Genomic DNA, 72,089 nt, shown 5'->3' with positions numbered 1-72,089 from the left:
CTGATTCAGGAAAGGCAGCTCAGCTTATGTTCAGTTCATTCCTCTTCAAGAAAGCACGTAAGCATGTTCTTAACTTTAAGCACACGAGGGATAGACTCAAGAATGTGCTTAGGTGTGTAGCCTGATCAATTATTATAATTACAGAATTATTTATTGGAGTGCAGCATGCACTTGTCGCAGATGACAGGTTCCTTTTCAGGTGGCTACTTAGAGTTAATTGAGAACATAAAATTTGGTGAAGCACACACACAAACTTTATGGTCTTATAGTTAATTCAGACAAATATAATTGAAATCATAAAAAAAAATCAATATGCCTAAGAGTGAGATGAGTGCAGTTAAAGTGGTTTTCTGCATTGTTCAGACTTACAATCTTATTTTGTACACATTTAGAGTCTTGCATTGTGGAGGCTATTGGAAACAAAGGTGGAAGTAAAAGTAAGTGGAGTCCATCAGTAAGGAAATCCTGATTCAGTTTACACCATCTGGGGGACCTGATGAATCAGCAAAATTAGGAAACAAGACTGGGTCTTTTTTACCCCTTTTTATGTAACTTATTGGCAGATCTATTTCAGTAACCACAACAAGATTAATATCTGCCTATTGTTCATATGCGGCATTCTGGGTGTTTATAATCATCCCCTAATCATTAATATTAATAACTTGCATTAATCATTTCTTAATCATTCCTGTGCATCACTGTGGTCTAACTGTCTCATTGCTGTCCAGTTACCATATTACAAAAGTCCCCCAAGTCCCCTCCAGCTTGGGTAACTTGCCGTGTACTGGACATTTTGTGGTTACTTGTTTGTCCTTCCAAATGTGAGTGCAGAATTTGTGACCTGGGATTATTTTCTTGGGCCTGCAAACTTTTTAGCTAAAATTCAGCCTTTAGCCTGACTACTCTTGCAAGGCCTCACTCCAATAAAATAAGACTTTAACCATTGCAAAGGCTAATAACCCAGTTATGTGTGCTCTCCTATTTTCTACAGCTTTCAAAACTTCCATTATTATTCCTATCCTATGTGAAGCAAATCAATTATGTTTAACCCCAAACTATAAACCTTCCAAGATCAGGTCGGGGGCAATGGATGCTTTCTTAAATCAGGGCCTTTATCTCTCTGTGCCTCCATTTTACACCTGTACTATGGGAATAATATTTCCTTTTCTCTGGTCTTTGTCTGTTTAGATTGGAAGCTCCTTGAGACAAGGACTGTCTCCTAGTATATGAAGCATATAGCATCACTTGGCCCTGATCTCATTTGGAGGCTCGTTGGAAAGCTGTAATACACATCATCATAATTTTTTTTCATGTCACGTCATCAGCCAGGGAGTAAAAATCCATGCTCATTGATGGCAGCAATCTTACCTGTGGGTTACTAATTTATCTGGTTACTGCCTTGTGGTGCTGGAAATATTATAGGTGCTTGTAGGATTTATCCCTTCTAATCCCCCCTTAGCCTAATAGCCTGCTCTGTCTTTCATTGTAAACAAACAAACAAAGCCCTAGAAGCATAGTCTCAGTTTGCTGATTAGAACCATCCTGTCTGGTCTGGCCTGGAATCTTGGCCTAAATTCACTCTGCCATCCTCAGGATCCCATGGGGAACGGGTTATTTACATACCAGGAGAGGTGGCTTGAAAAGCAGTTTCATTCAGGCAGAGGAGCAGATCAGAATTACCTGAGCTCTCTACACCACCTAGCTGGGGGATGGTTGATTCCAAAGGCCTGAATGTGCACCACCGAGTTTTGAGAGGATGTAAACGAGGTTGTCAAGAATCTGTTAATGACAAGAGAACAAAGAGCCTGGATGCCAAAGTATGTTCCTGCTCTGCATCTATTAGCAGCAAAAATAGTGTTGCTTTCCCAGTGCCACCAATGTTTGCTGGCAGCAGAGAGAGTACAGAAATTGGGAACAATTGGAATGCAGGGGAAAGAAAAGGATTTTCCCTATTGCATCACTCCTGAGGGATCCAGAAAAATTAGAGAGGCAACAGACTCACTTCCTCATTTTTTTCCAGGTCGGGGGGCCAGTGTGTGTTGAAGTGGCCAGAGCAGGGGGTCAGGACTCTTGGATTCTATTCCAGTCTTTGCTACCAACTCATTGTACCTTTGCAATAAATTAAACTCTACATCCTCTTAGTTGATTTAAAGAGACCTGGCTCCCACTCCCTTTCTCTAAGCACTAGATCACCCCCAACTCCCAGAACTGGGAAGGGAACCCAGGAATCCTAGCTTGCTGACATCTACACAAACCACGCCCTTATGCCACAGATGGGAAAAGAACCCAGGCCTCCTGACTCTAACCACTAGGCCACTTCTCTCTCAGAGGTGGGAATAGATCCCAGGAGTCTTCACGCCTGTCCCTCTGCTATCAACATTATGCCACAGTCCTACAGATGACTGGAATAAAGATCTTGTAAACAAAGGGTTATTTCTTGCTTTTCCTCCCCAGCTCAGTTAATGCCCAGTGTGTGTATTGTCTCCTGGTGCCTTCTTCAGGTGGTAATTTCTCGCCCAAGCCCTCTCCATGGTGCTGAATGCAGATTCTTGGGGCTGGCTCTCGGCAGCCATTTCCCAAGTACTGCACTTTCTTTCCTTTTTCTGGTGACCAAGTGCATGGATGAAATTATCTGTTTGCATTTTGTATAGATGGGCAGACTTCTTGTTGTGTATTTCTTTCCCTGCTGCCAATCTGTCTCCAAGGAAGATAAGACCCCTAAACTGCTCTTGCACAATTTAAGAGATTAGTAAGCATTATGTCCATGCAGGACATCGAGTGTGTATCACTGTCAGGAAATTTATCTCAATGTTCAGCCTAGATTATTCTGTGCTTAATTTTACCCAATTACTCCTGCTTGTATCCTCTTGGAGCAACCGAAACATGAGCAATGTGCACCGACTTTCCTCAGTGCAGCATAATTAGCTCCTTCAAAAACTATCTCCAAAGAGCGATGCAGTCATTATGCTGGGGAGAGGAGAATTCAGCAGGGTGAGCTGGCTCCAGCAATATGATGCATTTCACTTCTGAGAAAGAACAGCAGACAGCCATTGACCACCTATGGTTAGTTTTATCACTGGTCACCCCAGGAGCTTGGAGGCATGCAGCGATGCCAAATGATTGAAGCAAACACCTTTTGGGCATCCATTTGTTTCTGGTAATTAAAATAAAGCCACACAGCTCAGATGCCATGCTCTTCCAAGGAAGCAAATGCATATGCCATGTCTTCTACGCTTGTAAAGACACGCCATCCAGAGTGCAAACTCAATGGTAATTTACATTGTACCCCAAAGGGTGGGCTACTGGGAAATAAGATTAGCTGGTTCTGTTTGTTTAATCAGAGAGGAAGGAACCAGTCAGTCTACTGATGATGGGAAATGTGGTCTTGCAATTAAAGTGCTAGGGACTCAGGAGATCTGGTTTCATTTCCCAGCACCACCAATGTATGACCTTAGGCAAGTCACTTCCGCTCTTTGCATCTCAGTTCTTCATCTGAGGATAATGATGCTTCTCTTCTCATGTCTTGGTTGTTTAAGCGTGGATCTTCAAAGGTGTCTAAGGACAGTAGGTGCCCACCTCCTATTGACTAATTCTCTTCAGTGCAGGGACTGTCACCTTCCATGGGTCTGTGCAGCTCTTGCAGTCTCTTTCTTTTATTATGATATAATGCCCATCTTCAAGGCTAAGCCAGTTTAAGACACATGCTCTTGGTCACGGCTGATGTCTGTCGGTACAACCATACTAAAAATGCACAGTCAGTCAGCCAACTGACTTTGACCGGTAAGGCTTTTGGTTTTGCTTTTAACTAGTAATACTTACTACCTGCAATATACAGGTAACAAAATAGAGAAAGACCTGAAGAGAAAACTCCGGTTCTCTGGAACCCAGATTTTGAATCCAAATCAAAACTGCACTTCTGGACTGTTTCCAAACTTTGCAGAAGTTTGGACCTGGCTGAGAACTTTCCAGCTTGCACCTGTCTCTAATAACAATCATACTGTTTGCATCTTTAGCATCATTCGTCTAGGATCTAGGAGTGCTTTGCAAACATGAAGTAATTAAGCCTGCCATCCCTTCTCCAGGGAAGGTATTCTGATACTTTTTTAACAGATGTGTAAACAGAGGCACAGACAGTGCTAGTTTTTTCATGTTCAAAGCACTTTGCAAACACTGCCCACTTAATCCTTAGACCAGCCCTGGGAGGTATTGATGAGTCCCATTCAAGGACAAAGCAAAGTCATTGGCAGAACCCGAAAAGGACCTGGAAGCCCGACCTCCTGGTCCCCTCCCCCAACTAATGGGCATGGTATTGTCAACCTCAAACTGTTCAAAAAACATGAGTCAGGCTCACCAAAAATCATGAGATTAGCTTCAAAATCATAAAATTATGTAAAAATAATAGATTTGGGGTTATTTTTAGTTGCTTCTGCTATTTGAGCCTTCAGTGCGTGCTGGGGGTCACATTTTGAGGCTTTCTCTACAGTCACGAGGGCTAAAAACTTACTTTATCTTTAAAAGCAATGGCTGAAATCATCACATCCACTTATCTCCAGGAGCTGTGGCTTAAAGTAAAACAATATTTATCATGACGCTCGTGACAAAATCATGAGAGTTGGCAATGCCAGGCACAATATTAGCTCCTCCTTTATTCTAGGTGTCTCAGAATCGGAAATGATTAGATTTAAGTTTTAAAATGTGAAATCCATAATCAAGTTAAGAATAGAGGACATTAATAAGCCTCTGGATATGGTGGTAGTTTCTTTTTCAGATATGTCACCTTGGCTTCCCCTTGTTAAATGGACTCATTGACATGCCAGATATTTAGATATTTTGCATAAGAACACGCTAAGGAGGGCATTTACAGCTCTCCGCTTTCAATCCATACAGACAGCTTACTTAAAAGGCCAATATCCTGGCACTAAGAAATGTAGCTGCCTCTGCCCATGTGTCTTAGGGCAGGTGGAAGACCTTCTCCATTATTGATTACATTGTAATCTATATTGCCACTGGACGTCAAAATGGCTTGCTGTGTTTTTGTCCCAGATGCCTTTTTCTACAACCTTTCAGAAAACAGAATATTTGTTAGGAACTGACAATATATCTGTGATCCGAGTGGTTGCTCTATTTGCATGGGCAGCCTCTAAAATAAAGAAAAGGCAAGTGGCATGGTAACCATATACACTTTAACGGTCTTTGTCCTTTTTAATCTTACTAGTAACTATTTTAACATTTTAGAATTTTAGATTTAGTGTTAAGTTTCATTATCATGCTTTTGGGGTTTTCGCACCTTGACCTAAGACTATCGTTGCTCCTCCTTCCATCATTGGTGGGGATACAGGTTTGGGATTGGAGATTCATTTGGTTTAGGTTTGCAACAGGAGTTGGAGTTGGGAGAGTTGGTTGTTCAGAATCCTGCCGGGTTTAGATAGCACGCGCTGATGGCAGATGTGTCATTCTGCTTTGAAACCCCTTTGGAGTTTTGCTTTAACAGCGCTCTATCTAATTTTCTTGTCAGAACAAAAACTTTGTTCTGACAAGCTTTGCTTTGCTAACAGCCTTCTGCGCTGCGCTGATGGTCTGAGATGGCTGGTTAGAATTGTTCGTTCAGTTGGTGAGTTTAGCTAAATTGGTGTATTTCACGTATCCATAGCACATCATCGTGGACGTTCACAGATGAGTTCTGGGTCATGGTGACCTTCGTATGGCTTTGTGTGAGTTTTGTCACATGATGCTTCCTCTTGGGTATTTAGTCGAAAACACTTTGTCCCAGTTGTTTCCTACTGCAGTGTTATGAGCTACAGGGCCAGAATCCTCAGTCAGTGAAAACTGGGACAGCTCCACTGACTTAAATGGAGATATATTGATTTACAAGTCCTTGGCATTATTATTATTATTTACTCCATCTGAGGATGTGGACCGTGGTTTCCAAATCTTCATGTACCAGTCCAGACAAAAGACCCATGACATTAAAGCTCCATGGCAGAAGTTCATGACCAAATGAGATATCACTTGGACCATCGAGGTCTCTTAGGCTGTGAAGAATGTCCCAAGGACAGGGGTGTATATTAGTCCTTTCTGTCTAATATCTGATTACTCAGCCCACCTTAGTGAATAGTTCCTTGCAGAGAAAAGTGGCACTTAGAGATGTGGAGTCCAGGACTCCCAGATTCCTGACTCTGCAAGTGTTTATTTGGCACTGTGACCCTTGGACAGGTCACTTTACCTTTCTGCACCTCCATTCACTTAGAAGTAAGCAGGGGTAATAATAATGAATGTCCTTCAAAAGTCTGTTGGGAGCCTCCCATGATATCCATAAAAGGCTTTGAGGTCTTTGGATGAAGCTGCCGACTATAAGAATAAATGCCTTTATCTATGCACACCGTACATAGGCAGGAAATGCCGTGGCCCCATTTCCTCAGCTGGGGTAAATCAGCGTGGCTCTGTCAAAGGCACTGGAGCTACGCATATTTACCCCAGCTGATGATCTGGCCCCATGTAGTTTTAAAAACCCATCTACCTCCTAAGGCGCATCGGAGCTCTTTTATTAGCCTGTAAGAAGGAAGAGTTGCATCAAGTTTGTGCAGTGCTAATTATATTTTCTGCCGAGTTCTACTTACACAGTTAATTATTAATTAATCTCGCTCTCTGTTTTTAGCAATTACCTGCCCTGAATCACCTTGCCGCTATAACTTCCTGGTGCAGTGCCAGCTCACATTGCTGAAATGCTCTGAACCAGTTTAAGATATTAATATGAATGTAATTCTACTTCTATTGCTTTCCCCAGAGCCACATGGGCCCCCCAGGGGCTGCAGAGGTGCATTGGCCCCTTCCAGGAGCAGCATGGGGCCAGGGCCACCCGAAATAAGTGCCACCCCCTTCAATGGGCAGGTTCTGAATAGCTCTTCCACCACCTAACCTGCAGCCTCCCAGAGCCAGTCCTCCATGCCCCTCCTGCACCTCAAGCCCCTGCTCCAGCCCTGAGCACCCTCCCAGAGCCAGCACCCCAAATCCCCTCCTGCACCCCAAGCAATATTACCAATAACCGTAATATTACCATCAACCAACAAAGAACTCAGAGTGTTCGCCATCTGTGTCGGGTTGATGGGACCAGGAAGGCATTCTCCTCCACAGCGTACTCAGGGTGGAGGGTTGGTTTCCTTTCTCTGAGCCATCAGAGATAGCCATGGTTGGAGACACGACATTGAGCCAGTACTCTGAAGTGGCACCGAGCATTTTCTCTCTCTCAGGGGATTGACTGGCTGGTTCTTGCTCACTTGCTCGCTGATCACTATATGTGGAGAGGGGAAGGAATGTTCCCCCAGGTCAGACTAGAAGTCATCTTGGGGTTGTTGGGTTTTTTTGCCTTCCTCTGCAGCATGGGAGTGCAGGTCACTTGCCAGTGTATATCTCACTTAATTATTTCCCTGCCAATGCAGAGGCCTCGGGAACTGGTTCACCTCAGTCCCTCCTATTCTCTGCCTGTGGCACATCATGGTCTAGTCTCCTGTGGGCTGTAAGACTTGGTCTAATTTTGGTTGCTGGGTTTAGCAAGCAGGTGCTGGGTGGTGTTAGTAGCCTGTGCTCTACAGGAGTCAGACTAGAGGATCTGGGCTCCCTTCTGGGTTTAAACTCGATGATTCTACATGCAGTGGTGAATTAAATGCATTTCTGCACAGGGTGTGCCCATTTGCACACATGGGTTTGCTAAATGGGCCTGCACTTTTGGCACCAATGGCACATCAATGATCTTTGAAGATCGCAGAAATTAGGACTGGACAGGACCTTGATAGGTCATCTAGTCCTGTCCTCTGTCGAATCCTCAGCTTAGTTCCCGTTGGTCTGCATGGAGCTCAGCCAGTTTGCTCTAGATAAAGGTCGACTTCTACATTTTAAAAAGGGTTAAGCAGCCAAAGGAATAATTTTTGCTGGGCTGGAGGCTGGGGTGATGAAGGAGATTAGAACATTTCCATGCGTTTATGAATACTCTGGTACAAGACTTGGGGTCGTGCCTGAGACCAGGAAGTGCAAGTGACTCATAGACTCATAGACTCATAGACTCATAGGTCAGAAGGGACCAATATGATCATCTAGTCTGACCTCCTGCACAAGGCAGGCCACAAAACCCTACCCATACACATTTATAACAACCCCGAACCCATGACTGAGTTATTGAAATCCTCAAAATTGAGATTTGAAGACCTCAAGCTGCAGGGAATCCACCAGCAAGCGACCCATGCCCCATGCTGCAGAGGAAGGCGAAAAACCTCCAGGGCCTCTGACAATCCGCCCTGGAGGAAAATTCCTTCCCGACCCCAAATATGGCGATCAGCTAAACCCTGAGCATGTGGGCAAGACTCACCAGCCAGCACCCAAGAAAGAATTCTCTGCAGTAACTCAGTTCCCATCCCATCCAACATCCCCTCACAGACCATTGAGCAGACTTATCTGCCGATAATCCAAAATCAATTGCCCAAATTAAACTATCCCATCATAACATCCCCTCCATATACTTATCAAGCTTAGTCTTAAAGCCAGATAAGTCTTTTGCCCCCACTACTTCCCTCGGAAGGCTGTTCCAGAACTTCACTCCCCTAATGGTTAGAAACCTTCGTCTAATTTCAAGTCTAAACTTCCTAATATCCAGTTTGTACCCATTCGTCCTTGTGCCTACATTAGTACTAAACTTAAATAATTCCTCTCCCTCCCTAACGTTAATCCCCCTGATATATTTATATAGAGCAAGCATATCCCCCCGGAGCCTTCTTTTGGCCAGGCTAAACAAGCCAAGCTCTTTGAGTCTCCTTTCATAAGGCAGATTTTCCATTCCTCGGATCATCCTAGTAGCCCGTCTCTGAACCTGTTCCAGTTTGAATTCATCCTTCTTAAACATGGGACACCAGAACTGCACACAATATTCCAGGTGGGGTCTCACCAGCGCCGTATATAACGGCACTAACACCTCCTTCTCCTTGCTGGAAATACCTCGCCTGATGCATCCTAAAACCGCATTTGCTTTTTTAACAGCCATATCACATTGGCGGCTCATAGTCATCCTGCTATCAACCAATACCCCAAGGTCCTTCTCCTCCTCCGTCGTTTCCAACTGATGCGTCCCCAACGTATATCTAAAATTCTTATTATTAATCCCTAAGTGCATGACCTTGCACTTTTCACTATTATATTTCATCCTATTACTATTACTCCAGTGTACAAGGTGGTCCAGATCTTCCTGAATAGTATCCCGGTCCTTCTCCGTGTTAGCAATACCCCCCAGCTTCGTGTCATCCGCAAACTTTATTAACACATTCCCGCTCTTTGTGCCAAGGTCAGTAATAAATAGGTTAAATAAGATCGGTCCCAAAACCGATCCTCTATGAGTCTATGGCACCGACCTGAATCCTATACTGGCCAGTTTGTCTAAATGCTCATATCTCATCCCCCAGCTATATGGGTGGCATTGCACCCGCTCGCAAGGTTGTCTGCTGGTTCCAACCTTTCCTAAGTGCCAGTCAAAGACAGGTTTATAAAGGTTTAAGTGGCAAAAGCTGGACAGGTGCTGCTCCCCTGAAGGTGGGGCATAGACCAGGTAGCCCAGTTTCATGCAGTAAATAAGCACTTCGACTTTCACAATGAGCCAAAAATCAAGCTAATCCCATTTCAAAACCAGTCAATCCCTACGAACCCCAACACTCTATGTGACTAGTTCCCCCTGGTGAGCACTCTGGGATGGTGGTGGGCCCGCTGTGCACCCCTGACTTTCTCCCCCCAACCTTGCCCCTGCTTACTGGGAGCTGATCAAAAAAAAAGAAGCAACAAACGACAAGGCAAAAACTAGCCAACAAGTAACTCACAAGCCAGTTAAGCCAAAACCAAGCCTAATTTAAATGTTTTTTTCTGCAGGTTTGGCATATCTGCCAGGGAGGGATTTGCAGAGTGAGCCTATCCTGCATTCACCCCACACCAGTGACTTTGGCAGCTCCTGTCGCATGGGGCTGCCTGGGCTCAGTTCCCTGCCCTGTCATCTGACGAAATGGGTATTCACCCACAAAAGCTTATGCTCCAAAACGTCTGTTAGTCTATAAGATGCCACAGGATTCTCTGCTGCTTTCCCTGCCCTGGGCATTGCAATCTGGCCTCTGGCCCACAGGGTCACAATGCCACTCACTCACATTCGGCCCAGCTGCACCTGAGCAAAGCTGCAATCCCGTGCACGGGGGGTCAGATCGTAATGGCCAGAGTGGCGAGCCAAGCCCAGCCAGCCCCTCAGGATGGGAAATGCTGCAGCTGGGACAGGGGGTTGTGTGGGTCTGTTGGGAGGTCTGTATACAGGAGAAGCTACATGGCTAGGAAATGCCAGAAAATCCTCCTAGCACCAAGCAACACCATATTAGGCCCTTTATGTTGCACCCCGGAGAATCGTATCTGGTATAACTTGCAGATAGTACGCCATGAAAACATGTTTTTTTCCTGGGAGGCTATTCTGAGTTGGCCTCACTGCATGGAAAAGCACTGCAGGATTGAACAGCCCTCTTGGCCCTAGAGAAAATACCTCTCCCAAGGGAGGGCTGAGACACTTAGGGCCTGATCTTCTGCCACTGAGTTTCTATAGGGGTAGGACAGAGACCATGGTGGGGAGACCGTGTGTAGGAATCTAGCATGGCTGCTGTCTGTGTGTCACCTGTTCTGTGCATGAACAGGTCTTCAGCAACCAGAGCTGTTGAGCCATCACCTTTCACCAGCGACAAATTCCCACACATGCTGGAAGGATAAGAAGACAAAATTTGAACCAGATTTGAGACTCGGAGCCAAATTTTCTGCAGGCGTAGTTTGGAGTGAGTGCAGCTGCACCAGCGTAGGCCAGTATAGAGTTTGACTGGCTGTTTCCCAGCTGAGCTGCCTAGGCATTAATCCATGTCTTGACACTGTTTGAAACGCACCATGCAAACCTGAGGCCATGAAGTCTGTAAGGAGGAATCATGTTCTCTACTGCTGAGTCAGCCCGCAGGTCAGCTGCTGCCCAAGGACATACACCCCTGACACCATGATCTCCAAAAAGGGCCCTATTTGTTTGCCAGCACTTGAGCGAGTCAGTCCATGGCTGCCTGATAGCTGATGGTCAGGAGACACGATGCCGTCTTCCTAAGCTCATTGCCTGCAAGATCCCCCTCTCGCATGGCACAATGTGTCACGTAACGAATAGGAGGAGCAGGGAGGAAAAAGCCCCCACATAGCAGCACAGCCATGCCTAATACACGCCAGGCTAGTCCACTTCCTCATTAAGTTCCTTTTGCTTCTCACATGGCAATTATTCACACCAGGAAGTTGCCCCAGAGCCATCCCTCTTAGCCGCCCAGGAAAAAAAGCATCTCATTTGTGCAGGTCAGATATTTTCAGCCAACTGTGCCGCTTGCATACGCAGCTTCATTTGTGTGCTCAGGCATGTCTGAAACGTAGGTTTCCAGGCACAAGATAAAACCCTGCCAGGCAGGCTTTTCTGCCAGGCCTTCCTTTCTTCTGCCTTCCAATGGCTGCTTCCCCACGGCTTGGCTACTTGTCAGACGGGTGGATGAACAAATGTCTACGCAGCTGGTTGCAATGAGAGACAGTTATAGAGGAGAGCAAAGCTAAGGATCCCTGCCGGCGGCAGCCGGACATAGCTGTGCATGTCAGATGTTGTGTGTGCACCAGGCCTCTATCAGCCTCATGCAGTTGGGTTAAAGGGCACACTCCTCGGCTGAAGGAAATTGGTATCGCTCCATTGAAGATCAGGGTCCAGCCCAAGATGCTGATTCCATCCTGTGTTCCCTCAGGAATAACATACAGCAGCTGAAGGGGCCCTGGCTGAAGCTGATCAGCTGCTTGCTGTTCTGTTGCAATAAGCAAGGAGGTGCTCACGGCTCCCGAGTTCCAAATCAGATGTAACGAGGAGAATGTTTTTCCAGAAGGGAGAATTCAGAAGGGCATTGTCAGGGAGCAGCTGAGGCTCTGTATCCTAGGACAGTCCTTTGGGTCTCAAAAACACACTGAGGGCTTGTGCTATCCCCAGCATCTGAACAACCTCGTGGGAAAACTGCTGTGCTTGGGCATTTATGCCGAGAAAACCATGCCTTCATTGGGAGATGTTTCTGCGAACAAAGCTTTGTTTGCAGAAGGAGACAGGGGGACAGCTACTTGTGCAGATCCACATTTTCATGCGTGCTTGTTCCTGAGGTTCTCACGTTCTTGTCTTCACAGTTGCTTGCAGGTTTGGGAATCGTCCAGTCAGAGAACTGAGTGGTTACCGTGCTCCAGATTTGTTAACAGTATTTAGGCATTGCTGTGCTCAGCATTGCAACACCTAACAGATTCAGGAGTCTGTGTCTCATTTTCAAAAGGGATTTAGGCACTTAGGAAACAAAATCCTATAGAAATCTGGGCCCATGTGCCTTAGGCAATCTGTCACACAGTGCAAAGTATGAAGAGCAAATACTTAAAGCAAGATGCATGGGAAATACTTAGAACTAAGACTATGAATTGGACTCCATGACCACCCAGAACAGGTCTTGGATCTAAGCATGTAGAAATAAGTGTCTGCTTACTGCTTCCTTACAGAGCAGGTGGGTGAGGTGGGGTCTGGCCAAGCCTTGGCTCCACCCCCAAGTACCAGACAGTTCAGTTAAGCCAGTGCAGGGACTGTTACAATTTTATCACTTGTGTAGTAAAGCAGCAAATTAGGAGCAAAGGCCTGGCAGAAGGGTGCCTCCTGGGGCTAGTCCTTGGTTAAATGACACTTACACACTTAACAGGCACAATCTAGTCCTTAGTGAGCAACCCGTAGGCTGAGGCACCTTTGTATCAACCATGTGCTGAGTATCTTTGAACAGCAAACACAGTCTTCAAAATAGAAGCCTGGTCTCAGCTCCTTTTTCCAGTAAAAAACACCAAACCAAACCCAGGCTGAAATCGCAGAATAGATTGTTCACTCAGAATCGTTCACTCAGCTTTTTCCACCCCGCATGAAAGGGAGCTAACCTGCTACTTACCCAGGCTAAGATCCTGGTCCCACTGAAGTCAATGGGAATCTCGGAATGGACTTCAGCGATGCCAGGAATTTAGCCCCGCTAGTTTATCTGGCCTGTTTGAAGGGACTGGCTTTTCTGCAGTTAATCACTGCTATTCCTGCAAGGTAAGTTGAATTTAGGGTTCCTGGCTTACAGCAACATTACTCAGGTGTACTCTCCCCTTCCCCTCCTTCCCACAGTGGGGAACACTGATACTCCAACCCCAAAACACAATCTCGCAATCATCCATCACACACCTGTAGCCTTCGAGCAATCTGCCAGCATGCCCTGTAAGCTACCAGGAGAAGTCTTTTACTGCAAAGCGGATAAAGCAGCTGCTGCCCAGCAGGCTGGGAAATAGATGCCTGGCACCATCCAATTGCTTGGCTAGGCAAAGGCTGCTCTGCGTGCTCTGTAAAAAGCCTTGCTTTTATGATGCCATTGTGGAAGGGGATGGCCGTGACTCTGGACTCTGTAATGCCTGGAATCAGCTAGCTGACTTAAATGCAATTGCATTATTGTGCCCAGTTGATGCTCCTCTCTTGTCTTTGTCACTCGAGGAACATCATCAAGTCACATGGGTCCAAGTGGTTTAGGACAGTCGCGTGGCTATTGCACCAGAAGAGGAGATCATCTCTTGAATCCGAGCACTGCAGGGGAATGCAGTGAGCATTGGAACAGAGAGGCTTGCCTGTGGCCTCGTAACAAGTGAGGGACCTCCTGGGGCATCTGTTTGAAAGCATCAGTGACACAGTTTAGCAGGCAAAGCCCTCAGAGTGTCTAATTTGGACATTTACTTTTGGTTTCATGTTGTTTCTCAACTCCCTCTTTGCCATCTCTGCAACAGGGATGAAATGGGATGAGTAGACATGGGTCAGAGCCAGAGGTGTTAGTCACCGGGGGATGGAGCCAGCTGTGAAGGGCACTTACTGTTTACGGTCTCCAGAATTCCCATCTGAGGCTGGTGACTGCTTGGCAGACTAATGTCCAAGATTTAGCCTCTGCACCTCTGACAGCTCAGCAAGAATAGCTCTCATCCAGGGGAGCTTCTGAAATTAACTCAGTACAAAGAGGAAAGCTTGGTCTTGTGGTTAAGGCACAGAACTGGGACCCAGGAGATCTGGGTCGAGTTCCCACCTCAGACACAGGCTCACTATATGACCCTGGATAAGACCCATACTCTCTCTCCATCCCAGTTTCCCACCTGTAAACCGGAGCTAACCACTCTTGTGTGACTAAATTTGTCAGCACAGGGACTGACGGTTGCTACGTGTGTGTGTATTGCATTTATCACAATGGGGCCCCAAGCTTGGTTGGAGCATCGAGGTGTCAGTGAGAACTGATAGCAGTTTTCAGGATTATGAGTTTTATTGCTCCTATGTACATGGTATGGTTAACCCCACCGCACAGACTGACCCCCCAAAGCTCTATCCCATCTAGTGCTGGGCTCAGTGCAAAACCTGGGGAGAGTTTCTAGGTGCTGCAGCTGCTTGACTGGCTCTTCCAGAGTCCTGGTGGAGAATGTGGAAGGCAAATGTCCCAAGGCACTTCTACAACTAGCAACCACCAAAGTCAGCCATTGAAACTTCAGGTGATGAAAAGTTGCTGTGACTCCAGGATTTTGTGAGATCTCTGAGGTGGCGGATCCCTGTGCATTTACCCAACTTTGCTCCAGTAAATGTCAAAGGTGTCGGTGTGAGCTGAAGAAAGGCTGAGAACAGAGACGGACACCTCTGCTTTCATTCTATCTTCTCCTCCACCTGAGCTTCACGTTGGAGAAGCATGGGCACTCCACCACCACCTGTTGTCTGTGCTCCAAAATCTAACCAGCCACATGCCCTGGTCAGCGATGTCCAGGGTGAAATGGGTTAAAGGCAGCCAGGAGAGGAGATGTTTTACCTCTGTCGAAGCACTGGCACATAGTACGGATCTGTTATTTTCCAAAGACATCCACGCAAACTGATATAATTTGAACAGATACATTCTGTGCCTGTGAGGCTCCCACTAGGCTTAACAGCTGAGTTTGATGGTAAACCAATATGACAATGCATATGTTTAAAAACTATTAAGAAGTTAGTAAAGATTTACTGCCATCCAAAAAATAAAATTCAGGAGGAAGAGGATGAAAGTGGTTGCAAAGTCTAGGCTTGTGAGGGGACTGTGGTTGGAGGAATTATCGGCATTTGTAGTTTGTCAATAAGCTGGAAAGGGGCAGATCGAGCTTTCTCGGGGGTATCTATCTGTCAGCTGAAATAGACATCAATCGTAAGCTGAGTCCCAGAAGAACTCTGTTCATGGAGCCATGAGGAGGTGAGCGAAACCCACAAGAGAAACGGAAAAATCATAATTGAGGTAGGAAGAGATAACCACCTCGACTCAGCGAAGATGATGAAAAGAAGACAACGACAGAAAAGAGGCAGAAAGAGAGAGAGATCCAGATTTTCAACCTTAGCTTTGAATGATCTTTTCTTAAGTTCAATTCACAGCTTTTGGATCTGATTCTGAGCTCATCACTGGGGTAAATCTCTGAATTCATTCCAGCAAGACAGGAGGAACGAAGTCTATAGCTTCATAGCTTTCTCTCAAGTCTAGGTGCCTAGAAGATGTTAGAATACGTGGGTGCAGAACTGGACCCTGTATTACAAGTGGAGCTGGTAGCTTTGCTTACTGTTAAAGTTGCAGACACTTCCCATTATTATAAAATCCTGTTTTCAGTTGCTTCTAAGTTTGCCAAACTTTAAACATGGAAATATTAGGATGTGATCATGTCATTAAAGACGGCCTCATAATGCATATGCCCAAGAGGGCCAAATGAAGGTTGCACAGGCAACCTTAATTCTGGCATTTCCTTAATGTTCTGTTAACGTAGTTTTCAGTGTAACTGTCACTGAAATTGACTTTTTAAATGAACTTCCTTTGTTATAGCATCCAAATATCCAGGGCTAGTTCCTTATCTGGTGTAAATCAGTAGAGCACCATTGAAATCAATGGGATAATGCGGATTTATATCTGGCCCTTTTAAGAAAACAAGAATAAATCACTACCTATAGAGTGTGTTAATGTCTTCTGAATGCTGCGCTCATCTGATCATCCATCATTGTCTTTCCCTACATGTGTGCTGTTATTGACTGGATCAAGCACTTTTGAACCTCGCCCATTGCTAATGATTACCACCGTACCCTTGGAGGGCAAAATGCTGTTCTCAGCGATGTACTGGTGCTATCACTCTCCTATTGGATTGCAACATTGTGGTTGACAGTTTTCATAGTATAGTAGCAGCTGAAGCCTCCAGCATGCTCAGTACAAACTCTTAGTAAGAGGCTGTGCCCCCTCCCTCAAAAAGAGTTCACCATTAGTTAGAGAAGGCAGACAATCGAGCATTTTTCATCTCATTTTACAATGGGGAAACTGAGGCACAGATAATACAATTTTCAAAAGCACCCAGGAGACATGGGAGCCGAAGTTCAATTTTGAAAGTGACTCAGGCACTTAGGTGCTCCTTGTCAAAGGTATTTACTTTGCCTAACTCCCACTGACACTATTGGAGTTAAGCGCCTAAATAGATTTTGAGGACCTGGGGTCTAAATCCCACTGACTTTCAGTGATTTATATTCCTAATTGCCTGCTACTTTTCAAAATGGGACTTAAGCTCCTTAGTTCCTTAGGCACTGTTGAAAATTTTACCCACACGAGATTAAGTGACTTGCCCAGTGTCTGAGAACAATCAGTTGCAGAGCCATGAAGTGACCTCAGATCTCATGGGAATCCCACTCTTGGGCCTCAGCCACAGTCTCAGTCTTCTCCTTTGGCTGGCTTTCCTCTCAAAGGATCCTGACCAGCTTTCCACATTTGCAGAAATCCCTCAGGGCATGTCTACGTTACATTGTAAACTTGGGTCTGTAGGACCCATACTTGTGGACTTGGTGTTTCGAAACTGGAGCTTGAGTGTCCACGCTGAATAGTAAACCCAGGTTTACAATTGCTGGCCCAGGTCTCACAGCCATGCTAACACCTCCCTATTGCATTACACAGATTTTCTGACGTATACTCCTGGCTGGGTTTTTAACCCCACAGCCCGGGTCTGGCAAGCTGAGTCAATTTACCTGGGTTTTGAGATTTGGCGCAATGGGTTTGTTTGGCTTTTTTTTTTTCTTGCAGTGTAGACATCGCCTTAGAGGCTCTGGTAAACTACCGGGGGTCTCCTGTCTGGGCCGATCTTGCCAACAGGAGACAAATGCAGCTTTTCAATTTTGCTTTGCTCTATCTCCTTCATGAATGCCTCCCCCCAAGGCACAGCAAAGCCTGCAGACCCCATCGCCAATAAATTCCAATTTTCCTCTTATATAACAATGTAAATGTAATGATTTCATCTCCCGCTCTGACTGTTACCCAATCGAAGTTTAGTAAAGGAATGGGCCATTAGAGAATTTGCTATGGCAGCTGCTGGCAAGGTTTAATATGAAGTTTGGTTTATTGTCAGATTACTATTAATAACATTTCTGATTAGGGACTAACTTTTCTCTGAGCTGTATAAATGTCACGGAGAGATTGTTTGGGGAAAAGGAAATGTGCTGTCTCCTCCCCAACCTCAACCTGTGTGTCACAGGCACTTCCACATGTTACAATCTTCCCATTGTTTTTCATCCTATTGTAGAAGTGCTGCAGCGGTGACTAATTCCTGCATAAATCATTGCCATGACAACACCTGTTCCATATGGCCAAGTGGAGCTGAAGCAGTGAGATTCCTTTGGCTCAGCCAAGGGGCTAGAGTGACACAGATTCAGGTTAAGTAACCGTGCTAGGCTTTTTCTTGCTATGAAAAAAGAGGTGATGAGCAACGTAATTTCATTTTTTAAAGAATCTTTCTTTCTTTCTTGAATGGCACTCGCTCACTACCTCAAGGGTAAAATAAAGGGCCAGTGCCTACATTACGAAGCTCTCTAAAGTGGAGGCTTTTGGTATCTGCATCTAAGAAGCCTCACATGTTGATTATTGTGCTCCCAGCCAATCTGGCCCTTCCTTTATAGATCCTTCCACGTGTTTGGGTTGAAAGACTCCATCTTTTTTGAGAATGGTCATGCTGTTTGCCCTGGGACACTGCTTTTCTTTTTGACGTTCTTCATTCATTCTTTAGTTGTATGATGTTTTTCCTTTTCACACCCATGAAGAGCTAACATGCTAGCTCTCAGCCGTGAAGGACTAGTGACTAGCTTTATTGGCAGCCAGGAGCCCAAGGCCCAGATCCTGCAGTTTGAGCCCATGTCTACAGCCAGTCTGCTTGGGTTATGGGCAAGGACAGCATTCTTGGTGCTGCCTGCATAGAAGACACAGTCCACATAATCCCTGGTAAATGTGTTTTCGGTGGGAAAAGCCCTGCTAGATGTTCAAATCTCACACTGAGCCTGACCGTTTTAGAGAGAAAGCTCTGCAAGGGACTTCTTAGTGTTATTCATACCGCAGTAGTGCCCAGAAGCTCCAGTCAGGGGTGGGCTCCATGTTCTGGAGGCTGTACAAAACCATAGGAAGACTGAGGCTGGAGCTTCACCTATACTGATTGACATGGTCCTCCCTAGAGCGATTCATCAGAGGAGTGGGTTTACACCAGGATTTGACACAACTGGTACAAAAATAAGTGGTCGTGACTTTCCAAATGGCTAGTGATTTCAGATGCCTTAAATGAGCTGATTTTCAGTAAGTGCTGAGCACTTGCTCTGGGAAAACCTGGCTTCTTTAAGGTGTATCAAGTTGGCCACCTACAAATTGATGCTCCCAAAAACACTGTTGCTTTTGAAAAATCTTGACCAATGGATTTTTTTGTTTCAGGGATGTTTGTTTTTTTTTCCAGGGGAGAAATTCTTATTTCAGGAAAAATGCAAGGGGCTCTGGTTTTATATTCTTCTATTTAAATCAAATTGGTAACCAGTAAATACATCCCACATGACTTTCTTTTCTTTTTCTTCTCTTTGTATTTCACCGTATGTCACTTAACTTCTCTGTGACTCCATTTCTCAGTCTGGAAAATGGGATTAAGGATACTAATCTATCCCACAGCAGGGCAGAGGCTTAATTAATTAGGGCTGATTTTTTGAAAAGCTCTCAGCTGGGCCTCAATCATTTGCGGGCGCATAATTGGAGTCCATTTTAAAAAGGAGGCCCATAATGTTTGTGTGATGAAAAGGGATCATGAGATAAAAGGTGCTAAAGAATTGTTTTACATACCAGCCTAGATCTTCAGTTGCTCTAAATAGGAGTAGCTAGCTTGGGGAGGCAATGTGATCTAGGGACACTAGATTAGGACTCAGGAGACCTGCGTTCTGTTTCTGGCTCTGCTACTGACCTGTGGTATGACTCTTGGCAAGTCACTTCACTTCTTGTCCCCCTCTGACCTTTTGTGAGTTTCTGTTGTAAGTTCATAGGGGCAGAGACTATCTAGTACCATGTGTCTGCAGAGCACCTAGTGTAAGGGGTCCCTGACCTTGGTTGGGGTCTGTATATTCGACTGTGATACACACAATAGTTAATGGAGCTAAGCTGCTTTACTGTATCTGAGGACCTGGCCCACTGTGTCTGGGGGGGCAATGGGTAAAGAGTGGGTGGAGCCATGCCCCCACTCGGGCCATGCACCGGCTGTCACAAGAGTGTTCCAGAAAAGAGAGAGATCTAGGCATACATAAATAGCTAGTTCATAGATAAGGCACCAGCAGATGGCACTCGAGAATATGAATCATTGCTCTTGGGTTTTCTAGGCCCAGTAAAACTTCTGGTTCTTGAGCACTCCAAAAGGCTTCAGCTGGATGGCTCTTTACACACAGCTCTTAACTTCAGTCATTGCAAGTGAGCCACAGTAGGATGGTGTCATAATGTGCTGATGGTGGATATCAAGGAGGAAGTAGGGGATGAATTGTGACTCTTTGGGTGATGACGCTTCCTGCGGCTATTCTTGGTGTGGTGCAACTTGTACCTCTGCAACAAAAGGCACAACTCAACCTTCAGATTCTCTGTTTCTTTCTGCCTCTTCTTCCCTTTTCTCTACCTCTCCTTCCTTCCTTGATCCTTATCTCAGTTACACCAATGCAGTATTGCTTGCTTCAAGTCCTCCAAAATCATTAATCGGATACCCCCAAAATCATGAGCTTGGCTTTCAAATATTTTTTTAAAATTTAGGGTTTGTTGTATTTGCCTTCTGGTTTTTGTGCCTCTGGGGAGGGGAATGTGTTACATTTCCTAGATTTCCTTCACATCCCCTCTGGCTAGAAAGAGAGCTTTCCTTTTTAATAAAGCAAGATTCTCATATAACCCCATGACTCTAGGAGCTGGGGTTTTAAGGAGAAAACTGTGAGATTCACAATAAAATGGTGAGAGATGGCAACACTGCCACTCCAAAGTGACTCCATTCTTTCAGAGGCATGTACTCCCAATTTATGTCAGTGGGCTGGTCTACACTACGGGATAAAATCGATTTTAGATACGCAATTTCAGCTACGTGAATAACGTAGCTGAAATCGAATATCTAAAATCGATTTACTCACCCATCTTAACCGCGCGGGATCGATGTCCGCGGCTCGCCATGTCAATTCCGGAACTCTGTTGGGGTTGGTGGAGTTCCAGAATCGATATAAGCGCGCTCAGGGATCGATATATCCCGTCTAGATTAGACGCAATATATCGATCCCAGAGCAATCGATTTTAACGTGCCGATACGGCGCGTAGTCTAGACGTACCCAGTGTGCCTGAGAGTGGAGTCTCTCTCTGTCTCCTGAGTGTCACTGCTTGTTAAAGACTGCCAGGCACCTGGTGACATTTTCACATCCTGACTTTTCATCTCTTTATGCTTTAAGAACTTGTCTCCAGACCTCCAAGTCTTTTCCCTTTGTCTCATTTCCAGCACAAAAAGGGCAGAGTAAGAACACCCCATCCATTTCCTTATAGCAAGAATAGCAGCATGAAAGAGGGAATTCCTCACCCCAGCAAAATCCACCCTAACCCCCTGCCTCAGTGGATAAAGGACTGAGAGGGCATATTGCTGCACTCGCATTTTTAGAGAGTTGCAGACAGTGGATTGAATTTTACCAGGACTGCAAATGAAGTCTTGGGTGTCAGCGGCTGATCAAGATGAAGCTTTTTCTCCCCATGCTCTCACTTTCCAGATGATCAACATTCAAATTCACCCAGGGCCTCATTTGAGAGGAGAAAAAACACCCTCCATAGATGACAGAATGCTCCAACCTGTATAATTTTATTCAGGGCTGGCAGCCTGATTTGTGAATGTCTGACCCATGGAATAAACCCCTGATTGCTGCCTAGGATTTATGGACAAAAAGTATGTGTGCGTATGTGCATGTGCTTGGATTTGAGTGTGTGTGTGTGTGCACGCTTGAATTTGAGTGTGTGTGTTTGCAGGTTTATGAGTTTTTAAGTGAGTGTGTGTATAGTGTGTGAGATGCATTTGCTCATGTGTGTGTGTTAGTGTCTCTGGATGTAAGTTAATATGACAAATCTGTGTTGCTGAGTATGCGCATTTCTAACTGAGTGTGTGTTTGCCTCTATGTGAGTGTGAATTTGTATTTGAGCGTCTTTGTGTGTCTCCTTCCATGTGTCTGATACCATACAGAATATAGACTTGAGAAAAAGAAACAATATAATCAGTTTTGATCAACTTTCAGCAGAAAAGGACAGCCGCAGAGCTCTCCAAAGCCATTTCTAATATTTTGCACTTCTAACCTCTTTCATCTAATGAGCTCAAAGCATTTTGCAAGCCGTAATGGTCCATGAGGAGGGCAATGTTTTTGCTATCTGCTGCCTCTTTTTGACTCATAGACTTGAAGGTCAGAAGGGACCATCATAGTCACCTAGAGTGATTTTTGTTCCTGTCTTTCTGAGCCGAGTGTGTTAGAATAAGGCAGATAAAACATTAAACTTGCAGAGGCTAAACTTCAGTGTATTCCCCTTTCACTATCCCTTCTTTTCCCATCACCTCTGGAAAGTCCCTCCTGAAGCAGGGAACGGGTTTGGAATCATGTTAGAATTCATCAGGTGGTTTTCACGTGGTCAGTGCCGTTAGCAAGGGACCAGAGAGGCACAGGTTTGGAAATACCTGCTAGTACCACTAACGTCCATTTCTTTAACAGAGTCCAATTTCCCACAGTGTGTTACCCATGGATGAGCTACAATAAATAACAAGTATTCTTTTTATGGCTGCAGATCGAAGACTTTGTTGCTCCTGCAGCCCAGATGTGTGCAATGAGCTTGGGTGCTTCTAGCATCCCTCCTTCTCCACCACAAGCTCCCTGGGTGCCTCTCTCCCTTCATTTTAGTTCTCCTTACAACTCCCCCACTCTATTCCAGGGGCTCTGTGTCTTCCCCATTCCCCTCTCCTCCCAAGCCATGGCTTTGGGTACAACCCCACTTGCCCCCAAACCTTCTTAGAATCATAGAATCTCAGGGTTGGAAGGGAGCTCAGGAGGTATCTAGTCCAACCCCCTGCTCAAAGCAAGACCAATCCCCAAACAGATTTTTGCCCCAAATCTCTAAATGGCCCCCTCAAGGATTGAACTCACACCCCTGGATTTAGCAGGCCAGTGCTCAAACCATTGAGCTATCCCTCTCCCCTCATGTCTCCCCATGCCAGTATCCCCTATGCTCCCCCCTGCCAAAGGTTCTGTGTAACTCCCCATTCCCCTCATGTCAGGGAGTCTGTATGCCCTCCTGCCCCACTTTTTTCCAGTTTTCACAAAAATCAGTACACTTCTGCCCAATGAGGCCTAGAACATTCTCTGGAATACTGGGATTGATCAGATGCAACATTCAAAAATTATCGCATTACAACCAGACAGAGAAATGCCAGTGAGTTGAGTGTAAGGGCCTTGCGTGCTCAGCCAAATAACTAAAGATTAAGCGCCAGTTGAGGAGCTGGCTCAAAGTTTCTTGTATTACTCATACAGCTCCTGATTCATCCCGATATTCACCACTGTAGGAGATCAGCCCATATGGTGTAATATCCAGGTTAGCAAACATGCAGTAAATGTATAGAAGGGAAAAAAACCACAGCAGGATGCACCAGTTCCTGAGCTGGTGCAAATCTGTGCAGCTCCAGTGAAATCAATTTATGCCAGTTTACACCCACTGAGGACCTGGCCCCTAATCTTGACGATTTTCAAATGGGACACAGTTGCAGTGCCACCTCCAACTTCCTCCAAGCCTTGCTTAATTGGTGAGCTGTGGGATGAGCTTTTCCATCTCTGCTGCTATATTCTGCTGCAGTGAAGGTTTCTGTCATTAGTTTTATAGGAAGCCTTCAGTGGCCTCATTTGCTATTCATATACATCTGTACGATCGGAGCCTGTTATTAATCTCTTGGTAGGTTTAAGGTTTCCCTCTTGCAGTTGCTACATGACCAATCATCAAAGAAACAACTAAATGAATGTGGATATGAAACAAATCGTAGGTGGTAAGGTTACCAGATAATTGCTTTGCTGCTAAAATATATACAATGTGTCTCTCTATCAGCTGAAGAAAAGTCTACAAGGAAGATGCAGGCAGTCCCCTCTGACCATGTTGGAATATGATGCTCTGAGACCTTAACGGGCCGACAATATTTGATTAGTAAAGCCAGGCTGATTTGTTCCCCTGTTTATAAGTACGCGCGCTCCTGCAGCCCACTGCTCTACTTCTTTGGCAATGATAATTGAGTAGCAAGTGGAGCTATAACACGGAGCTAATGAATGGTTCATTAGGAACAGCCCCCTGGAGAGGAGTTGGCTTGTACCGAGTGGACTGGCATCTGCAGTAAGCACAATGTTAATGAGCTAAGTTGCTGAAAAATGCTCGCCTGGTGGGGATTGCGGCTGGATGGGGACAGTCTTTGGTTCTTACGTTCTTTGAAGATGATATAGGCTGTTCAGAGACTGGTTGGTCCAAATTCCTTACTTCAGATTTTCACAAGTGAATCTAAGAGTAGAGTTACTGAGGTTAATAGAGTTTATAGATTTATACGCGTGTAACTGAGACCATTGTTACTCTGGATTGAGTTATTATAGATTTACACCAATGTAATGGAGAGCAGACTTGTTCTAGATTAAATGACGTTACTGTAGATCTGCTCAAAGACAGAATGGTGAATAACTGGCTATGCCGTAATAGTGCAGGAAAGGGTCTGGGAATGATAGTGGATGACACATTGAGTATGATCCAACTATGTGATGCAACTGAGAAAAAGGCTAATATCATCCTGGAGAGTATTAACAAGTGGCTCCTATATAAGACATGAGTCATTGTCCCGCTCTCTTTGGTGCTGGTGAGGCCTCAGTTGAAGTGCTGTGTCCAATTTTGGTGCCACACTTTAAGAAAGATGTTCTCAAATTGGAGAGAGTCCATAGGAGAGCAACTAAGCTGATACTAGGTTGAGAAATCCTGACCTATGAGGAAAGGTTTAAAAAATACTGGGCATCTTTAGTCTTGAGAAAAGAATATTGAAGGGGTCTCATAACCGTATTCAAATACGTTAAGGGCTATTATAAAGAGGATGGTAATCAATTGCTCTCCATGTCCACTGGAGGTAGGACTAGAAGTAATCAGCTCAATCTGCGGCAGAGGAGATTTACATTAGATATTAGGGAAAACTTTCTATCTCTAAGGCTGATTAAGTTGTGGGGCAGGTTACCACTAGAGGTTGTGGAATCCCTGTCATTGGAGGTTTTTAACAGCTTAGGCAAACACCTGTCCAGGATGGTCTGTATATACTTGGTCCTGCCTCAATATGGAATAATGGAGGAGATAACCTCTTGGGTCCATTCTAGCCCTGCATTTCTGTGATTTACCCCAGAGTAACTGAGAACAGTGTAACAAGTATACAGGTGCAAGTGACATTTTGTAACCTAAACCTATTATTTTAATGAGGTATAAAATGTCTACTAGCCCTACAAAGCATACCCTGGCCCTTTAACTGAGTGAGTGTGTGACAAGATAGGTTACTAATTACTGAATGTTGGTGAGAAGTTGGTGTCCTGAGGGCAGTGACGGATGAGGCCTCATTTGTTCCCTCACACCAAATCCCCATATATACCAGACCTCACCCTCTCCGGAATAACTTTTTAGAAGAGAAAACTCCATGCCCATGAAAAAAACGTTTGTTATGATGAGTCTTTTGCTTTCCGCTTACAAAGATTATTATTCTCTGCGGGCCCCTTATGTGTCAAAAAGGATGCAGTGGAATATACTTCTAGGAAACAGACTGGGTCAGGTTTACCCTGAGTAATCACAGCTTTTACAGTTATTTTTATGTTTTGAAATACTCTCCTCATCCTCCTGAAATGAGATGGCTATTAGCCAGGACAGTTGGAGAGCTGCAAAAGATCTGCACAGATTCCAGCAGATGGGTAGAAAGGTGCTTTTTAAGGCTTTTCCTGAACGAAGATGGAAATTAAGAAAGATATTTTTGTCACAGGGCCAGATCCTGAGCTGGTGTAATTTGGTCTGGCTCAGTGCTTAATTCATGCCAGGGATGAACCCCGGCACCTCTAGGCTTGGCAGTTCATAGCCACACCATCTCTGGGCCTCCCATGTCTGTGACAAAGGTAAAAAAATTGCTGGAGCCCCGGCACCTCTTTCATTACAAATTAAGCCCTGGTCTGGTTCCAGTGATGTCAGTGGAGCTTTGCCAATTTACACCAGCTAATGATACAGCCCATAATTGTTAAATAGTTATCATCATCATTTATTTTCTCTCCTTGTTAACATCTCAGAAGAAGCATTCCCAGCACCAAGCAGTTAAAATTTGTGAGGCAGGGTCTAAAAAATCAGTAGATCAGCTTAAATCATGGGATTTTTAAAAAACAAATATATTTGCCTTCTGCTTTTTTCAGTCATTAGGACTCATATTTCCAAGTGGTGTCTGCAACCATGAAGGCTAGAAACTTACATATTCACATGACTCCAGGAGCTGGGGCTTTCCGATAAACACAAGATACCAGGAGAGTTGCCATAAAATTGTGAAAGTTGGTGACACTGGAGAAGCTCAGATCTTTAATGTTCCCTTAACAATATCTTCTGCCACTACCACCACCCACACATGCTGCTGTGTTATTGTAATTCGGTTTATTGTTGTAGAGTTGCTCATGTTGCACTATTTAATTTTTGTAGTATTGTTCAGGAGCCTAGTGACTTAATTACTGTCATGAGCACTCCTCACTTAAGATTTGTTTTTGTTATTGTATGGTTCTTGATGGGAAAACTGGTGTGTTATTTTAGGGTGTTTAGGGACGCGCTGGATTATTATCATAGGTTGTTCAGGGGAAGGCAAGTCAAAAGTTGACTCCTCCAGCCCTTTTAAACGTCCAAGGTGTTAATTTGATTGGTAGAATTCCCTTTTCACAGGCTTTCTCTTTCTCTGTGTAGTTTATGGAGGGGATGATATGATGGGATAGTTTAATTTGGGAAATTGATCTTGGATTATCAGCAGATAAGTCTGCTCAATGATCTGTGAGGGGATATTGGATGGGATGGGATCTGAGTTACTGCAGAGAATTCTTTCCTGGGTGGTGGCTGGTGAGTCTTGCCCACATGCTCAGGGTTTAGCTGATCGCCATATTTGGGGTCGGGAGGGAATTTTCCTCCAGGGCGGATTGGCAGGGCCCTGGAGGTTTTTCGCCTTCCTCTGCAGCATGGGGCATGGGTCACTTGCTGGTGGATTCTCTGCAGCTTGAGGTCTTCAAACCACAATTTTGAGGACTTCAATAACTCGGTCATGGGTTAGAGGTTGTTATAAAAGTGGATGGGTAGGGTTCTGTGGCCTGCTTTGTGCAGGAGGTCAGACTAGATGATCATATTGGTCCCTTCTGACCTATGAGTCTATGAGTCTATGAGACCCTCCTCCTAACTGGTAGTTGTCCGTGGGTTCTGACCCTCCTCCAGTCAGTAAGATGGGTATAATAATTCTTATGTGTCTCACAGTGGGTGTTGCATCTCTAAATGAGTTTTGTTTGGCAGCTGCCTTGAAATTGCAGATGAAAAGTGTGAGAACATTCTTCCATGCTGTCTTCTCACCTGCCTTGAAACAGGGACTGGATGTGATCTGACTTCATTTCAGCTCTGTACTTGCAGCTGAGATTCTGTTTTGTATCTTGATTCTTCTTTGATACGTCAGAAGGGATGTCCTTATACCTCCTGTGGCAACAGGAGCTGCAGGAGGAGCTGTTACTCAGCTTTGGCCTTGCTTGATGGGACACTGTAGCCTTCTCGACACTCTCCCTAAACACCCAGTCTCGTACCAGTACCGGTGCTAATATGAGCTCAGCTGGGCATGTTGTATTAATGGAATTACATCCTAAAAACTGAAAACAAAAGTCCCTCTCCCACCCCCTACTTTGGTCTTGGTTACAGCACATTTACAGCTTGGTTCTAAATGGTGAATTTTAATATCATTTTCTTCAAAAGCGTTACATGTAAATCTAGTATCCCAGTATAAAAGTGTCTGCAGGCACAGAAATCATTATTGCCGGGCTGACTGTTAAAGACTGATATATTTAAAGTGAAATATATTCTCTCCAAAGTAAAAACTCAGAATGTAAATTAAATTTGTCAGTAAATATGGAAATGGTTTCTAATCCTCCTCCACTCCCCCAACCTCGCATTGCTGAGATTAGTTGTCTCGGTTCCATGTCATCGGCATTCCACTCCCTCTGTTGTTTAATGTATGCTCAGTTTCAAGAGACATCTATTATCACAGCCTCAGATCAGTGACTTAATTGTACATTCAACAGTGGTATCAACCATACGAACTCTTTAGGAACAGACTCTGGGAGGAGGTAATTGGATTTAGGGGATTCAAGAACCCCCCCCCCCCCCCCGAGCAACTTGTCTTCTTCCTGGCAATTTGTGAGTGATGGAATAACCATGATGGAATAACATACATTTTGGTCCTCTGGTTTATACAAGTATTTATATCAGAGGGGAGCCCAGTGCAAAATCCTAGAAATAGGAATCCCCAAAATTCTAGAAAGTCCAGATCCCAGCTCCATACTAAGTCTTAACACCCCAGAACTTTGGGAAAGTTTGGATCTTCTGAACGCTGCTGCTTGTATCTGTGTCTAACATCCATACAGTACAGTGCGTGGAAATATTTAGCATCATGTGTTTTTCTTACCCTGATCTGAGGCATTGCTTGGTTAGTACCATTGCAGGGAAGAAAGAAGAAAACCCCACCCATAATGCACCCGGCCATTGTGTCATGTATTTGAATGCTCCCATCTGCACTTAGGAGTTTAAATTGATTGTTTTTGTGCCAGTGGGTCAGATTCTTGGGTTGCGCAAATCAGCATAGCTGCCCTGAAGCTAGTGGAGTGATGTAAATTACACTGGCTGAGGATTTGGCGTTGAATTTTGCTCTTGGATGTAGAGTTTGGGTATCAATGTTTGCAAAGCAAGGTCTGTGGGCCTGACAGGATCTATTGTTAGTCTGAAAAGAAAAAACCTACAGGTTGGAACTTTGAGAGTCTCTGATGACATAAACTGGGTAATGAGATTTGTCTGGGACCCTCAGCTCCCACTCGAGGGACCAAACAAACTCAGAACTATCCAGAAATGTAATGAGAGCCCTGAACTCCGATAAGTGAGACCGCCGTATCAGAAAAGAAATATTATTTCATTTGATGACCTTATGGTTATTAGCATTGCGATCAAGAGGTCAGGAGGTTGCAATGTTGCCATGGCCTGCAGGAATAATGACACTCAGGTAATTTTTATGTCTCCATTTGTTAAAATATCCCTGTGTCCGCATTGCTCGATTATCCCCAAGATTAATACCCATCCATGGCTACTTTGTTGAGTGGCAGGTGAGTTTCAGATTGATTGTGTTTGCAGCAGAAGGGGTTAGTATTGTTACAATCAGGATGGATTTACCATAGCCCTGCAGACCTTGAGATGTCACCCATTTTGGGAGTCCTGGGTATCACCTTCCCATCGGAAGAGTGCTGCAGCAGACCAGGATGAGCTGTAGGCAAGGTCAGGAAGGATGATTGTGATGATGATGGGATGACATTAATACTGCATCAAAGAGACATAATGGAGAATGGGAATGAAGACTCATCTGTCACAAACTCCTCATCTGTCAGCTGGAGGTTGGCAGTTGACATGGCAACAATGACTTTCATTTGTTGTGCTGTTGCTCTGCTCAGTTTGCTGTGTTTCAGGAGGGACAGAGGAGCACGTCTGAGGAGTTGTTGTCCATAGCTGGCAACCCAGGGGACCTGAGATGCTATCTCTCCTTCCAGCCATCTGCTTTCTGAGCTCTTGCACCCCACATCTCCCCATCATCTGAGCTTTCCCAACTGCCTGAATTCTCCCCACTAGCTGTCTGAGCTTTCCCATTCCCCACTCAGTTTCTCACCTTCCCCACTGCCTGCTTCTGAATACTCCATGTCCTCAACCCACCAGCTGATGTGGGCTTTCCTTCCCTACCCACTCCCCTCCTGCGGTGCTCCCCTCATTTTTCTACCCAATCTCTTTTCTCTCTCACAGATACAAACAACCTTCACTGATCTTTTCCTGGACCAAAGGACGTTGTCTTGAAAGGTCTCAACTGAGACAAAGGAAAGACAGCCCCTGACTTCAGCAGGGTTTGGATCAGGCCCTTGGTCAACTGGATGGAAATTCACAGGTGAACGACAATGCCTCTCATGGGCAAATTCCTCCCAGTCTCTGCAGCTCATAGCATGATGAATGCTCTGAATGCCCCAAACGCCATGCAGCAGAGAGAAGGCACAATGAGAAACAATGAGCAGATCTCTTGGAAAAACTTCTTTTTATTACCTCTCTCTGCTCGGCTACTGGTACCTGCCAGAGGACTCAGTGCACAGTACTGCCTGTTGCAAGAATGGCTGGATTCTTTTTGCTTATTTTCTGTGTGTCTCGTTCTTATCTGTTGCTTTAAAACAGAATGTTAATTGTTAAGGGTGTCTGCCAAAGTCCAGGCATTGGCTGGAGAGTTAAACCCAAGTGACATAATTTTGGTTGAGTTACATAGGCTCTGCCTTTATCAGAGTAACATCGGAGTTTGCCTTGCTATGCCTGCTATCAACACTTGGCAAACCCTACAGAACCTGGTACTAAACAGTCCCCAAGTTCAAAGCCCCTTTGTCATCAAAGTGCATTAGCTTGTAACTAATTACATCCAAGCATTATCAGGACCAGTTCCTCCTTTTAAACATACTGAACTCCATCTTTGAAGGTTCTGGGCATAAAAACAACCACTTTGAATAAACTCGCCAAAGACATGCTGCAGTAGGTAAGGAATTGAACTAGACGCCTTGGGTCCCCATTGGCAAGCAGCTGCAGTGAAGGTATTGGTTACATTATCCAAATGAAGATTAAAACACCAGGGTTTTTGCATTGTACAAGTGCTGCTGGCATAGTATGCCGTCATTAAAGAGGGAGCTAGAAAGCTGGATTGTGCCATAAAATAAAGGTCTAGACCATTACACATTGAAGTCCATGGAAAGACTCCCATTAAGTTCAATGGGTGTTGAATCAGGCCCCAAATGTTCTTGGGATAGCTAGATACAAATCTGAGGAGCAGGCTGTAACTCGAGTGATGGGTTACCCACACCACCCCAGGAAGGCTTATCAGCCTGGGCTTGTAGGCGCTGAAGTGGAAGCCTGGTCACAATAGCTCCAAATATATGTATAAATGATGTCAAACATTAAGATGCACTAAGAAAATGGCTCACTGAGAATGTTACAAACACATTGTCTGTGCATTAAGGACTCTACATAGCTAATCTGATGTTTTTCTCTATATCTTTCCCTTTGTCCTTTTATTATTGAAGCTATTTGCATGGAAACAAGAGCTTTGCTTGTAAAATGCTTCTCTGTTCCTATTGCTTATTCTATACTCAAGGGAACCGTTTTCTCTCTGTGGCATCAAGAATCATTTACCCAGCATCCCATTGCGATATCCACCCTGTAATGAAAGTTTATGATTTCCACTGGGAAACATATCGTCAGTCAGACAAAGGAGAGCTTCTTTCTAGTTCTGATCACTGTGAGTGTACAGTGCCTCTCTCTTCTTCCTTGATTTAGGGAGCACATGGGGTCTAGTGGTTACAGCAAGACCGTGGGAGCCCAAACTTCCAACAGAGCTTAAAATCACTTCTTTACCGTCCCTCTTTCATCTATTGGTACAGCTAGTCACATTTTTTTTAACAACCTGCTTTTTTAGGTGAAAAATACTGATTTTGTCAAAACCAAAACTGTTCAAGAAATAAGGGTTGGTTTTGACGAAACTCCCAAACTGAAACAAAGTTTTGAAATCATCACAATGTCCTGGTTTTGATATTTTCCAAACAAAAAGCGTTCGGTCTTTTTGAGTCAAAACAACTTTTGCTTTAGATATTTGGTAAAATTTAGAATAAAAAAAAGGTTAAAGAAAAAAGGGCCAAAATGAAAAGAAAACATTTCAACATTATCAAAATTAAACGTTTTAACTGGCCTGAAATGATCCAGGAAGCATGTGAGAGTCCAGTGGTCAGAGCAGGAGATGAGGCATCTGTATTCATGGGCTCTTAAATTAGGCAACTAAATCCATATTTAAACACCTGAATAACAGTGGCCTGATTTTCAGAAATGCCGAGTATCCACAAATGTCACTAAAAATAGTTTGCACTCAGCAAACATTGAAAATCAAGTCCCTTTTTAGGTGCTTCAGTACAGTGTTTGAACCTGAGGGGGACAGATCTTCAACTGGCATAACCCAGAAATCAGTGGAATTTTGCTGATTTGCACCACATGGGGATCAGGCCCAGGTTTTTAGTTGGGCCGATGACTGATTCAGTCTTGCTCATCCCACTGATATGAGTCCTTGTCTTTCCCGAGCACTAAAATTTAACCCAAATTACAACAAAACAAAAATCAACCAGTGCCATTTGAATTTTTTCTTTTCTTTTTTAATTTCCTTTTTCACAGTGCGACTGACGTCCCTGTGCTGCCTGGGATTGATGGGAGTGTGCCAACCTCCAGCTCCAGGCTCTGTGTCTTTGTGCATTAGGGACAGAAAAATAGCCGTGTACGAGTACCTTGACAGAAAGGGAGAACAGAGGAAAAATACAGGCCTGCGGCTTCTCATCCAAAAGAAGCTGCACAAAAGAAGAAGCTAACACAGTGGAAAATGTCATGTCTGCAAAGCACCAAGGAGGAAATCAACACAACTTTAAGAGGTAGCAGATAGGGAATAGATTACAGCACTTTTAAATTAAAGGGGTTATGGGGCTCCTGGAGGGAACTGGCTGGGAGTAAGAAAGGAATTTGGTGTAGTTAGATTCACTGCACTCGTGAATCACCTACACTGTTTGGGTCCATTAAGCCTCTATCTTACAATGCCCTCAAAATGCAAACAGAATCATTCAGTATCAGTGACAGCCTGTTTATCTAATCTCAAATGACCTTTAGCAGAGGAGGCTCCACAGGCGACATGAATATTTACAATCCCAGTGTTCCTGGCCATCATCCCTTTAATTGCAATTAAAGGTGGTGTTGTGGTTCTGGTGAATGGCCTTCAGGTTGATTTACATGGTCAAACAGCAGGTGTTTTTAAGGCAGTTATTGACTGTAATATTGACAGTGAAGTTTTCTGTTCTATGAAATGAAAATGGAAGCAAAGGAAAGCTTAGTGTATATGTAAGTGGGGGAATAGTCCTGCTATTGTGGGGAACTTTCCTGGTTTATACCCTACCCCGGTGAAATGGGCTAGTGAAAGGATCTGAGTCCTTGCTCCCACTTCCTTTACCCAGAGCCCTGCTTGACCTCAAGGGCTCCCCTTCCACTCTCCCATAACCCCGACAAGTCTGGGCCCAGGATTCCTGGGGGCTCAACCCCCAACCTTGTTGTAGTCACTTAGGATAGGGGTTAGAGTGTCTCCGCTCTGGGGTGCTCTTTCTGCACAAGATGCTTCCCTGACCCACTGATCATTACATACAGTTCAGCAAATACAATTTATTAAACAGCAATCAGTTAAAAAAGAAGGGAAAATGGGAAAGATTAAAAGAAAACCTGTCACCCCACTTTGGGAGCTAGCAACCAAAAAACGCACTGAGTTTTAGCCAACAATCCCCTTACGTGTAGTATGGGGGATATGCAGAGTTCAAAAATGTCCCGGGTGCTAGGGGCCAGAATCTGTTTTTGTTTACATTGGCTTTAAATCCAGAGCAACCCCAGGATTGTTAGTCTGGATTCACATCAAATATCATGTACATTGGTGTAAAACTGGAGTAACCTTAATAGTTATTCTGGATTTACATCTAATCTTATTTATATTAGTATCAGCCCAGAATAAACTTGGTAGAATTAGTCTGGATTTATGTGTGATCTCATGTACGTTACTGTCACTCTGGAGTGACCCCAGAAGAGTTGCTCTGGATTTCCATCTGAATTCACTCAGTTAGTCTGGAATATCTCCAACAGTTACTTGGCTTCGTGTGTAATATTTGACAGTAATTTCAACTGCAATTTTTAATTGATACTGACATATAAAATAAAAAGAGTAAATTCAATGCTTGTGAAACTCACCCAGCCCTGCCAATGCATATCAGTCCTTCCCTACAGCAACCCTTGCTATTCCAGCCCTGGACCCCCACCCAGCTCTGCCAAAACACCTCAATTCCTCCCTCTAGAACTTGGAATGTTCCAATTCTGCCAATCTACCTCAGCTGGCATAATCCCTGGTCCTGAGGATACAGCTTGGCTAAAACAATTCAGAACCCCTTGCTTTTCCATTCCTGGCCTCCACGTCAGTGAACCTCCACCCTCTTTCCTTCAGTACATCCAGCTATTGCTGACCTGGTTCCCTGCTGCACAGAGACCTTCTGCCATTCTACATTGTTGGATGGTCTTTTAATATGCATTCGTGGGGGTTGGGGTGAATTGAAAAAAACCATCAAACTCTTTTTCGGTTGTGAGGGATCAGAACTGGTATTAAAATCTCCAGAGGTGAGATTTGATGCATTCATAGAATCATAGAATATCAGGGTTGGAAGGGACCTCTGGAGGTATCTAGTCCAACCTGCTGCTGAAAGCAGGACCAATTCCCAACTAAATCATCCCAGCCAGGGCTTTGTCAAGCCTGACCTTAAAAACCTCTAAGGAAGGAGATTCCACCACCTCCCTAAGTAACCCATTCCAGTGCTTCACCACCCTCCTAGTGAAAAAGTTTTTCCTAATATCCAACCTAAATCTCCCCCACTGCAACCGTTACTATTTATTCTGTCACCTGCTACCACTGAAAACAATCTAGATTTGTCCTCTTTGGAACCCCCTTTCAGGTAGTTGAAAGCAGCTATCAAATCCCCGCCGCCCCCATTCTTCTCTTCTGGAGACTAAACAATCCCAGTTCCCTCAACCTCTCCCCATAGGTCATGTGCTCCAGCCCCCTAATCATTTTTTGTTGCCCTCTGCTGGACTCTTTCCAATTTTTCCACATCCTTCTTGTAGTGTGGGGGCTCGAAACGGGATGCAATACTCCAGATGAGGCCTCACTAATGTAGAATAGAGGGGAATGAGCACGTTCCTTGATCTGCTGGCAATATCCCTACTTATACAGCCCAAAATGCTGTTAGCCTTCTTGGCAACAAGGGCACACTGTTGACTCATATCTAGCTTCTCATCCACTGTAACCCCTAGGTCCTTTTCTGCAGAACTGCTGTTTAGCCATTCGGTCCCTAGTCTGTAGCAGTGAATGGGATTCTTCTGTCCAAAGTGCAGGACTCTGCGCTTGTCCTTGTTGAACCTCATTAGCTTTCTTTTGGCCCAATCCTCTTATTTGTCTAGGTCCATCTGTATTCTAGCCCTACCCTCCACCGTATCTACCACTCCTCCCTGTTTAGTGTCATCTGCAAACTTGCTGAGGGTGCAGTCCACGCCATCCTCCAGATTATTAATGAAGATATTGAACAAAACCGGTCCCAGTACTGACCCTTGTGGCACTCCTCTTGATACTGGCTGCCAACTAGACATGGAGCCATTGATCACTACCTGTTGAGTAGTAGTTTTGCATCCTGCTTCTCTCTAATTCTTAATTAATGATGTTCAGCTGAAGTTTGTAGCTAAATACAGAAGAGAACATGACTTCTTTATTTTCCCTTTGCCTTAAGATTTTGCTTTTGGTAGCTCTGAGGAGATATTTGGCATGTCTTGGAACTGACATGGAGACGTGCCTGCTTTTAGTCCATAAGCTTTATTTCATATACCTTCCCGTATAGAAAAGCCTTATAAATTATGCCCTTCCTATAGATTGTTTTGGACCATCCTATATACTTAGATTGTGTGCGTGTGTGTGTGTGTACGCGCACATGCAGTACCTAGCACATCAGGACCCCAGTCACAGAGTGAGGCCCCAGATGCTACTTTAATATTGATGATAATAATAATAATAATAATAATAATATAATATAATTAATGACCTAATAGGGGCCTAAATGCTTATGGCAAAAACAAACAGACTGATTCTCGATTGATGTAAACTGGCCTATTTTCACTCAAGCCACCTCCCCCGGTTTACATCAGCTGAGAATTGAGACTATTGTGTCTCATAAAGTTTAAGCAGCCTGATTACTGAGGTAGAATAGAAAGATTTTTTTAAAAAACTCTGCTGTGTAGCTCTCCTTTCATCTGCCAATCTGTCAGTCTAACACTTGTCATGAACCATAAAAAAGGGAATATTTCATATAACATTTTCAAAAAAAAATTCATGGGTTTGGGTCTTTGTGGTCAAAATTTCAATTTTTTTTAAAAGATTGTTATTCCTAGTGCTGGTTGAAAAACAGGAAAAATGTTTAAAAAATTATTTTTTCCCATCAGGTGTGCTGATTTCATACCAGGGCAATGTCATTCACTAAAGCTTATGCCCAAATAAATCTGTTAGCCTTTAAGGTGCCACTGGACTCCTTGTTATTCACTACACTAGTTAGTCCTGATTTGCACCAGTGTAACTAAAAGCAGAATCAGGCCACTTGCAACCTGTTACATTTGAAGCTCATTCATGCAGCTGTAAAGAATTCCCTGCTGGCTCACTCTGATTCAGCCTTTTCAGGTGGCATTTTGAAATCTACCAGGGGCATCCTTAAATAAATGCAGGTATCTCTGAAATCCCCCAGCTCGTGATTTTGTAAATTCACCTCTAGATTATACCCCAATTCTGCTCAATTAACTCTGCAGTCTTACTACTGAACAATAGCGCCAAACTTCATTTTAACAGCAGATATGCTATTCCCTTCGCAATGGCCTCATGCCTCGCTGAGTTGCCGTCTATGTCACCGGCATACAACAGGCCAGTAAAATGTGTCAATTTCCTTCTTTAAATTTATCAGAGTGATGAGTTACACAGTTTGCAACGTGCCACCCCAGGAAAAAAAAAAAAGATAGTTCTGTCAACACTGACATCTGGTCTCTTATTCAGCTATAATAGAATACAATTAATTATTTCAGCCTGCTGTCTATCTGCCAGTGCATCATAAAGAATATTTTTGGTCTGCATTGTCTGTCTGTTTTTTAATATATAGCTGCTTTTGTTTGTTTTATAATGGGGTTTATATTTTGTCCTACTTTTTCCTTGTCTATTCCCCCCCTTTTAAAACATTCAATTCCTGAAGTCTACAACCCTCCATCTTTCACTGCTGCTGGTCAGTTATCCACAAAAGATTACATTATTACAAGTATAAGTGAGTTGCAGGTGCCATCATAGGTGTCATGTGGCTTTGTAGCTAGTGGTTAGAGCAGGGAACTGGGAATCAGGTGTATATTCCCTGCTGTCAAAGGGAGAGTATAGTCAGACTATACCAGGGATCGGCAACCTTTGGAAAATCCACTGACAGGTTGGGACGGCTTGTTTACCTGCAGCATCTGCAGGTTCAGCCAATCTCAGCTCCCACTGGCCAGAGTTCGCCGTTCCTGGCCAATGAGCTCTGCTGGAAGCGGCACGGGCCAAGGGATGTGCTGGCCACCACTTCCCACAGCCCCCATTGGCCTGGAATGGCAAACCACGGCCAGTGGAAGCTGCGATTGGCCGAACCTGCGGACGCTGCAGGTAAACAAACTGTCCTGGCCTGCCAGCGACTTTCCCTGATGGGCTGTGAGCCAAAGGTTGCCGATCCTTGGACTATACTACACTAATAATTTAATAGACCACTTCATGCCTAGAAGTGTCGGCCAAGATCAGGGCTCAATAGTGCAAGGTGCCATACAAATATACTAGAGCAGACAGCCCCTGCCCCAAAGAACTTACAGTATAGACCAGGCAGACGGAGGGAGGGAGGGGATACAGAGGGACAGAGAGGTGGAGTAGTGTGCTGAAGGTAACAAAGCACTTCAATTGCCACACAAGGGACAGAATCCAGGTCTCCTGGTTTCTGGTGTGCTACCCACTAGAGCACACTGCCTCTGCTCTGGTATCAGAGGACGAGAACCAGGACTCCTAGTTTCTGTTCCATGGTCTGGGAGGCAAATGTTGCCTAGTGGTTACAGCAATTGGCCTGGGAATCAAGACTTTTTGGTTCTGTTCCCAGATCACCCATGTGCTTTCCAGGAGACCACTTAGCATCTTCCTGCCATGGTATCCCTAGCTGTAAAATGGACATAATAACTTACAGGGTGTACTGTGGCTAATTCAATATTTGCAAAGCACTTTACCATTCCTTAGGGCAGAAATGCAGCATTTCCTTGTTGTTGCTATTAGATGTGCTGTCATTTCCAAAGACTCTAGTAGCAGTCAGGTCAGAGCAGCCTTTTCTCCGGCTGTATATGCCAGGTGGCAGCTGCTATAAAGGAACCAGATGTTTTGTTGCAATATTAGTGGAACTTTAATAGTTTTGTGAGATGTTGGGGAACAGAGGGCTAAGGTCAGCAACAAACTGCAATCTCCCAGAGCTGCAGGAGTGATTTTAACATGAGAAAAATGACAGTTTATTAGCACTGGGTAGAGCTGGGGAAAATATTGCACAAGAAAAAAAGGATGTGTGACCATTTGTTTGATATAAAACCCCCAAACTGACTTAGCTGGTGTTTGCAAATCTCCTTTATCAGCCCTCCATGAACCATGGGCTAGCAAAGATTTGTCTGTAGGAATGTTCACAGAAAAACAGGTGATGCAAAGATGTATGCAAACATGAGTATGTGCATCAGAGGAGAGCGTTGTTAATTTCCCTTGGTGCATATAGTGGTATGGCAACATGCCAGCTGTGATGCCAATACTAGCAGGTGGGAAGCAGCACAGGGGATCTATGCAAGGATTGAAATCCTGGCCCCATTAGAGTCAGTTTCCCCATTGCCTTCAAAGGGGCCCAAGATTTCACACTGGGTTTTTAGCTACACCAGTGCAAACCTTTGGTGTGGATGCGATTTACACTGGTGCAGCATGATTTGTAACAGTACCACTTGCTCCACAGTACCAGCGTAGATTGTTTCTAAGTAAGAGAGTTACAGTCATGCATCCCCACCCATGGCTAAAATCCCCATGGAAACGAGGCTCAAGAATAATTTTCTGGAGGTCCTGAAACTAGTGGGGTTTGAATTGTTTGGGCTTGTGGTTCGGATTCTGCTGACCCCTTGAACACAGCATCCCATCCCACCCCATCCCAGTGTCTCATGGTGGGTTTGATTTCACTATTGCTAAACCATCCCTGAGAGAGGAACAATGAACCTCTCCCAGAAACATCTCCGGCAATGAATGATTGCACATCCTCCTTTGCCAGCTCCTTCAATTGCCTCTTTGTTCTTAAAATTACAAAGTATCCCCTTACATCTGCCCTTCTGCAGCTTGAGACGGTGACTGCACAATTTCTTTTCTCCTTGTGGACTGGTGAGACTCAATCTCTGTCCCCTTATCAAAGGAATTCTCACACTGGATCAGACCAGGGATCCATCTAGCCCTACATACTATTACCAGTAGTGGCCAATACTTTCTGCCTCCCCTCTTTTCTCTAGTCCTAGATGTGTCTGGATCTCTTAACCTTGCCCCTTATGTCTTAATTTCAAAACCATTTCAGAACCAAACCAGTCAGGTTGACTAATGGAATTGCTCCCTTTAACTGAACACACTTGGCTGTTCTCTGCTCAGAATCTGTATCCTGTTCCACTGCTCGCTCCTCTTGGTGCATATTTGTGCATTGCTGCATGGGAACAGGGCGTGCTAGTCATCATCACAATAACGTCTGCTTGCGTGTTCCCTTTCACACGAGGATCCCACTGTGCTTTGAAAATGTGAGTTAGTGAATTCTCTCAATGCGTCGGTGAGATACGTGTAGGAGTGATACATTGTGCAGAACAGGAGGGTAAAATGGAAGGGCAGAAGCTAGTAAGAATCCACAAAGCAAATCAATTTCACAGCAGATAATAGAACTCCAGAGCTCCTAGTCCTCTGCTGAAATCACTAGGCAGTGTTGCCTCCCTTGGTTAATTTGATCAATATGTTGTCTGCTAGCTGGGGATGTTGTGGATTCATAGGTTTTAGGGTTAGAACGGACAGTTATGACCATTTAGTCTGACCTTCTGCATGACACAGACCATACATTTCACTCTGTTTTCGCTGCATGAAACCTGACAACTTATCGTTGATCTGGAGAATAAATTTTAGAAGGACCTCCAGTCTTCTTTGCTATCGACCTTACCACCAAGGGACCAGATGGCTCTGGAGCATAGAATGGCTGGTAATAAGGTCTTTATAACAGTTCTCTTTGCCACTCTGTGCTTTGCTTTACTAGTGAGATCTGATTGGATGGCAGCACAAAATAAGATGCGGGGTCCGGTGCATCGGTAGGTTTGCAGTTAGTGAAATATTAATAAAGAATGGAACCCCTGACTTTGTAATTTAGGACAGCGATAGACACCTTTGCCCTCTTTCCATTTATATAAAATCCACCTCCTTCCTCCTGCAACTTGTTCAGTTTTCCACTCACCACGAACAAAAAACCACCAAACCTATCTGCCTTTGGGTCTGTATGAATCAGGGCTGGACCATCAGTCACATGCGAAGCTCTGCTACTGCTGTAAAGCTAAGCCCTTAAAATAATAACAAAAAAACCCCGAAAGTCTGTAGGATGATTCTTACTTCTAGGACAATAACATCACTTTTTGGAAGTTTAGCTCCTCGTTTGCATGCAGATTTCTCTGAGAGCAGCTCTCTCTCTTTCTCTCTCTTTTTAACTTTTTCTTTCCATTCTGTGGTTCTCAACAAAGCCAGGTTTTTTTCAGGGTTTTTTTTTAAACCAGCAGCAGTGAAGGCTTCCTCAGTCAAGCCAAGACTCACAGCCCTGCTCAGCTTAACAGCAGATTGGAATGGCACAGGCTGGGGGTGGGCAAGGTCAGGGTGAAAAGTCATTTCACCCCGTTACAAATCCCAACGACTTCATATATTGAACTTTCTTATACTGACTCAGCTGCCCCATTTACAAAGCCCCGAAGGAGGGTGGTTCTTTAGTAAACCACAAAAAGGCCTGCTCTGGTATAAACAGCCCAGGAAGGATCTGGGCTAAAACTGCCAAGGAGATAAATCTCTCTCCACTTTTCCTCCCCTCTCTCAGACAGCACATGCTGGAAGAGCATATGGTGTAAGAAAACCCTAGAGGACAAATTTCTACCCTGCTCTGAAGCATGAGTGTTTATCTTCCTTCCACTCAGTTATTGCCTACAATTGCTCAGCTGTATGTGGGGGTTGCTGCTTTGAAATGGACCCCGTGAGTCGTCTAGTCTGATAAGCCATGTGGCTCCTTCAGGACAAAAGGAAATCCCTTGCACCATGCACCTAAATATACAATACTATGCCCAGAAGGAGAAATTCCCTCCTAAGCTTGGATGGTGATCAGCTTGTGCCTGGAAGTATGAGGACTGAGACCCTTTTAGAATTTCATTCTAGCCAGGGTAGCAACCCTTGAACCTCATCACTCAGATTTGTTGATGTATTACCCCACAGAGCAGGGGAGTCAGGACTTAATTGAAGGGGTGGGGAATGCTTTGAAGTTTGGCTCCACCCTCCTACTCTCTGACCAATGCAGGGAGTGGTTTGCACAGGCCAGCAGGCGCATTCCCAGGCCAAGGAAGAAACAGGGAGGGACTAATTACTTGGAGGGTATCTCCCTGTCTGTAGTGGCTTCCGGGCTGGTGCAGTTGGCACCTGACCCTTTGCTCGGGATACTGAGCACAATCCAGCAGCCTGAATGTCTAAGGGGCCAATGCAGCAGAGCGTGAAGTGGGCTTTTTGCAGAGCAGTAGCCACCATTTCCAATGGCAGTCACAGCCAGGGTGATCTTTAAGATAAATGCTATTTAAATTGCTGTATCTCAGCTGCTGTGGGAGCTGAGCACCTCATCTTAGCATGCTAAATATATCTTATTAATTGCCTTGCTCTTTACATACACCAGAGGCTGGAGCATCGTTAAATACACTAGGAACATTTATTCCTTGCAGTTTTGTCCCTTATTAAGCTGTTCTTTTGTATATTGGCTTCTCTGTATGGGATAGGGCTGGATTTGGAGCGCTGCTCTGTGGCTCTCTTCTCCTCTGTCCGCCAAGGCAAACTATTATTAATTAATATTCCTTGCTGTATCTTTGTTGTTTGCAGCTGCTTCAAAGGGAAACAGCATCACAGCCGTGAATGGCTTTCCTTTTAAGAGCATTTGTTTCTAGGCTGTTGTTTGTATTACAGTAGAACCTAGTGGCCCCGGCCCGGATGCTAGGCACTGTCCAAATCGAGAGACAGGCCCTGTCCAAAGTGTTACAATCCAAATACGCAAAGCAGGTCCTATATGGTTCTCCTCTGACAAAGGGGAGACTAGGCTCACCTCAGCAGTGACGATCCAGTGTGCAAGTCACTGATTGTAAATGCATTGGAAGAGCTTGGATTTGAGAGGCAGGGAGGCCTGCTAGATAGAACACTGGGTTGGCACTCTGGGGGCCTGAGTTCTTTCCCAGCGCTGCTACTGGCCTTCTAGGTCACTTTGGGCAAGTCACTGCTGCTCTGTGCCTCAGTTTCCCCATGTATAGGATGGCGATAAAGATACCAACCTCCTTTGTGAAGCACTTTGAGATCTATGGATTATGCAAGAGCTGGGTGTTCTTCTGCTTCTCTTATTTGTACTGGTGCCAATCAGGAGTGACATTACTGAAAGTCAGACCAGTGTTAGAAGTTGGAAGGAGGACTGGGCCCCTTGAGTTTGAAATGAGCTATCAGCCACTATACCAACCCACCCTCTTCTCTGTGCTGAAATGGAAAGTGTCCTCGGAGACTTTAGCCCTTTTCATTGGGCCTGTATACGCTCCTAGCCTGGAGTTGGCTAGGAGTGTCAAAGGGGAGTTAAGCACCCAAACACATCCAATGTGCTCCTTTGAAAATCCCACTCTGCATCCTTGTTGCTGCAGAGAAGAAAACCTGAAATAGCATTCTTCTGGCTGTAGCAAATGTTTTCTGGATGGCAGCCTGACTGTACTCCACTCTACCAGCCAGATACGGGGGGTGGGCTTAAGAGTAAAGAAACCTTCTGAGTTCCAGCTAGCGTATTTTTTATGATGGCCTTTCCCGTTTTACAGCCCTATTTGTCCTTGCAATAAAGATAGTGAAGCACCCTGCAGAGCAGTATTCGGTCCATACATCTGCAACAGTCAAGCCTTTCCAATCTCTCCCATAGCCACAATGAAGCAGCTGTGAACGGGGAAAATGTGAGTTGGTGCTTGCAGTGCAAATGAGCGTGTTTGGAGGGACCCAAGGCTGCGGGGTGGAGCCAATGGCCACTAAGGTCATCTTGCAAGGAGCATTCTCTGTTCTGACAGAATCAAACACAGAGCATCCTGTTTTGTTTCCAGAATGAAAGCTCCTTGGTTCTCTTTCTTAAACAACTGAGCCCCTAAGGGGAGGTTTTCTAGTCTGCTTCCCTCCCTGAATGCATTTGTCAAAGGAAAAAATACAACAGCAATCATCAGCAACAAACTGTTGCATTATAAATATCCCGCAGTTGGAAATAAACCCTGTAAAATTCATCACAGCCTCCGCACCATGGTACCTCATGGGATTTCAGCTTCTCTGGCTTTAATGGGGTATAATGGCCCCCATGTTGCACAGAGGTCTCTTTCTGTTCATGTGTCAAGTTCCTGTGGTTCCTGGGGTGTATTGTTAGATGTAACAGCATTTAATGTGCCTGATGTTTGTCATGCACCGTTAACATGCGATGAGCTGCTGGGCAAGAGGGACTCATGAACACTCAGTAAATAAATGCAAAGGAGATCTTCCCTCCAGTATTAATCATGTAATATGCTTTTAATATAACAAGCTGTTTGGACAAAATGTACCCTGCTGCAGTATGCTATGAAGTAGCATCTCAGAGTGGGACCTTTTAAATTTGTCGTAGCTAATAGTGTACTCTGGACTTGTTTGGAAATGAGCATGTCCTATAGCTATACTGGAAGCTAGATTTTCCAAAGAACTTGTGTCTGCATTTATCCAGCAGCGTGGTCTCCTGGCTAAGACACTGGGAGATTTGAGTTCTGATCCTGGTTCTGCCACTGACCAGCTGTTTGACCTGGGGCAAGTCACTTCACACCTCTCTGTCTCTATTTTGCCTCCAGTAGATCTTGACTATTGAGATCGTAAGCACCCTAGGGCAGGGATATTCCCTAAGTATGTATTTTATTAAGTGCCTAGCATGAGACAGTCCTGATCTCAGAAAGCCTTGAGACACGACTGGAATGCTATTATAAATAGGTTATTTGCACCTGGTCTCATTTTAGCATGAAAATATTGCAAAAATAGGACTGATCTTGAATTCTCAGTGAGCATTTCAAAGTTGTGTGTGCTACTTCACTTCTCTAAATGTCTGGTCCTGCGACATGGAAGGTTTCTATCTGTCCAAAGTACTTATATCATATGCTTGCCCCCACCATAACATACTATCATTATCTACCCACATAACACACCCTTTCAGGGTAGCGCAGTGCTATTATCCCCATTCTACAGATGGGAAAATGAAGTACAGACAGGCTAAATGGTTTACCCAAGGTCATACACAGAGTATGTGGCAGAGCAAGGAATTAAGTGCTGGTCTCCAGAGTACCACCCTTGGCATTCTAACCACTGAGCCATCCTTCCTCTAATTACATAAAAAGTAGCAATGGTAAAGCTTTGAGCTTGCAATTGGATCTTCATGGTCAGCCCTTCCAGCTGGGCACACTTCTGATTGGAACGGAGTTCTGAGTAGATGCAGAAATCAGTCCGAGGGGATCAGACTGCAGGATCAGGATCTGCCTTTTACTCTCTGATGGCAGACAGTTGTATTGCTGCCGTGCTCAGAAGATTCAGAAGATGACCTTGTAACCATTAGCTGGGTACCGTATAGTGATATTGTCTTTATAGCACAGTTAACCTGTCAAAGAGTGAACGCTGCTTCACAGCTTCCATAAATTCCGGCATTGAGTAAGGGACTGACAGAGCTTGGCTAGTTCAGTCTTATTAACCTCTGTTGCAATGTGTACTGGGCTCTGTGCTAACATACAATCTCGCCCAGATTTAAATTGATTATGCAGTGAATTCCAGCATAATTAAAAAGTGCTGGTTTGGGACTTTGATAGAAAATGGCTTTTTCTGTTTTCAGCACAAAAATATTGACTTAACGAGGATAATAGGATTTCCGCCACGCACACTCCTTCACTCTTTCTCCATATGTGCATGTGCTTTAATTAAAGTTACACAGTATTCCACAGTTTGGTAAGACTGAGCTGCTGGCTTTATGATACACGCGCACATAAACACACATCTACACACTCACGTCAGTGCAACTGCCTGGAAAAATTAAATAGACCTGAATCAACTTGCTGGAGGCTTTTGAAATCAAACATTTCACAGTTAATCCCCTATGGACACCTCTGTTCAGCCTGATGCAGGATAAATAGTACTGTAAGCTGGTAAACATGGGATCATGTTAAAACGTTGTGTTTAGGTTTGGTTGTCATAAATGTAATTGTTTACCAACTAATAGTTTGGAACCCAAATGCAGTTTGATTCATTACTTAACTATATTATTAATGAAAACAAATCTAAACGCGACTCTGGTCGTTTGAATTTTTTGCTTTGAATACGTCACCAATTAAAACTGTAACCAAGTTGTGCAGCCTTTTGAGTGGATCTAAAGTTGCTGCAAATGTAAGATGTTTGTAAAAATGTGTCCCCTGGAACATTTTTGGAAGTCAGTAGAAGACTCTATTGCAGATGGCCTTGTTGCTTATGATTCCTCTGAATGTATATGCAGTTAGACTTCGACAGATTCTTCTTGTTAGCTTCGATGTAGTTCTTTTTAGAAGCTGAGCATGTCACAAGCAAAGTCAGTCTCTTGCCTGACTTAGTCTCTTTCTGAGTGAGCAAAATCATTTTTGGGTGCAGAGCGGTCGCCTACAGTATACACCCGCACAAACAAACAAACAATGTTGCATGGTGCCAAAACATAACATCCTGCAGAAGCAAATGAATTAAAGGGACACTGGTGAAAATTGGCTACAAACTCCGGTTTTCTTTTCTAGAATCAAAAGAAAGATTTCAAAATTTAAAAGGGGAAAGTTATATTTGTAAGATGAACATTTTTATTATTTACGGTAGCGCTTTGGAACCCTAGTCATGGACTAGGTGTTGTATAAATACAGAACCAAGAGACAGTCCCTGCCCCGAACAGCTTACAACTGAAGCATAAGACAGAAGACTGCCACATGTGTCAACACCCCAAAGCTAGCTTTGATCTGGCTAGCCTGAATACCAATAGCAGCGAAGCTGAGCAGCACTGGCTAGCTGGTTGTACGTCACCACGTATGCTGCTGCGGCTTCACTGCTACTGCCATTGGAGCTAGCTAGATGAAACCTAGCTCAGGTGTGTCTACGCAAGCTGTAGTCACACCTCTGACTGCTGCAATGGAGACATACCCTCCACTGCCCTAAATCCACAACTGTAGATCTGTGGAGTTCAACGGAACTCTGCTGATTTGCACCAGCTGAGAATCTGGACCAAACCCTCAGCAATAGCGACAGGCTTTCTGTTGAATTTCTTCAGGAACAAATAAGAAAAAAAAATCTTCCATGTGCCTGTTAAACCCTCTTCTGGAAGGGTGTTTATTCCATGCACAACTATGCAGTGAACTGAATATTTCATTCGGAGCCAAACTACCTATTCTGGTGTTAATCACGCCAGTGCCTCCAAGAATTCTCTCATCCTCCCTGCCTCATGCTAGCAGTGAATCAATCAAGACTTACAAGCATTATGGAACTCAAAATAAGCCCATTGTGCGACCTGACCTCAGCAGCATCCATTCGATAATTTACTCTACATCTTGGGCTCTCATAAGCTAATCATACGGATTTGGGGAAGGCGGCGACGAATTTGTCTCTTTTTGCCCCAGCCACAGGTGATATTTAAGTGAAGAAAGACGAATTAATCCCATTTTCTGATCTTGTCTTACAAAGGATATGCAAATGGAAGCAGCAGCAGATCAAAATGCTGATGGTTACCAGATTGCTAAGAGAGTATACTAAAACAGTCCCCATGGAAAGCAGTGTTGTTCTGGCTCCTGAGCAACACTCATGCAGAAGTGTTATCCAAGTGGATCAGGGAACCAGGGGCTCGCCTGCAGAGACATGCTGAACATCCGGGCCTTCATTTAGGTCAAATGTGGAGATTGGGTGGTCAAGTACTGGTGCATGTTTGTCTGTACCAGGAGAGCATGGCACTACTGAGGCAAGAACAGCAAGTGTGACAAATCAAGACAGGCGGTGGCGGGTAATAGGAGCCCATATTAAAAAAAAAAAAGCCCCAAATATTGGGACTGTCGCTATAAAATCGGGACATCTGGTCACCCTAGACAAGAACCAGGCCTGGAAGAGATTTGAAGGCCAGAAGGCATCCTTATGATAATCTAGTCTGACCTCCTGCATAACAGAGGCCAAAGAATTTTTCCTAGTTCATTCCTACTTGAACTAGAGCAGGATGGCAGTACATCATCACAACAATGTGTGGGTGACCATGGAGGGTGCCAAGCAACACCAGCATTGCACCAAGAGAATGTGTGGGGATCCAAACCTGAACTACCAGGGGGTATGGTGTCAAGGTTAGGTGGGGCAGAGGTGTGTGGAGGCCTGGGATAGATAAACAAGAGATGCTTCAGGAGGATTGCATTACACTGGCAAAGTGGTGGTAAGTGCTCACAGCTGGAATGGCAAGGGATAAGGCAGATCAGCATCAGCCGAGCCCAGGGCTGGAACATCCAGGATTGCTGCAGGTTAGGTTTGAGGTCCATTCACAGAGTTCTTGGGGTATAGCCTGCACAATCCCTTCCCAATATTATCCCAGCTCTTTTCCACGCAGTGAGTTCACCTGCCCAACTCAGGAGTGTAAAACAAGCTGAGTTCCTTGCTTCTGAGCATTATGCAGGGATCTCTTAACATCTTCTGCTGCCATCAACTGCTCACTCTTCTTCCTCAGCCAAAACACCACATGTGTACTGTCAGGGAATGGCTTCATTCCTAAGCTGGCATTGTCCCGTTCTTGCTTTCCCGGCTGCCTGAAATCTCACTGAGTGGTGGAAAAATCTGTCATCTCATGTTTGCAAGCTTTTCTCAGTTTAATACATTTTAATCAGAAAATTAATCAGGAAACACCAGTTCAAGATAATTGAACAATGAAGGGACACGATAATTACTGTTTAGTATAATTAACTTTGCTAAGTCTTTATTGGGAGCAGAGACTTCCTGAGTGAAACTTATTAAATGGCTCTCTCTGGAAAACTGAATCCCTGTCAAAAAGCCAGATTTATTAGCACTGTTCTTTAGAAATCGGCCGCGTGTCCTTAAATACTGATTAAGGAAACCTGTAGGTGGGATGTTTGGTCAGAGCTATGTGTTACTGTCCAGGTTTTTCTCTTAGATCTTTAATTCACCTCTGTCTCTGTCTTTCACTGCCCTTCTTCTCACCCTTTGCAGGTGGGTAAAGGTTGAGTGGCAGTGAAAATGATGTGGTTCATCAATCTATCTATTTGCCCAGCACACTTGTCTATCAGTTTCGTATAACGCCCATCTCCCTAAAATCTAAGTGCAAGAAAAGTGCACAGGTCACTGCAGATTTTCACCCATGAGGGCAGCAGCATGTTACTTTGCTGAGGCAAGTAATCACAGGAGCCTTTGCTGGAGCGTTGGCATAGCTACATCATGGCTGTTGGTACAGGTCAGGACTAAGCTGTGGTGCTTACACTAGCAGGCAGTCAGGGTAACGGAGCATTGTCAGAAGCATATTGGGGCACATACATTTTCCTATAGACATTTATCTCCAGGGTTGGAAGTTTCCCTTCCCCCCAGTCATGAGGAACAAAACCTGACTTGCTGTTTGCCTCCAGGTCCTTGGCTTTGACCTCTAGCTATATAGGTTCTCAGAGGACTCAAACAAGCTAGATTCATTGAAGAATATTAATGGCCCAAATCAGCCGTGTCTGCTTGGGCAGCCATTAGCATGAACAAGCAGCCTGTGTGGTTACTCCCTCTCCCAGCCTCAGCTTCCCTTCCTTAGGAAGGGCACAGGATTAAATATTTATGGTTTTCATTGGGAGGATTAAAATAAATATTGAAATGAACTTGATTGGCTTCTGCTTTGATGAGAGAGCCCTTAGACTGGCCACAGTTCAACAAGCAACTGGCACTCAGGTAGCTCGTGCATTATTCATGATCGGGTCAGGTCTGGAGAGGTGAGGAGAGTAACTCTCCAGATAAAACCCCTTAAGAAGAAGCCAGAAGACATGTGATTTAATGAGCAGGGGCTTTCTGGGGTTATCCACTCCATGCAGCCAGCTAAGAGGCAGTAGACAGTCAAGGGTTCCATTCTTCTTAATTACACTGGTGTAAAAACGAGTGACTCTTGTGTAATCGATGGAGTTACTCAGGATTGACACTGATGTAGCTGAGAGCAGACTCTAGCCCCCATGGGCAGGAGAGCAGCTAGACATGATCTATAATCTTTTTCCTGTAACAGCTGGGTTCTTTCACTAAACAACGAAAGCAGCAAGCCTGGAAACCTTTGGAATACTTTGAAAGCAGGACAGGTCTGTATTTTCTGAAATTCAATTTTTGGATGACCTTTTTGGTTGAAATTTCAACAAATAAAACTCCCAAAAGACATTTTGAAGAAATGGCCGTGCTATTTTCTCATGTCCCTGGGCCAGCTATATAACTGGTCAGTGTTTTTCAGATTTCAAAATTTGGTGAAAAAGATGAATGTTGGTGACCAAAAAAAAATGCCATACTTTATTCCAGATCTCATAGTTGCATTGATGTCAGAGGAGCTATGACAGTTCTCAAATTGAGAATCTGCCCCCAATCCTGGTTTCATTAGATCTAATAGCACCGCCTATCTGGGCTACCGTGGCCTGATGTGAAATGGAGAGCTGTGTTTGTAATGAAAGTTTAAAATGGACTTGGAACACAGATCAGATTCTTGGCAAATTTCTGCTGAGGTCCATGAATCTTAGCGCAAATCTGGGTTCCATTTTCAGTGAAACTGATGCAATTTTATGGATTTTGTGTCACGTGCATTTTAACCTCTTGTGTGGCTGCAATATAAAATCAGTGATTTGGGTGGAGGTTTGGCTTTGAGGTCCATTTAACTTTGACACTTGAGTTGCGGGGGATAAATCCCGTATCAATCAAGTGTGGCAAATTGCCAGTACTGTTATGCTGGGTCTCGCGCTTTCTCTTCTTTGGGGAAGGTTCAGGGCGCCATTGCTTGCCTCTGAACCGGTATTTTAATTACTCCACTAGTGTCCTTGAGGAGGGGAGTGGAGAGGGAGGGACCTGGGCCCTCCCTCTTCTCCAGGTCCCAACCCAGGGGCCCTGAGGTTTGTGGTGAACCACTTGAACTAGCAATTCCTTTCCTGGGTTTACTTCCTCTCCTGCCCTTCAGCTTGTGAAGGGGCTTCTTGCCCTCCTTCTACAAAGCCAGGTGCCCCTCACCTAGGGTTTCTTTGGTTTCTCAGCCCACCACAGCACCTCCTCCAAACTTTCCTTTTGTCTCTCTTCAAAACCCTTCCCTTCCCTTCCCTCTTCCCTTTCCCTCACCAACTCCTTCAAACTGCTATCTTGCTGCAAGCCAAACTTTCCTGCTCCAACTCCCACACTGTCTGACTGAAGCAGGGGTTTTTATCACATGACTGACTGCTGGTGCTCTAACAGACTACAGGTGCTCTAGTTAATCTATAGCAAACCTTCCTCCCCTTGCAGGGAATAAGGCTCCCTGCTAACACTCTCCTGCTGCTCTCTGGCCATGCTGTATCACATAAGATAGAAGAAAGTGTTTGCAGTAGAGAGAGATCAAAACATGAACATTTTTTCTCTCTCTTCCTTCCCCTCCACCTACCCACAAAACTTTGGTAAATTAGATAAAGAAACCTAGATGTGAAATACCCTGGCTTGGGGTTTTGCAAAATCAAAACCCAACTGCTGAGTTGTTGGCTCAGCTAAACCCTGGTAGGCAAAAACCAAAGCATCTTATATGGATCTAGTCAAACTGGGGGTCGGGACCTCTCAGGGGTCGCCAGGTTATGATCTGGGGGGGTCGTGATCTGTCAGCCTCCGCCCTAAACCCCACTTCACCTACAGCATTTATAATAGTATTAAATATATATTTAAAAAAGTGTTTTCAATTTATAACGGGTGGGGGTTGCAATCAGGCTTGCTGTGCGAAAGTGGTCACCACTACAAAAGTTTGAGAACCACTGAGCTAGTTGTTTCTATAAAGGGATTGTGGGCACTTGTGCCATACTGAGCTTAGACAGTGGTGGTAGGGTTAGTCCTTCGCATAAACTGCTCTGTCATGCCTTGCACCTTGACTTTCTCATTAAAACAAGGCTGTGAGGTCACTTCCCACAAGTGTTGTTGTCTTTTGCAGATAATTTGTGCAACTAATAGTCCAAACATTTTGAATGTCTCTTCCGTAAGTGGCTCTGTAATTGAATTTCTAATTTATTCCATCTAGTTATAATTAAAATAAGTATTCTCAATTATTTATGTCTGGCAAACTTGCTCTGTGTTCTCTGAAAGGCAGATTAAGATGTAGGTTCTGCAAAGCCCCCTCTGGTGCTCGTTGATTATTTTGACCTGTGTCTAGATGTTGGAAATAATCTATATTGTTATTACAATTACCTGCCTTAATCCACTCAGCCCTGAAGAGTCAGTGAGATGACTGCATCTCATTTGACTTCAGCTTGATAAATGGCTCAATGTGCCATTAAAAGAACAAATCTATAACATTTAACTTTTAGGCTCCATCTTCAGTCAATGAAGCAACAATGTGATGCAACAAACTGCAGTTGTGATGCAGCTGTGCAACTTTATGATGCAATGGTTTGACACAATGCCTGTGGTATGATGTCACATCCTTGAAAGTGACATCATCTTGCACTGCTGCAGTAGCGTCGGAGGGGGAATCCCAGTTCCATTTCAGTTGCAGGTCTCTTCAGCTTCAATTTCTACAGTCTCTCCTCTGAGTGACACCCACCCACCACTCCACTGAGTGCTCAGAAAGAGGGCACCTTTCCCTCCTGTCTTCTGCTAAGGCGGATGGGAAGCATCCAAACTACTGTCCATGCTCACTGCTGCCTTTCTTTATGCAAATAAGACCCCTACCAATGAGCGAATACTATTTCCCCCCATCACACCTATTGGCATGGATGGGGAAAGCAGTGCTCTCTGCCTCCCTGTCTGTGGATGGAGGAGTAGGTGAATGCAAAGGGCCTGCTTACCCCTGTTTACCTGTGATGGCCACTATCTGGGCTGACACATCAGGGACTGAACTGGGGGAGGCCAGTGCTAAAAGCCTGAATTGCTAGATCCAACAGGCTCCCTAGTTGAGGCTGCAGCAAATTCATGTCCTCAGTAGATCCAGCATCGAGGGGGACCTGTAACACACACTCACCAGTGAGTGACACACACAGCGCCCTTATCTGAGGTGACCACTGGGGAGTAGGGTCTTCGCCCTTGCACGGGCATGAAGGTAACAACACAATCTATCCCTAAATGACTTGCCCAAGGTCACACAGTGGCACCTCTCGGTAATGAACCCACATCTGCTGCAGCCGAGCCTGGTGCCTAACTACAAACCACCTGTAGCCCTGCCAAGCCACCTGTGTTCCAGGAGTCACTGAGCAGATCTCGCAACTAACAAAGGCTCTTCAGCCCCACTTCTCATGGTGAATTAATCATAATTTTCCCATCTTCCAGCCTCCATCATGAGCCAGTTGGGAAAGAACATTCACCAGGGACACAGTGGAGCCACCTTGCACACCGGTTTATTTTAACCACTTCCCACCCCCACCCCCCTGACGCCCTCCTGCCCTTTGGTTAATTATCCTTCAAACACTATTGGTTACTGGAAGGTCACTCCTCAGGTCTGCCAGCCGAACTTGCCTTTCCCCAGGGAGACAGAGGAAATCCGTTTGTTTTTCTGGAGGGACCTTTTGCTGTTTTTCCCCCTTCACCCCCAACTCCTGTGTAGACATTTAGAAAATAAAATTGTTAAAGCTTTTAAACCATTTCCCTCACTGAACAAGAGCATTCGTTTGTATTTAAGGAGGACAACCGAGCAAGGTTCTAAGCTGTAAAATAAAAAGAAAGGAAAAGAAAGGAGAAGTTAAATGACAAAGAGAAGGATAATGGGGAGAGAGAGAGACAATGTTTTTCCAGAACGAGGTATTTAAAAAGCAAATGATTTGCAATTTCTGGCTGAAAGAAAAGTGCAATTTAATTCTTCTCTCTCTCTCTCTCCAGTCATAGATTAAAAAATACCACAAATGGTAATTTTCTTATTTGGGAAGCAAGAAAGGAACAAGCTGACCTAAACCATCTCACTGTCACCCAGCATAGAAGCTCCACAAATGGATTGGCCTTCTAGCTTGCAGTTCATCACGCTTGGGAAGAGTGTCCCATTAATAGCTAGCCCATCACCTTCCATCAGCTCACCTCCTACATCTCTCCTTGGCGGTGATGCCCACGAAAATCTTGACACGAGTTAGGCCGCTGGTGTGCTGAGATCACTGCCGGTCACGCTGAGCAGCGTTGTCTCATTCAGTGCTTGTGCTTCCCCATCGGTCTGTACCCACCTGTTGTCTCATAAGCAAATGTATGCCTACACTGCTACCAGGCGGGCTGACTGCAACACGTGTAAGACATACTCGAGCTAGTTGTGATCTCACCCATGTTGCTAGAACAAAACTAGAGTAACATCAGTGAAACCACGCAGCACAGGTAGCAGCTGCTCAAGTAGGTAAGCCGGGGTGATGGGCAGATGAGGCTAGTCCATGCAGCCATGGTTTTTTGTTCTGTGGTCGTATGGTGCCTAGAACAATGGGAGCTTAAATATGGGCCCTGGTCCACCCTTAAAAGTGGAATTCACAGCCGTGCAGGCAGGCAGTACAGGTCTATATGCTCCAGTAAAGCCCGGTTTTGTGGACTTAAGTTCTGGGTGAACAGATCAGCTGCTTCCCGTGCCAGCACTGCTCTGTACAGCGGCTTGATCCAGCTCTCACTGACATCACTGGGAGGCTTTCGGTTGATTTCAGCGGGACTTTGATTGGACCCAAAAGGCTGGAATTCAGCCTTGTTCAGACTGCTAGCCCAAGCCCTGTGCATTGTCTGTGTCCTGCAATAAGAGCTTATAAACATTCAACGTGGGGTCTGGTTGGATCTTCCAGCATGCACTGGGATGTAAGTGGTGCTTAGACTTTGTGCTGGCCCCTATGTGGGGTGAATTTCACCTAAGGGTGCAATCCAGTTCTCATTGATTTCAATGGTGTGGGCCAGATTTGGTGCAGGGCCATGCCACTAGGCCATGGGTGGGAAGATATCTTCCCCTGCAGCTGTGGAGGCGCAGCAGACGTACTGCATAGCTCTTACTGTAGCCCTGAGCCCTTTCCTCAGTTTCCCCTCCCTTGCCAGGCCCACTAAATCCACTTCCTGGGGGTGTTCAGGGAGCCCAGAGATGCTAAGCTCTCCGAGTACAGGAAATCTGCTCCCCAACTCCAAACCCTGCCTTTCTTCTATGCACCAGAACCCCCTAGTTACACCATCTCTAGGATTTGCCAGAGAAGATGGGACTGAACCCTAAATTCAGCTTTCACACTGGGGTAAACCTGGAGTTAGCCCCAGTGAAGTCAGTGGGAACCAGAAGAAGGCCTGGGACTTAAATGGTGCACTGACCTTGGCAAATTGCTCCCAGGGGAAATAATTCCTCCCTGACCCCTACAGGCATGAAGCTTGAGATTTGCTTACCCTTGACTTTCAAAGTCACAAAAATGGTTACTGCTCGATGTGTAGCTAGTCACAGACTGCAGAAAGGAGTGTACCATGCTGGCCTGTTCCACCCTGGACCTTGCAAAATAGCGTCCCCAAAGCTACTGATGCAGCCAGGACAGCAGGCAGTCTCCTATTTGCTTTGCCATAAAACTTCCAGTGCAGTGCCTTCGATGCACTTACCTGCATGTCTAACTTTTGATTCACTGTAACAGGCAGGTTATAGCACCTTAAATAAATACCGGTTGGTCATTAAGGTCCTATTTATGGAGGTTTAATAGCTCTGTAATAGTCATGAAACTTGCTCTGCAGAGTTGTTTCCGCATAAATATGCGGTAATAAGCAGCTGGTAGTTAAATGCTTTGTAATACATGAAAGGCTGTAATTTGCTGATTAACAATGGCTGATTGCAATAGTTATTTCTTAACATTATCATAAGCCTGAACCATTACCAAAAAAGAATAAAATGAAATGAAATGAAAATATCATTGCAGCTAAAGCAGAAAGGGCCATCACAACTGGGAATCAGACGAGTATTGGCCAAGAGTTCTTGGTGGCTTTCATTAGGGATGAGGTCGGGTCACTGTTTTAAGCAAGCAGTGTAAGGGCTGGATCCTTAACCCCCTCAGCGATGCTGATTCACACCAGCTACAGGTCTTGTCCTAGCAGCAAAGAGTCCTGTGGCACCTTATAGACTAAGAGATGTATTGGAGCATGAGCTTTCATGGGTGAATGCATCTGACGAAGTGGGTATTCACCCTCAAAAGCTCATGCTTCAATACGTCTGTAAGGTGCCACAGGACTTTTTGCTGCTTTTACAGATCCAGAGTAACACAGTTACCCCTCTGATATAGATCTTGTCCTATAACTCTAAGGGTGAGTAGAGAACTAACATAAGGTCTATGCACCACTTCTTTTCCCATCTCCGCTGCTGACCAGCTGGGTGGCCTTGGGCAAGTCCCTTCACCTCTCTGTTTCCTCATTTCCCATCCCACCCTTTGACTCTTGTTGCATCTTCAGTACAGGGGCTGTCACTGTGTTTGTACAGCACCTGGCACAATGGGGCCCTGATTCGAGAGAGTGTTCTAAGCACTACTGTAATCCAAATAAATAACCATAATAAAACCCACTTCAGTCACACTCTTCCCTAGTATGGAAGGCAGTGCATAGGCACTCCTGCTTCACAAGGGTGAATTTCACCCTAAGCACACCCAGCGGTTCAACAAGACTTATCCTGATCCATGCAAAATCTTGCAGCCCTGCGAAATAAAAAATAGCATGCATCAACTACATCTTCAGATGCATCCTGCTGACACAGACTTGGAGTTTACAATGTTAATCAAATCCTGTTGATTGCTAACAGCTCCTTCCACCTCAGCCTCACAAACGGAGACAAATAAATTCAAGTATTTGAGAAGCTGGCATTTTATATCTGTTTGCATCCACGTGACTTTGCCTTATTGACGTTTTAGGAGGAAATCAGCTATGCAGGCCCTGACTGGATTAATAATTAATTATTTATTTGTATCAGGGATCGAGGGCCCATTGTGCTAGGTGCTGTATGTGCATGTAACAAAAACAGCCCTTGACGAGAGCCAAGAGGGGGAGGGACATAAAGACGCAAAGAGGACCAGGTAATAGTGAGATGATTATGATCAATGTAGTGAACATCACGCGCAGCACTCCTGCTGGCCAGCCACTCAGCGTGTTGGCGACGTGTGGTAGGTGGGTTTTAAGGAGGGACAATTACAGGGAACTCTTCCCATGTATATGGGAGAAAGGGCGAAGGTGCTTGCGAGAAAAAAGTGTTACTAGGCAATAATCATACAGCTCCAGTGACGGAAGCTTCAGTTTATATAAGCCCCAAACCGATGTCTGTTGAAGCTACTATCTCAAGCAGAAGGGGGTCATTAGAGAAGGACTAATTGCTAAGTTAATAAGGCTTTTGGCATATGCTGTGTCTTCCTTCTGTCCAGTGTCCTGCCACTTTGCATCTTCCTTCTCTGCATTCCCGCTCATTCTCAGTTAGAGATACGGGCGAGGGCAGTTTGCAGAGGATGCTCCAGTAACTGACGGCCTGTTTCCCTCTGCATTGTAACAAACACCAAGCCAGCTGGCAGCCTCTTCTGTACAATGCCAAGGCTCAGATACGAATGGCGTACACCCAGCTCTCTCTCCAAATCACGTCGGTGATGCTCTCATAGATCATCTCTGGGCGCCTTTTAGGGGGAGTTAAATTGTCTTGGACCAAGCCTCCAAGGGGGTAACTTGGTGTAGCACCATCAAAGGGCAATGGATTTTACACCAATTTCTCACTTTTTCACCATTTAAACTGTTGGGCACTTGGAAAGGGCGTTATTTTAAGCGATCAGCAATTGTCATTTTCCATAGCTTCTAGCATAAATCATGTTAAGAACTCCCTTATCAGGAATCGTAAGTAATTAGAGTCAGAGTCCCAGGCAGGTGCTCCTACTGACATTAGCACATACTATGAATTATGAAGCCTATATTCTTGGCGAGACACTCATTAATCTAAGGCACAATCCAAAGTGACCAACTGGAAGATCATGTGAGGAGTATTAATCCAAGTCACTCAGAATCCCAGCCAGTCAAGAAACCTGTGTGAACTGAGTTGCGGCCCAGAGCTCTGAAGAGGCTGGGGCTTGTGGGACTGTGGGACTTGGCCAATGCTCAGAAGGGGCAGGAGCTCAGCCTTTCAGGGCTGCACTCACTTGGAGCAGCAGCTCATTGGAGCCAAGTTTCAGCATGGCATTGCAGAGTTCAAAGACCTCTGGGGCTTAAGGTGTACTTAAGCCTTGTTCTGGCCTCATGCCTAGGGACGAATTTCATCCATGGGAGCTGTGATATTCAGCAGCCATTAGCCCCTCGGTTTCCCTAGAGATGGCTGAAAAATGGGGGGGTTCTGTAGAAAATTTTGACTTTTTGGCAAAAAATCAAAAACTGAAATGTATTGGCCAAAATCACTTGATTCAAAAACGCTGCCACAGTGCTTCATGGGAGCTGTAGTTCAGGTGGATTCATAGTTCCATTCCTATCTATAAGCTGGGCTCCCTTGTCAGACTACATCTCCTATCATGCACCATGGACTCCCTTTGGTGAGGTGAGGTAGTGCATCATGGAAGATATTATATTGTCTGGCTTGAAATCCTGGCCCACAGAGGAGAATGGGGACTTGAGGCAACCGAACTACAGTTCGCATGACATATCTGAAGCAATTTTTTTTAGTTTTGGGGCTTTCACTTTTTTTTGTGGAAAGCAGACACTTTTTGAAAAAGAAATCTAACTCCCTAATATTCCATCAAAAACAATTTAGATGGAACATTTTTGAGCAGCCTTACTAATGATGCTTACATAACTCACAGAGGTCTTTTTGAGTCTTAATTAACTAATGCTGGTAAGACTGCAGTTTTCTTCCCAACTGCGCTCCTGGCATGCCAAGTATGATGCTAATTTGAATCCCATTTGGGGCATGCAGCCATCTCTCCCTTTGCCAATAGCAGGGAGACATGCTGGAATTTGGGCTGCCTGTACATGGAGTAAGAGACAGTCCCTGCATCAGGCAGACTGCAGTGTAAATAGACAGTATGGAGGAAGGGAATGATTAGTACCCTCCACTGAGATGGTAAGTGACTTGTCTATGCTGTGGTGCAGCTGGGATTTGAACCCCAAGCTCTTGGGAAATGGGTGACAGCGGATGAATCACTTGATAATTACCCTCTGGGGCACCTGGCATTGGCTGTTGTTAGAAGATAGGATACTGGGCTAGATGGACCTTTGCTCTGACCCAGTCTGGCCTTTCCTATGTTCCTAAGTCCCACGCCGCTGCCTTGAGCGTAATGCTCTCTTTGCTTATAAGGGAGTGTTTGTGTTTTGTTCTTTCCTCTCCTTCTTCACAGTTTCTTCTGATCTGCCCCTTCTCTCTCTCTGTCTCTCCCTTAGGGTGACCAGACAGCAATGTGAAAAATTGGGATGGGGGGGTAATAGGAGCCTATATAAGAAAAAGACCCAAAAATCGGGTCTGTCCCTATAAAATCAGGACATCTGGTCACTCTACACTCCCTCCGCACAGTTTGCTTTGTGTCTCCCCCCTCTGTGCTCCCCTCCCCCCATTCCAACCCCAGCCCAGGGGAGGATGTGGTCACATTCCTCCGGAGCTCTTCAGCTTGGTTGTTGGGATAACTGTTTTGCCTGGCTTATTAACCCAAAGCAGAGCTTTCCAGATCTTTTCATTAAGAGCACTTTTTATGAAGGCCGTATTAATAGGACCCAGCAGCGCAGCTATTTTTGGAAAAGATCAAGCATTAAAATGCAAAAAAGGAGAAAGGGAAAAAACGTGATTCTCCAGTACAGTGCTCAGTTCATGGGCTCACTCAGCCCTGAACAACATTGCACATTTGCTCTGGTATTAAACTTAATTTATGTCCATAAAAAAAAATGAGATGGGGGAAGGGTGAATGCAAAGCTCAATCCTGCCAGATACTTGGTGCCTCCTGCTGGCTCAGCACTTTGCAGAAGTTGGAGCAGCTCAGCACCTTGCAGGAGCCATCTGCCTGGCTGCTTTATTGTGGTTCGAGGCTGCAGAGCCCACTGTACAAGAGCAGCAGAGGCTCCCATAAAATAAATGTCATGCCCCGGTGGGAAGATGCCAAACAATCTTAGACTCATCCTGAGGAGTGAAATGCTAAGAAACCATATCAGAAGAAAGAGGAGGGAGGGCAAGGGGAACCACGTGTCCCCAGCGTGCAAGAGGGTGAAGATGAAAAACAGCGAAGGGAATAGCAGGAGCCCCAAAGGAACACACATGAAACATTCCTTCGTTAATGCTCCCAGCGCTCGCTGATTGCTGTCACATAAATATGGGAGCCAATGACTTGTGTTCGCACCGGCCTGGAAAAGAATAGGCTTTCAAAGGAACATTTAGACCTAAAAGCCATCACTCAAAGTTACTGCCGCACGGCACGGCCTCTTACCTCCTAGCATTATTTATGGCCCAAGGAAGCAGACATCATGTCCTTAGAGGTTTTGAAGCTGAAAAAAGTCATTAAGGAACCAAACGTGGAAAGACCGGTTGCACGCATCCATCCCCCACCACATACACTGAGACAGACAAGGAGATCTACGGCAGATCATGGATGGCTGTTGAATACTCTCAGGGATGGGATGTGCTTGGTAAACAGTTCTTTGGGGAAGGGACTGTCTTACTGTACATTCAATGCCGGGATCCTGGTTGGAACCTCCAGGTGCTACCATAATGCTATTACTGTTAATAAATACAAAGGCAGTGATCCTAGCTTCCTACTTAGGTTGGTGAGTGCTTACTCCCCTCAGTAAACAAAGCTACTTTTTAGCTACTATAGCTCACTGGTGTGCATAAGGTTGTAAAATTGTTGCTTTTGCAACCAGATCCAACGACCTATGGAGGTTTCCCAATGATTTCAATGGACATGGAGTCTATCACTAAATATACTTGAATTTAAATCATTGGATTTGATGGTAGCACTTCAGAAATTAATCAAAGGGAATAGCTTTTCTTTAAACAGGGGACTTTAGCAGCAGGATAAGTTTCACAGAGTCCCAGAGTCCTTGAAAAAGCACCACCTGCCTATAAACAAGCACCCCAATCTCTCTGGTGCTCCATAAAATTCCTCAGCAACTATCATCTCAGAAACAATAAACCTGTTATTTCCAATCTCTGCAATTTATAGCTCTGATGGCAGAGGTGAGGTGACTGTTATATTGTGATGATCAAATGTTTGTGATGGGAAAATACTCCCAGGTTCCTCCAAAGCTACTTTATTCAAGGGTCAGGAATAGACTTCCATTCACAATACAATAGAAATATTTTTTGCAAGCACTTTCTTTTTACGGTATAAGGGTGAAATCCTGGCCCCACTGAAGTCAATGGCAAAACTCCCATTGTCCTGAATGGGGACAGGATTCCCCCCAAGTCTTTGCTGCACTTTGGATAGTGTGATTCAGAACCTGGGAGAGCTGCTTGGTGCATCATAATAATATAGATGATGATCATGAATAATAGCATATATATAGCATAAATGGGTGCAGATGTGATCTTAGTGGCCCCAGTGACGAGCTGGAGTAACTCCAGTGCTTTGTCTCAGGCCCAGGGAGCTTAAGAACAACATTTTCGAAAGTGGCCACCGATTCTGGATGCTATGATTTTTAGGGTGGTCAACTTGAGACACCTTAGGCCCAACGTCTCATTCCAAGGGTCATGATGCTAATGCACCATCAATCCCACTGGAAAGGCGAATGAGGGAGTGGAGGGTGAAATACATGCCGCTTGCACGGCTCCCATTGGCATCTCTGGTGGCGGTGGATGCTCTGCCCTTTTGAAATTCAGGCTCAAGTTTTCTCAAGTTAGGTGCCCAAACATTTTGGCACGGAAAACAAGTGGCCACATTTAAATGACTCAGTGACTTGCCTAAGAGGTGAGAGAGCCAGGATTAGAACTCAGGAGTCGTGAGCATGGAGCTTGGAAGGTTAGACCCTGTTGCCGATCAAATGATAGGAAGCATCTTGAGCTGCACTGTGACTCTGCAGGTTGAAATACAGTTGATTTCATGGTCTTTGGCTTCAGGGCAGCCTGCTGTGGGCACAGAGACCCTCGGGCTTTTAGGGTCTGCATTTCTGGAGCAGCGAGCCATGTGGCCTGTCTCTGAGTTGTGGACCCCAGGGCTTTCCCTTTCATGGAGAATTTCAGACTTTTAAGTTTTCCTTTTTTCTTGGAACAAAACCAGATATCAAAACCATCCATGAACTAGAATGGCCTTTCTTCGCACACCTCTGGTTAGAGCTAGACCCTAAGGGCCTGGCCTGCCTTCCAACAAACAGGCCTCACTCCTACAACATGTAGCATTGAACTCTGTGCATGGAGCTGCTTGAAGAAACATTCATCCTATCCAGGTAGAAAGAGGATGATGGAGAATAGAGGCTTCATGACCAGTTCAAGAGTTTGCATTGGCTGAATCGGGCACGCTACAATGTCTATGGGGGTATGTCTACACTGCATTGTAAAACCCTGGCTCTGATTCAGGATTGAGCCACACCTTCCCCCCTATGGTCCACACACAACTCTGTCTGGTCAGCAAGCACTCAGGATCCAGGTCCTAAGACCCACCTGGGGGAGGGAGGAGAAAGGCCTTAGCCGAAGTCCTGCTGAAACTCAGGTTCAAGCCCTGTCAATTTTCAGTGTGGAAGTAGCTGAAACCACAGACCTGAGTTGGGAGATTTGCACAGTGCAGCATCACTGCATTTAGCAGGGTTGTGAGACCTGGATCCAGCAATTGTAAGCCCAGGATTACATGCAGTGTGGATGCTCAAGCATGGGCTTGGAAACACCGAATCCACAAGCCCAGGTCCCACAGACGCAGGCTTAGAATTCAATGTAGACATACCCTGAATGATGGATGGGCCAGCAGGGATTTTAGCCCTGGGCCAGCTAGCTATTTCTTTCTGTGTTAAATATCATTCATTGTTTTTATCCGAATTAAACATCCACATAATATATCCTGTATGGCTGCTAACGTGCAATCAAATGCAATTAACAGTAATAATAATTAGACTAGCCAACACAGTTGTAACTGGCCTAAGTTGCTTGGTAATTAGTACAATCACAATTCAGAAATCATTCACAGACTTGAAAAACCTGTTGTGTCCTGGGATAAATAAACTGGTCGCATAACTTATGTATGCCGAACAGTCACCTGGGCCCAACGCATATGCCTGCCCTGTGCCAATTCATCTGTATCTCAGAAAAGATTGTATTTTAACATCATAAAGTTTCTCCACATTCCCTTGGACTGGAGTTATCTGTAATAAGGAAGAGTGGTTAGAGTGAGTGTTAGAACCTCTGAATTCTGGTCTCAACTCTAGGAAAGGAGAATGGGCTATAGCTGCAAGATCACCAGGACTCCTGGGTTCTCTTTTCAGCTCTGGGAAGTGAGGGTGAGCTAGGAGCATACATACCAGGACTCCTGGGTTCTATTCCTACCTCTGGGAATGGGGAACGATCTAAACGTTTGCAGGGAAGGCTGTTAAAACTCCTGGATTCCATCCCAAACACTCCCTATCACCTGTTAAGTCACTTTAGAAGTAAGCTAATTGCTTACACTCTCACTGTCGTCCTTTCTCAGTTCACTGCGAAATCACAGACTCCCAATCTCTCTTCGGGTGGAGACTCACTCTGTGTACTCCTGCAGGAATGTGACTGATTTCTCTTTTCAACGAGTACCTTATTCACCTGCCCTGAGTCTCCCAGTCTTTGTTCTCCATGTCAGATCAGCGGTTCGACTCTCATGATTTCATTTTTGATTGTAGTTTGTACCTTAGTATCTGCTGTTCCAGTTCCCTTTTCTGTTGTGGTGGTGTGTCAGTTTGCTCTATGGCCTCTTGGTGAAAGGGCCGTTTTTCATCTGTTTGTTAGTTGGTGGCTATTCTCCCCCTTCTGGTTAGTAGGTAAAAGAATTCTTCCCAGGACATGTTGCTCCTTGGCTAGGCAATGCTACCATCTGATCTCTGTCCTCCGAACTGAATGTGCCTAGTTCCAATCAGTTAAATGGTCTCCCTAAGATACAACTAATAGATCTTAAAGTTCAATCCTTAAACCTTGTGCAGTCGTTTACACTTGTGGAAAGTGTGCGTAAAATACAACGCTGGCAATAAGTGAATGGTCTGGTTGGATTCCTGCACAGGTGTAAATGACTCTGCAAATCACAGCAAAATGATGCCCAAGGTATTTCTAGTCGTCGATCCATCCACATTCCCTATACAAATGTCACTAAAACGCTGAAGTTATGCTCAAGACATAGTCCCTGATCCACCAAAGCCTTTAAGCAAGTGCTGCATTTTAACCACATGATAGTCCCACTGGCTTCCATGGGAATACTCACATGCATAACGTTACGCACTTGCTTAAGCACTTTGGTGGACTGGGGCCATAGGGCTGACGTTGCAAATCCTTGGTTATGGGCATTGTCCTTGCTCCCCTATTCAGCCCTGTTAAGCTCAGTAGGTGAATTGCATAAGAAAGGACTTGCATAAGCAAAATTTGGCAGGATCAGCACCATAATTCACAACTTTCTTGTCTATCCCTGATAGGGTGAAATGAAATAAGGACACTGTATAGATATTCCTAATGAGGTTAGGAAGAAACACATCCTGTGGGCCAGATCCTCAGCTGGCATAAATCAGCATAGCTCCACTGAGTGCCCTGGGGCTGCAATGATTTGCACCAGCTGAGGAATTGGTCCGGTACATGAGGATCTGGCCCAGTACATATAAGGTTAAAGAGCCGCACCACAGAAGGGCTATCCAGTTAAGCATAGACACCATCCCGGATTTAACATCACCCACAGATATCCTTCATGAATCATATTTGTGCAGTAGTTTTCATTTATCACAGAGACAATGTTAGCCCCTTTCAGTCAAGAGAAAGATATTTGATAAGGATAGAGTCTCTCTCTCACATGCGCGTGCGAAAACACACACACACAGAGTAAATCACTGGAAGGCAAAATACTGTGGTTAGCACTATTCCGATTGCTGAGGTGACTGTATTTTCAAAAGGCTGCTGTAGTTGATTTTCCCAAAGTGACTGTAAGCATGTGTCTCTCCCTTGTAGGTCTCATCAGCACCATGTAGTTGTCATCCAAGCTTGGCACACATGAGAGAGAAGCATGTCCTTGTCAGAACACAACAAGAGATTTGCAAAGGCAGAAATGAGCAACTAATGGAACCATCCCATCCAGTTGATGCTTGTAAATCCCGCCCCCCATTCTATTGTTCGTTTTTGTATTACTGTGGCACCTATGGGTCCCAAGGGAGATCAGGGCCTCATTGTGCTTGGTGCTGTATAGACACATAGTAACTGAAAGCATCTGCGCTGGATAGCTTACAATCGAACAGAAAAGCTTGCAATCTAGTGAGACTGGCCAGAAGCAGAGGGACAGCAGTCTCGTGGTTTACAAACTGTACTGTGGATCCCTATGTGACCATGGGCAACTCACTTAATCTTTTTGTGCCTCCCCTTCCTTATGTTTTAAAGAGGGGTGATCGTAATCTGTCTCTTTATATTGCCGACTCTTCGGGGCAGGTACTGTCTCCGTGTACAGTGCCTCACACAATGGGGCCCTGGCTTTTGTTGGGATCTCTGGGTTCAACCACCTTTCAGATCATTAATAATAAGGTAGCATTGCTACATCACCTCTTTCCATCCAGTTTCTGCCAAGACAATCTGATTGCATAGGGGGTTGGAGTCACTGGCAGGAGTGCGGAGCCCGACTTGCATTTCCCTTCATTTCACAGCCACATGCTTGGTTTTCAGTCACCTCTGCTACATTTCAAATGAACCAATTTAAGTGAACGCTGAGGCCGAAGTGCAGAATGAAGGGAAACACACATGCACAAGAAGGGACCGTGGGTGGGGAGCACATTTCCTTCCAAACCAGGGCTTCATTAAATCTCCTTCACATCTCTGAGCTGGGGTGAATAATGGATAGTCTAGCAAAAATATATGTACTGCGCTCGCTGCATTAACCAAGGGCTCTGAGTGAATTTTTCCCCACAAGTGGTACTAACAAAAAGACTAAAAAGCGCCAGATCCTGCTTGACAAATGGCTCAAAGGAGGCACCTTTGAAATGCTTTTAGGATTTGCAGCGATTAATCAAAGAGCTGACCCACTGAATGCTTTTGGGGGAGCGGGGACTGATGGAAAGGTGCTCAAGTTTCTTTTCCTTGATTGCTAATATATTTACTCTTCCACAGATAGGTGGCTGTTGCTGGACATAATTCAAACCCATTGGAATCAATGGGAATCTTTCTACGGTCTTCAGTGAGTTTTTGGATCAGATCTGTCATCTGTTCTAGTTAACAGCAATGTAAACCCAGTCACATGTCACATGGTTTTAAAACATCTTATTATTGTATTACTGTAGCATCCATAGGCCACAACTGAGATCCTGGCCCAATTGTGGTTTATGCCACCTGGACACACAGTTAGGGCCTGTCTCTGCTGCAGGCATGGAGTGTGATTTCAACTCACACGAGCGTACCCAAGTTAGCATTCATCTAGCTAGCTTGAGTACTGAGTAGCAAACATGCTGCCCACTGGGGCTCTGGGAGGGTTGTGGAGCTTGTGCAGTGCCCACTCTGCTTCACTGCGGTACCTGAGCCAGCTAAATTAAAACTAGCTCAGGTCTGGTTACTCAAGCTGCAGTCATGCCCTGTGACTGCAGTGTAAACAGACCCGGTGGGCTTGTCTTCACAGAGACACTCTGGAAAGCTAATCTAAATTAATGAAAGGTGTGAATTTAAAGTGGAACCATTAAGCCACATTAAACCCCTGTGTGCATGCTTTTATTCAGAGTTATGGTGGCCTTGGTTCTGTTTAGATTAATTCACTTTGGAAGTGAATTAAACGCAATCAAATTGGGGCCACTTTAATAAAAGAAGGTTAACGCTGGCGAAGGTACAACCTGGTTTTCAGAGAAGCTGAAAGTCACTGGGAGTGGCAGGCGCTAGGCACCTTGGAGGGTGTATTCAGCTGATGAAGGGGCTGTCTTCACTAGAGCTGGAGTAGTAATTTCCTGCCCGGATAGATGTTCTCGCACTGACTCTGATTGAACTACCTTGCTATAAACAGAAGTGATACCATGAGCGGTGGGAGGCTACTGCTGCCCCGTCAGAAACCCTAGCCACAGTGCCATCTCGGGGAATTAGACACTTCTCTTCCATTCGTTTCAAAAGAAGAAGATACATGTTTAAATCTCCTAGGGAGCACTGAAAGTCTCAGCTGCTGTGATCAAAGGTCAATGGATCTGAGTCTATTTTGAATTAACCTAACCCCTGGTGTAGACCAGTGGCTCTCAACCTTTCCAGACAACTGTACCCCTTTCAGGAGTCTGATTTGTCTTATGTATCCTCAAGTTACACCTCACTTCAAAACTACTTGCTTACAAAATCAGACATAAAAATACAAATGTGTTACGGTGCACTATTACTGAACAATGGCTGACTCTCAAGTTTACCTTATAATTATAACATAAATGGATTGGAATATAAATATTGTACTTATATGACCGTGTATAGTGTAGAGAGCAGTATAAACAGGTAATTGTCTGTATGACATTTGAGTTTGTACTGACTTCGCTCGTGCTTTTTATGTAGCCTGTTGTAAAATGAGGCGAATATCTAGATGAGTTGATGTACCCCCTGGAAGACCTTTGTGTACTCCTGGGGGTACATGTACCCCTAGCTGAGAACAGTGTTGTAGACATACTTAGGTCTGCATTGACTTATCTACCACCTCTTGGAGAGAGGGATTAACTACATCGATGGAAAGACCCCTTCTGTTGAGATAGGAAGTGTCTACACTGTGGTGCTCCAATAGCACACCCTCATTGCGATAGCTGGTTTGCTGCATTGCAGACCAACAGAGGGAGGGAATAGCTGAAGTGAGATCTTTTTGCTTAGACCAATCTTCTCCAACCCTCAGATTATCCCCCTCTATTGATTGTTAGCCAGAGCTGTTGTGGTAATGCATAGAGAGACAGGCACAATCGCCACATGGCCGGGCTCCACGTCATGTAGGGCTTCCAAGAACAACAGTGACCTGTTGAATTGCATGCAGAAGCAAACAGGTAACCCCATCAACTTTGGCAAATGTAAGCAATGTGCTCACATCACTTCAGAAAATGTGGCCCTTGGAACCTCCAGCAGCTCACTCAGCCTGCATTTGGAAGGCTGGAGATACATGCCAGTTGGTTAGGGAGAGGGACAGGGAGACAGGGCGCCTGCGTTCTGTTCCAGTTATCTTGGACTTGGGCAAATCACCTTCCACTCTCTATTCCGCAGTTTCTCTCCATCTGTTGCAATGGGGACAATCAGACTCATACTGTAAGTATTAAGTGCTTTGAAATCCTGGGATGAAATGCATTCTAGGGGCCAGATCCCCAGGGTGTATAAATTAGCATTGCTGCATTCAAGTGAAGACACCTCCATGTGATTTACACCAACTGAGTCTCTGCCCCAGTAATTTCAAAGTGGTTTTGTTGGGGCGATTTCTGAAACGCTGCCATCAAATATATTTTCAATCTACAATTGCTTTTTGAAACAACAACAAAACAGAGCATACAATAAAGCCAACGGGAAATATCCTTTTCCTGCTTATCTCCCGGGAATAACAATAACCCAGGCATGTGCTAACTAAGTCCAGACTGTCTAGTGGAATAATCAATAGCTCTTGCTTTAGTTCACCTGTGTATTTCACCCAGGTGAGTGCACTATTGTTTAATTGATGTCCTATTTACCTCCAAGGAGTTTGATGGGGTTTTTTGCGTGCATCTCCGACTTGTCAGTTCGGGCCACAGGCCTTGGTTCAACAGTCGGTCAGGAGGGGTGAGTGAATCAACAAAGAACAGGAGCCCTGGAACATGTAACAGATCAGCTCTCCTCTCCGCAGCCCCTCTGCGGCTTTTCCTGAGTTCAGCAAGAAAAGTGCTGGGAAAGGCTTTCTGGAGATGAGGTTTTCTGGAGGATCAGCACAACAGCCTGCTGATTTATCACTGTGTGCGGAGGAGAAGAGTGATTTGGTGCCACTCTCGGACACTTGTCATTAATTTTATGAATGACTTCCTCACTCGATATTATTCTAAAATAATTCTTTGAGGAAGAGGGAGACAGAGACTGAGAGATGCACGTGAGACACAAAAAATGAAAGGAGGACAAAATTCTGGCCATGAAGTGGGCAGCTGGAAGGAGTTTGTATAAACTCTAAGATCCCCCATTCATCACTGACCCTTTAGGTTAGTGTAAGGGGCCACCAGGCAAGTATAAGAGCCCCCACGTCTGGTGCAGAGCTGCCTCTGTATATGGACCCCCCCCTGTCCGGTGCAGACCTGGCTCTGTGTATGGACCCCCCCCAATGCCTGGTGCAGCGTTGGCTCTGTGTATGGACCCCCCCACCCCATGCCCGATGCAGAGCTGGCTCTGTGTATGGACCCCCTCACACCTGGTGCAGAGCTGGCTCTGTGTATGGACCCCACACACACACCCGGTGCAGAGCTGGCTCTGTGTATGGATCCCACACACACACCCGGTGCAGAGCTGGCTCTGTGTATGGACCCCCTCACACCTGGTGCAGAACTGGCTCTGTGTATGGACCTCCCCTATGCCTGGTGTAGAGCTGCCTCTGTGTATGGACTCGTTCCCCCCCACCCGCACCCAGTGCAGAGCTGGCTCTGTGTACGGACACCCTCCATGCCCGGTGCAGAGCTGACTCTGTGTATGGACCTCTCCTATGCCCGGTGCAGAGCTGCCTCTGTGTATGGACTCGTTCCCCCCCACCTCCGCCCAGTGCAGAGCTGGCTCTGTGTATGGACTCCCCCACGCCCGGTGCAGAGTTGGCTTTGTGTATGGACCCCCCATGCCTGGTGCAGAGCTGGCTATTCTGCGGTGTCTCCTCCACAATAGCTCAATGCACAGAACGGTGTGCACAGGAGGGGGCAGGCTGGAGGGGGCAGGTGAGGGCATGGCCAGGATGTTCACACTCCCAAGCTATTCTCCAACTGAGGCAAGAGATGGATCTTGGGCTGCCACTCCAGCTCCCAACCCCTCTGAGAGGGCAGGGAGAAAATGCAAGCTGCCTCCACTCTGACCCTGAGCTGGAGGAGAATCTGGCCGTGAGGATCTGGACCTTTTGTGGACCCTGCAGAGTGGGGAAAGGAATGGGTCAGTCTGAGCCAGCAGCACCCAGGCTCCTTTGCTGTGTAATGAGGGCACTGGGAGTGGGATGGTAATGTGCCAACCAGGAGGGGATGGCATGAGGGAGGGTGAAGCTTCAAATCTGCCCGGTCTCTCAGTCAGAGCAGAGGAATTTTAATGAGCAAAGGCTGCGCTGGAGGGCTGCTGTGTCTGCAAACCAGAAGTCAGCCCAGGGAGCCAACAGATCAGCCCCCGTCTCCATTTGATCTTCCTCTGGCTGCTGGCTCTGTCCTCATTATGCTCAGGGAGCCTTTAGAAGAAGAGAAGCTTGCGCTGAGCCAAAGATGAACAGGGTGATCAGGTGGCCGAGGCGGAAGATGATCTGTCCCTCTCTTTGCACCGTCACATCAGGAGCATCCACTTCTCAAAGCTAGAACTGATTCTGTAATGAGCCAACATCTCCCCTCATTCAGCTGGGCCATTAGCAGGCACCAATTAATATTTCCACCCCTTTAAGAAGGGGAAGAGCGGGACTCTCCCCACTACCACTCAGGGCTGATGAGTCACTTGATCAAACAAAATGATGTGCCCAACAAGACCAAAGTTGACCAAATGACTCTCTAAAGGCGCTCCCCATTCCGCTCAGCAGCCACTCGGTTACTGCCCAGAGCTCCTTATTTATCCATGCAAATTGCTTCATTTGCATATGTGTCCTTAACTCAAGAATTATGTCCTAATGAAGCAAAGCAAACCAAGTCTCCCCTGCTCGCTTTTTAAGGTAACCGCCTCATTTACTTGCAGGAGAGAGGTTGGCTAGCTAGGGACTGGACTCCTGGGTTGTGTTCTCAGCTCTAGGAAAGGAGCGTGGTCTGGTCTCGGATACAGCATGGAACTGGGAATCAAGACTCCTGGATTTTCCTCCCAGCTCTGGTAGAAGAACGTAGTCTAGGGGACAGAGAAGCAGGGGCTTGGAGCCAGGACTCCTGGGTTCTCTTCTTAGATCTGGGAGATGAGTATGGCAGAACTCCTCCCTGATAGACCTTTTTAGGTAAGTTGCTAGTCTGGGACTCTGGAGAGCTGCATTCAGTTCTCTGCTCTCCCACTGCCTGCCCATGCAAGCCACTCAGTCTGTTTGTGCCTTGCAGCCCATCTGTGCAATGGGGACACAAATGCTCCCTTTGTCTGCCTATAGGGGCAGGGCTGCCTCTCACTCTGTGTACGTACAGTGCCTAGCACAGTGGGATCCTGATCTTGGCTGGGGCCTGTAGATGCTACCAGAGTACGAATAGTTAATTAAAGATGTCCCTTGCTGGTTTGGTCCTACCTGAGCCCCATCTCTTCCTGCTGCAGCTGCATCTCCCCATCTGAGTCAGTGCTGTGCCAGCAGCACTTGCAAGATGAGCTGAGGGATGTGTTTGCGGTGCTGGCAGTCAGGCCATCCTGCCCGGGCAAGGTGCCCGCTTGCCTTGCATGGATGGAAACCCATTCACTGGCCCCTGCTGCCGGTAAGTTTACTTTATCTTGTCATTCCCGGCTCTCGGCGCGTCTTCCGGTCACAAGCGATCAATACCGTGGGGGGGAGGGAGGTTCTGGGTGGCAAATTAAATACAGAGAGGATTGGGGGAGAGGGGGAATTAAATGGTGATGGAAGGCCCTGTGTCACCAGAGTTCAGCCCCTAGCCTCTGGGAGGGGCCCCAGCACTCACTCTGACCACTGCTCTGCAATCTCACAGTTGGGACTACTGGGTGCTCAGCACTTCTGAAAATTCAGGCCACTTATTTAAGTGACTAAAAGTGGACTTAGGGGACAGGCTTTAGACACCTCCATTTGAAAATCTTGGCCAAGTGGCCTTAAGAAGAAGGTGCAAGTCTGGCCAACCTCTGCTTGTCCTGCTCAGTGGATCCCCATTTGACACCCACAAGGGCAGTGTGGGCTAGTGGGCAGGCTACTGGACCAGGCTTCCATTCCCAGCTCTGTTCTCGGGTCGTTTTTGGAGAGCACCCAGGACAAACCTGATTTCAGTTAGGGCCTCTTGGTGATACCATAAAGTGTACCCCCAAGAGGGGATGCTTTGCCCCTAAGGATGCTCAGTGGGGCCTATTCACCACCTTATTCCACCCATAAGTCATTGCTCAGCTAATAGCTTTCTAGGTTAGGTTCTACAACTCTGGTATTTCCATCAGGCAACAGCCAGTGTCAGGTGCAGATCCAGGGGTGGAGCCATATCATGAATGGCTGGATTATGGGCTGGCCAGTTGAGTTGGGAGCTGCACTGGTAGCAAAAACTTTCAGCAGTTCTCGTAACAGAAGGTGGACGTCCATACAATGGGAAATGATTCACCAAACACTTGATGGAAAGAAAATAAGGGAGCTATCGTATCTGCTGCCATTCAAATAATTGCACTGGCCAGTTAACAGAGTTCCCATAACTCAAGCCAGGTGGAGCCTTTGTCCAGAGAATTTAATACCATGGCTACTAAAAGTCCCGGGGCTTTTACTTCAATGGAGCAATGCTGATTTAAACCAGTGGAGGATCTGACTCTCTCTCTAACCCCCTTCCGTTTGAAGCAGAAAAGCTTTCCTCTGTAGCATGTTTGTCATAAATAGATAGCTAAGGGTTAATGTTTCTTTTACCTGTAAAGGGTTAACAAAGAGAACCAAACACCTGACCAGAGGACCAATCAGGAAACTGGATTTTTCAAAGTCAAGGAGGGAAATTTTTGACTCTGGGTCTTTTTTTTGTCTCTCAGCTATGAGAAGGTTCTTTCTATCGTCTTATCTTCTGTTTCCAACTTGTAAGTACAGGTAGAAAAACAATATAGGCTTTTATGTTGTTTTGGGTGTATTTACATGTGTGTAACTTGCTGGAATGTTTCAAATTGGATATCTTTTTGAATCAGACTGTTTATTCATATTTTCTTATAAGCAATAGCCCTGTATTGTCACTTGATGCAGAGTTTATATTCTTATGTCTTTTTCTTTCTT

This window comes from Chelonoidis abingdonii, chromosome 25, assembly GCF_003597395.2.
Source record: "Chelonoidis abingdonii isolate Lonesome George chromosome 25, CheloAbing_2.0, whole genome shotgun sequence".
Taxonomy (NCBI): domain Eukaryota; kingdom Metazoa; phylum Chordata; order Testudines; family Testudinidae; genus Chelonoidis; species Chelonoidis abingdonii.
Note: the sequence above shows the minus strand (reverse complement) of the source record.